This window comes from Carassius gibelio, chromosome A19 (assembly GCF_023724105.1).
Source record: "Carassius gibelio isolate Cgi1373 ecotype wild population from Czech Republic chromosome A19, carGib1.2-hapl.c, whole genome shotgun sequence".
NCBI lineage: Eukaryota > Metazoa > Chordata > Actinopteri > Cypriniformes > Cyprinidae > Carassius > Carassius gibelio.
Window position 1 is genome coordinate 18,440,182 of NC_068389.1, and position 72,089 is coordinate 18,512,270.

The 72,089-nt window shown below is 35.5% G+C and overlaps 2 long non-coding RNA genes across 9 annotated transcripts; one reads left to right on the forward strand and one right to left on the reverse strand.

The window, feature by feature from the left end:
• The first annotated feature begins 16,886 nt into the window (after positions 1-16,886).
• On the forward strand, positions 16,887-24,836 carry LOC127935041 (uncharacterized). Of its 5 annotated transcripts, none has more exons than XR_008147954.1 (6): positions 16,887-17,025; positions 22,672-22,885; positions 23,011-23,094; positions 23,760-23,864; positions 23,951-24,047; positions 24,278-24,836. It is a non-coding gene; the product is annotated as an uncharacterized LOC127935041 (long non-coding RNA). The 5 variants fall into 5 exon arrangements; XR_008147955.1 differs by having other exon boundaries at positions 16,914-17,035; XR_008147956.1 differs by having other exon boundaries at positions 16,980-17,035; positions 22,789-22,885.
• A 2,613-nt stretch (positions 24,837-27,449) lies between these two features.
• LOC127935082 (uncharacterized) lies at positions 27,450-35,145 on the reverse strand. 4 transcript variants are annotated; one of them, XR_008147969.1, is made up of 4 exons: positions 34,990-35,145; positions 28,524-28,741; positions 28,315-28,398; positions 27,450-27,670 (listed from the first exon to the last, which is right to left on the reverse strand). It is a non-coding gene; the product is annotated as an uncharacterized LOC127935082 (long non-coding RNA). The 4 variants fall into 4 exon arrangements; XR_008147970.1 differs by having other exon boundaries at positions 34,980-35,107; XR_008147971.1 differs by having other exon boundaries at positions 27,452-27,670; positions 28,524-28,620; positions 34,990-35,028.
• Positions 35,146-72,089: the final 36,944 nt, after the last annotated feature.

Sequence of the window (72,089 nt, forward strand, 5' to 3'; positions counted from 1 at the left end):
GAATATATTTGTTTATTCAAAACTTTCTCAGTGCTCAGCTATGTAGAACTGAAACTAAATAAGTGAAATGAAACACTCTGTCATTCTGTGAACATTTACTGACAGGTGGTAATTTCTGTGTGGAATAATTAGCAGAACAGCAGTAGATGTTTTTGTCAACTATTATGAGGGTAGCTGACTTTTGGGAAGTTGACATGTGATATGACATACTATACTTCATCTAAAACTATTCAAACAGCATTTTGATGATACTTGTATAATTATCATGTAGGCAGCATTCATGACCTTATATTGAGAGACTGCATGGGATATTTGTACACCACTGGGTCATTTAACACGATATTACAAAGGCAAAAAAAAAAAAAAATAATAATCATTAAGAAAAAAAAAAAACACTGAACAACTTCCATTATACATTCATATCATTTTTAACCTACAAATCTTGATTTTTCAAACACACACACACACACACACACACACAAAAGAAAACACTAAATAAACTTCATAGTAGTGTCTCCTAATGACTGCGTAAAGGATTACTGTTTATAGTGGATTGTATTTCCTATTTATAAAAATGAAACAAATTAAATTCTGCTACACCAATCTATTACTAATATTGTGCTAACTGTTTAAAATGTTTATCAAACATATAAATCTACTGCAGAAGATTACTAAATATAGATTGAAGGTAAATGTGTACAATAATGAACTTTCAGTTGCTAACAAATACATGAACAGATGGGAAAGCGTTCTCAGTCATAGAGAGTGATTATTTATTTGGGATTATTTTGGATAATTCAACAATTAACAAAAAAAATATTTTTTAGATACAAAAATGTTACCTCATAACATATACTTTTCATGTTTAAAAGAATGGAAATTTTGTACAAAATGTATTATGTATGTTTTCTTTTCCTTTGAAATGTAAATAACATAAATAAGTTGTCAACAGAAATAAACTGGATTTGATTGATTTACAATATTGGTTTCCCGGGGATTCACATGATTTGAAAATAGCATTGTGTGGAAAGAGCATAAGTGTTTTCCAAGAATATATATTTTATGTTTTTTTCAACACAGGTATTAACGGTGGGCCAATTACAAGTTGAGATAAAAATCACTCAGACACATTTCACCCGAAAAATATATAAGTGTGCAGAACATGTGCATTTGACCAATCATAATTTATATTGCACGCTTCCATGAACTCATTTGGGGAGTAACAAAGTGGCCACTATTGACTGTAAGGATATATCTGCCATCTCGCCACTATCGTGAGGTATACTGATGAAACTTTTTTAGAGATGAAACCTGAGAAGTGAAGTCAATGTTGTTTATTTCACATTGAGCTATCATGCCATGAGATGGATGTCACTGAAATATTTTTAGTCGTGGTGGTTACATTCTGCTAAACATATTACATACTGTGGAAGTTGGCGCCAATACGGTCCTCTATCTGAGCTCGATACTGTTTCAGTATAGCCTTTCCTCTGTCCATGCTAACAGCCAGACTCATCATGTGTCATATTTAGAACACCTCATGCGTAGGAGACAGGCCTTCATTGAACCATTGAATGCCTCCTGCAGTATGAGTGTTACAATAAAACATACTGCTACAATATCCGTATTCATCTGTATTCACAGTGACGACATGTGTTTAACAGTAGGCACATCTGTAGGCAATGTACTGACTTGCATATTACATTTAAATCACTAATCTGAGAAATGATAAGGAATCATTTATTTTTAGTGTTTGGATTTGGTTAGTGGTCTGATTTTTTTTTTTTTTTTTTTTCAAAGCACTATATATTATTGACATAGAGGTTTGAATATCCACTTCTGTAACAACTTATGTGCATTTTAATAGTATAATGTAACATTATATAAAAATACACTCTTGTTAAAGAAAGAAAAAAAAGAGAGAGGGGGTTCTCACTCAAGAAGCCATTCTTTCCATTTTTTTTATTAACATGGCAACTTTTAGGTCAAACATTTTTTTTTTTTTTAATTGTTTCATTCCTCGCATGTAACCACAGCAGAGTGGACAGAGACTAATGAATTTGATTTAAAAAGTTTGATTATGACAGAACAATTTTTTTGCAATTCTTGTACCATCACAATCTCTAAGCAAATCTTCTATTGGCAACATGATTAAATATGTGGCACAAATGTGCTATATAAACAGGCAGTTTTTAATTTTACCATTCGGTTCAACCAAGCAGCATAAATGCCATTTGCAGAGGAGTAATTTCTGAATAAAAGGAAAATTTTATTCAAGGTTATTTTTCTACATTACTTTTGCACTCTAAGGAGAAAAATAAGTGATACAAGGAGGGCCAGAATAAAAAAAATATATATATTCTTGATTTAAAAAAAATTCCGATACATTTCCGCATGAATAATTATATATTTTTTTCCTCTCCACCAAAAAAAAAAAAAAAAAAAAAAGAAGATAGAAGCAAAACACTATCATAGCATCAAATGAATAGGGGATGGCATTTGCGTTGAAAATTGAATCGCTAGAAACATTTTTCTTAAAATATTGGAAAAGCAGTTGTAAGGTATGGAGATAAAACATAAAACTAGACACAGGATGGCTAGTGTAATAAAAAAAAAGGCAAAACAAGAGGTTGTTTTCTATATATAAAAATTCACAGTGTGTCATCACAATTAGCTAAAAATGTAGACAGTTCAGAGGTGAGAACAAAATAAAATAAATAAGAAATTACATGAAGCCTGAGACAGAAGCTCTAATAGAAGTGAATGCAAGTCAGTATAAGGGACAATGTGTGAAATTTGTGATTATGACATTTTTACTGAAAGAGAATATTTCTGCACATACATATAAAGCTCATTATATTTAAATTGGGTAACAAACTGTGAACTGTCTGTCAAATGTGAACCACGTGTGTGTGTGTGTGTGTGTGTGTGTGTGTGTGTGTGTGCGTGTGTGTGATTTTAAAATTATTAATATCATTTTGTTTTGTTACTTGTTATTTTAATATGAAGCCATAATGAGTATTTCTTGCATGGCTATTTCTGTTTAACTAACAGTCAGCATGCACAAATTTGATCAAACATTTTAAATATTCTAATAAAATAATGAAATATATAATGAATTCAAGGTTAGAGGCTCTGCTTATTGCTTGACCTGAAAAAAAAAAAAAATAGATAGTTTCATACTGGCTTTGGCATTAGCATTATCACGAAAGGAATTGTTAATCTAAAAATAAAAATTATGTCCTCATTTATTAAATCTCACGTTGTTCCAATTCAGTATGACTGTATTCCATGGAACACATAAAAATAAATTTTGAGTGTGCTGACTGATCTTTACAATTACAATGAAAGGGCAACAAAAACAAAGTATCATAAAAATAGTCAATACAAGTTATGTGGCATTTTCCAAGCATGTACTGAAAGAATGAGTCAGTACAGAATGTTATAACTGAATCAGTCTGATTCATGAACGAATCACCAAGGAGAGAATCTGTTATCCAAACAAAGTTATGGTTAATTAAAGTGACATTTTGCATGGAAAATAGTCTTCTAAGTTTCTCCTTTTGTGTTCCACTGAAGAAAGAATATGTTTAAAACAACAGGTGGTTGAATTAGGAGGCCTTTCTCTCAGGTGGCCTATGTAAACCTATGTGACTCCAACCAACTTATTGTGCCTTGAAGTGCTCTCTCTCTTTCTATCTCTCTCTTTCTATCTCTCTATTTCTATCTCTCTCTCTCTCTTCTTTCTTTCTTTCGTTCTTTCTTTCTCTTTCACTCACCCACTCACAGAAGTTCATACACACGCAGTAGATGTTACCTTCATTACACACACACATAAGCAATAACAGAGGATACTAATGGATTTTGCAGCACTTTAAGTGATGAAAAGTGTCTGTGCAGTAAATGTTCATTCCATCTTTGGGGAAGATGAGCAAGACTTCAAAAGATAGTAGTATAAATAATCCCAGAGGTTCAGTTCTGTAACTGATTGAGCACTATGGAATACCTCTTAGGTTATCACCAGTCCACGCACATGAAGGATTTAATAACCATATTCTTTTTGATTAGCTAGCAGGTACAGCGTTTTTCTAATGTTATTGAGCATTCTATAAAGTTACTTGGTGATAGATGCTGACAGAGCTTCTTATCTACTGGAATCTGTGACAATCTTCCTATCTGCATGTATCTCCTACTCTTTTCTCAGATCTCACTCACATGAAAGTACAAAGCTTGTCACACAATTTCACGCAATTGTGATTATTCAAAATCTGACTCAATCGTATATATAGCCTACATATATCTTGAAAATGCATCAGGAAATAACAGGAGTGGCACGAAAGAGATTTGAGATACTGATTACAGTGGTCAGAAAAGAGAAAGATGTCAAATTTGCATCACTCTTTCATGTGTTTATAGTTAGAAACAAAACCAACATAGCAGCATTTACTAGTTTTCTGAAACTTCATACCAAGGTAATAAAACACAAAGTATAGTTTATTTTTTTTATTTTTTTTTATGAAAATATTTTTAAAAGTCTGATGTTTAATAACTGTGCAAGCACGTCAACACAGTCCATAATATCTAAATCTCGAACCATGAGTTCTTCAAAATATCTTGTTTCTTAAAGGGGTGGTTGACTGTTTTTTTTTTTTTTTTTTTTTTTATAGGCCTGATTGTGTGTGTTCATGCTAATTTTTTTTTTTTTTTTTTTTTTACACATTCTTTTTCAAATAATTTACCTTTATTCCACACCAATCTTTCCCTTCTCTGACAAACGCCTCGATTATTTCCTTTTATTATGAAGCCCCTCCCTCAGAAATACGCAATGGACTGAGATTGGTCAGCCGGCTCAGTGTGTTGTGATTCACTAAACCGCCTCTAGAGTGTGTCTGAACATCCCACCCTAAAGCTCAGAATGTGCTCCGGTTATATTTTAAACAAAGACATACTCTACATTGCATATCAATTTGAGCCCAGTTGAGACACATAGAATATGAATGAAGAGGATCACACACAAAACCTGTGCAAGCATTGCTCTTAATGGTATGTTTGTTTGTTGTTGTCTCATACTTTTAGATATGATGTTGTTTGTAAATGCTACTGTTTCTGTTAGCTTTTAATATATGCTTTAATCGGATTAAAACTGTAATACAGCAAAGCAACCGTACACACTTCCATGTATAACACTTCTCATTGCTATGCAAAAATGAGACAATAAGACAACAACCCCCCCAACCACGTTCAACAATAACTTCCTCAATTGTTGCCTCCAGGAAGTAGACCTGCTGCTTTAGTTGCATATCTGTAGGAGAAAGAAAAGAAGGAAAACAAGAAGAAAATGTGTGTATGTTGTTTCTTTCTTCTGAATGCCAGTGGAAAGCAGGAACTGGTTAAGTTACGAGTGACTCATCATTTCCCACCATGCTAATGATACAGGACTGCTGATATGAATATCCAGCCAGACACATTTATCATCCAAGCCGCACCTTACCTTTAATCATTCCTATATAAAAAGGCAATGATAAATTACACGTTCATGCAACAGCAACAGATCAAATAAAACACATTAGCCAGGAATTTGTTCAAGTGAATTAATCTTGTTCTCTGTTTAGCTATCACTTATTTGCTTTCATTTATATACATGATCCACAGCGCACTGTATGGAATAAAATTAAAACCAATGAACAAAGAGAGTGAGTCACCAAAAAGAAAGTGATTCAGTCAAGAACAGCATTGGTCGATTTGTTTCTGGCATTGCACCAATAACAATAAAAGAAGTGGTTTGCTGAATTTATGCAATGCAATATCAACATGTGCATCAGGGCATTTTAAATACCTGCACTATGATTGTCAGAAACACACAACGAGGCCAGTGACTACAATGACTTGGCTTTACCGATTTGCAGTAAAGGATGAGAGATTACATTGTTACTGAGAGTCTGAGTCATACTTACTGTTATTGTGGGGGTGGTCTTATATTAAAGTGATAGTTCACCCAAAATTATCCTTAAATCATTTTTAATCTTGTTCCAAACCTGTCTGACTGTATTTTTTCATATACAGTACATGAACAGAGAACCTATGTGCGTGTCTAAAAAATGATCCAGTGAAACAATTAAAACTGGGTATCTAAACAATGATCAAATCTCAAAACACTTCATATCTTAAACGTACTTGATACTGGTTTAAAAAAGTTAATATTGAGTAACTTACATTTAAAACATAATGTTGCTGTCAGAGAAGCATCACCGTCACTCATGTCAACACAGTCACCTCCTTCAACACTCACCAGATCCAAATCACCGGAATTCTAATCACCCAGACCTGCAGTCACTCATTAAGCCAGCTATATCTCCACACTCCATGGGGTATCACACTGTCTGGTCTACTGTTCACTATCTGAACAATACCTAGCACTCCTATAACAAGATACAATAACAAGACTCCTTTCCTGAATAATTACCTGTTGTTTCCTTACCTCCAATGTTCTCATATGTCTCTCTGATTCTCTATTCTATCCCTATTCATCTCCAGGATTCCTTCAAATATTAGACCCGAGATAATCAAGATTCAAGATACCCAGAACTTCCATATATCTCTCATACTCCCCTACTTTTGATCCTCACCATTTCACCATTGTCAATAAACCCTTCTGAGTCGAGACCATTCAGGGAAAGATGCTAAGGAATGGGCAATTTCAGCATCCAAACAGATGTTGAGCAGGTGGATAGTTGCAGCTATCTCCCTCGCCTATGAGTCTTCTGACCTCAGCCCTCCAAATCCTCCCCATCGCCCTGGCTCATCGACTCTCCGTCTCTACCTTGGGCTTCTCCACCTCCTGCTCCGCCACCTTCGGTCAGCCCCCTGGATCAGCCCTTCCTCTTTTATGGCTCCTTCCTCCATTTACCCACCTTGGGTAACCGTTATGGCCGTGGCCTGGGTCCCACCTTGGCCACCCTGGGTATCCCTGGCTCCTCCCTCCGTCTGGTCCACCCTGGTTCCTCCTGTTTCATCCTTGTCTCCTCACCCTATCGTCACCTCCATGGACTCTGTCCCTCCCGGGTGTCCATCTTCATCCTGTCCCTCCCTCTGTTGGTTTGGTTGGGGGGATTGTACTGTCTTTGTTGTATTCCTTCCTCCATGTGCCCTTATTTGGATGTTCCTGCTTCTGTCCTCGTTGTCTCTTAATAAGTCATTCTGTTCACCTGTGTTTCTCCCAATTCCCTCGTTATCCTGTGTATTTTAGCCCCAGTCTGTGTTTGTCAAATCTACCCATTGTGTACAGTTGCTTCTCAATAAATTAGAATGTAGTGAAAAAGGTCATTTATTTCAGTAATTCATCTCAAATTGTGAAACTCGGGTATTAAATAAATTCAACACACACATACACTCAAAAAAATGACTCTTTGGCTGAACATGATTCTATCATGGACAGTGGTTCCACATGTTTGTACCATGTTATTTGGACATGAATAAATCAAGTTATAAGGACTTGTCCACCTTTAGTTGAGTTTACTCAGTTTGCTTTAGTTCATCCTACATGAAATATCTGAGTAGAGATTATATGTTTACATCATGTAGAACCACTGTCCATGCAAGTTTAGCCAAAGTGTTATAAAAACATTAGCAAGTAAGATATAACTTTTCTTTACACATGATGTTAATTGTTTGCACTTTAAGGATGTTACTATGTGTACATCATACACTAGCACTCTCATTAAAATTGCTTTTTTTTTTAATTTAAGTATTTTAGACGTTCTTTCAACCAGGTCCTCAACCCAACCACAAGCTACACACTTCACCACAATGGTAACTCGCACAAAATACACCAATATAAAGTCTTTTAAAATGCCCACATAATAGAGCATTATACATGAAAAAGTCTCCTTATTATCACATTTTATTAAAAACTGCATAAAATAACACTTTATTTCAACATTTTCTCTCCCCATATCCAGTCCTGTGCAAAGCATGATGGGAAGTGTAAAACTTATTTTGAGGGACTTGATTGAAACATGTTCTTTCAAAATGAAAACTTTATGTTAAACCAACGAGAGACAGGTTTAAGTCAGTTTAACATGACACAATCATGTTGAAATGAAAAATAGCCAAAATGGCATTAATTCAACATGAATTGTTCAGGTAAAGTGAACAAAACTAAAAATTCATTTTTTTGAGTGTACTGACGTAGTTTAAGTCTTTGGTTCTTTTAATTGTGACGATTTGGCTCACATTTGACAAAAACCCACCAATTCACTCATTCATCTCAACAAATTAGAATATGGTGACATGCCAATCAACTAATCAATTCAAAACACCTGCAAAGGTTTCCTGAGCCTTCAAAATGGTCTCTCAGTTTGGTTCAGTAGGCTACACAATCATGGGGAAGACTGCTGATCTGACAGTTGTCCAGAAGACAATCATTCATCCTTCACAAGGAGCCACAGACATTCATTGCCAAATAAGCTGGCTGTTCACAGAGTACTGTATCCATGCATGTTAACAGAAAGTTGAGTGGAAGGAAAAAGTGTGGAGAAAAAAAAAGATGCACAACCATCCTTATGAGGTTGCTTCATGCTTCCTTTTAAAATTAATTCAGCAAAAGGAGCCCCTATCAAGTATTGCATACTTTCCTGAAGGCCAACAATTAACATACTTTCCTGAAGGCCAACAATTCACTAAAGATGTTTTTTTTCTTATTGGTCTTGTGAAGTATTCTAATTTGTTGAGATTGTAATGTGGTGGGTTCTTGTTAAATGTAAGCCAAAATCATCACAATGAAAAGAACCAAAGACTTTAAGTACTTCAGTCTGTGTGCACTGAATTTATTTAATACACGAGTTTCACAATTTGAGTTGAATTACTGAAATAAATGAACTTTTTCATGACATTCTAATTCATTGAGAAGTGCCTGTACATGTGTCTTCCTTCCCTTCCAAGTGTGGATTTACCATGTATGTTGGATTTAATAAAGTTTTGTTTATCCACAGCTTCTTTGTTCCTTCCAGCAGTGTATTGTGACACCTTAATTATCCTTGTTAAATAATGTTAACTGCATTTTTATTTATAATATCGCCATATAAATAAAATATTGCCAAGTTTTTTGTTCTTCACAATGTACACAGTTAACTCTAACATAGTGTTTTTACAATACAATAAACCTGTTGCTTTGTTTACACAGCATGCCAAATGTGTGTGTGTGTTTTTTTTAATCCAAATGCAATCTGATTATTTTTGTCATCTAAACATCAAAAATACCCATGGACATTGATTTTTACAATTCAAACCCAACCACATTCATGGGCAGTTTGAAATCCAATTCAAATCAAATTCCTGGAGATTCATTTCATACAGTCCAAGTGTTTTACCCTCACTCTCTGTGTGAAATGTATTTGGTGTCATACACTTCACACAATAATTATGAAGGCGCACACACACCAAAGCACAAATACCACCCACCCTTTTCCACATTCAATCATGATGTAAACAGAGGACAGATTTCCTGCTCGCTGCACCCAGCTGCTGTGGAAGTCACTTGGGAGTGTGTTGATGCCAACCAATATGTATATCTGTTATAAAAATTACTTCTCTGCCCTCAAACACATAATTTCATAAATAATATTGCAAACTTAAGGTTTGAAAAACAGAGAAATAATCAGCCCTGTTCTACAGCCCATGGGACAAAATCAACTTTGAGGGATGTGTCAGAAACTTCTCTGCAACAATAACATTTACCACATCTACTGCTTCCTGTCACCTGCAGACATTTCTGCAGAGGAAGGAAGGATTTTTACCTCTTGGCCTGAGCAGACAAAGGCTATTGCACTTACAGTACATTTGACAGAGATATGTCTGCAGAAACATCCTCCATTTTTTTTGTGTGTCGTCGCCCAGATTATTTCTTTTTCTCATTTAATTTGATAGAATGTATCAGCTGCTGATGCTCTGAAGTGATTTACTTCTTACTCCTAACCCCAATCTACTTTTCATGTCACCTGTTATTGGCTGAAGCCCACCGCCCAGGTGATTGATTTGTGCACTAGCCTACCCATTCAGTGCTCTCAGTGTTCACTCTCCATTCAATGGCCAGAGATTTCCCCAGAGGCAGTTTCCAACTCTTCGGCTGGCCACTTGAATATTCTTCTTTGCTGTAATTGAAACAGGTTTTCTTGGCCTGCCTCCATTAAATCATGTCTGAGTGAATTCCTTTGTTCGTTGATCCCTGCAATTAGCTCCAGTACTTCATGTCCTGTCAGGAGGTGGAGAATTATTTGATGTCTCACTCCTTTGCCTTCGCCACTCCTGTATTGGTCTTGCGGATGGTTTTGCCATCACTTTAGCCCTCTTTTTCGCTTTCACTGTCCGCTCTGCATCTTGGAAGGTGATGGAAAATACACTAAACATGGGCTAATTTTTCTGGCGGGGCGATAGAAAAAAATATAAGTTAAATTTAGAAAGAAAAATGATATTATAAAGAAATATAATTTATGTTTAGGAAATAACATCTGAATAACATATTTCCTTATAGCTTGTGTGTGTGTGTGTGTGTATACAGTGGGGATCGAAAGTTTGGGCACCCCTTGCAGAATCTGTGAAACTATGAGTAATTTTCAAAAAATAAGAGAGATCATACTAAATGCATGTTATTTTTTATTTAGTACTGTCCTGAGTAAGATATTGTACATAAAAGATATTAACATTTAGTCCACAAGACAAAAAAAATGCTGAAATTATTAAAATAACCCCACTAAAAAGTTTGGGAACCCTTGGTTCTTAATACTGTGTTCTGTTACCAGATGATCCTCGACTGTCTTTCTGTTTTGTGATTGCATGTGCATGAGTCCCTTGTTTGTTCTGAACAGTTAAACTGAGCAGCGTTCTTCAGAAAAATCTTTAAGGTTCTGTAGATTATTCAGTTTTCCAGCATCTTTGCATATTTGAACCCTTTCAAGCAGTGACTTTATGATTTTGAGATGCATCTTATCACACTGAGGACATTTGAGGGACTCAAACACAACTATTTAAAAAGATTCAAACATTCACTGATGCTCCAGAAGGAAACAAGATGCATTAAGAGCTGGGGGGAAAACGTTTGAACATGATGAAGATGGCCAAATTTGTCTTATTTTGTTGAAATATAATTTTTTTCCATTTAGTTCTGCCCTTCGTAAGCAACAGAAGATACTTGTATGTTTCCCGGTACACAAATTAAGTACAATTTACCTTGATCTTCAAATTCCAAAAGTTTTCACCCCCCAGCTCTTAATGCATCTTGTTTCCTTCTGGAGCATCAGTGAATGTTTGAATCTTTTTTAATAGTTGTGTTTGAGTCCCTCAAATGTCCTCAGTCTGAAAAGATGCATCACAAAATCATACAGTCACTGCTGGAAAGGGTTCAAATATGTAAAGATACTGGAAAACTGAAGAATCTGCAGGACCTTAAAGATTTTTCTGAAGAACGCTGCTCAGTTTAAAACAAGGGACTCATGCACAACCATTACAAAACAGAAAGATAGTCGAGGATCATCAGGTAACAGAACACAGAACTAAGAACCAAGGGTTCACAAACTTTTGAGTGGGGTTATTTTAATAATTTCAGCAATTTTTTTTGTCTTGTGGACTAAATGTTAATATCTTTTATGTACAATATCTTACTCAGGACAGTACTAAATAAAAAATAACATGCATTTAGTATGATCTCTCTTATTTTTTGAAAATTACTCATATTTTCACAGATTCTGCAACGGGTGCCCAAACTTTCGATCCCCACTGTGTATATATATATATATATATATATATATATATATATATATATATATATATATATATATATATATATATATATATATATATATATATATATATATATATATATATATACATACATACATACATATATATATTACTTAACATTACCTTGAAAACCCATGTATACAAGCTCTTTTTATCTAAGAAATAATAATAAAAGATTATGCCAAACTATATAAGTACATTTACAAGCAAAAAATTTTTACTTTTAATTAGACTTTTTGCCTCCAAAACTAATATAAAATGTTTCTTTTAAATGAATTCAAATAAGGAAAACCATGCTCATCAGGGAACAAGTACTGTATATTCAAGTCCTTGCATTTATGCATTGAATTATTAATATATTTTTAAATAAATGATCAGATGAGCATCATGTCATTGACCCACGCGTCATAGATCTGTTGGCTGGCAGACATCAAAAAGACAATGTAATCTCCCAGAGAAGAAGGGAGGAAAAAGCTTGCGGAAATGTCTCCTGCACAGCTGTAGCAGGCAGGCGTGCGGCCAAGGCAAATATGCAGACCTGCCAAAGTGAATTACGCCCATGAAGTGGAGGATTGTCTTTGCTAGTCCCCCTAGTAACTTGGTCAAAGCATAATTGATTTGAGGCGGCAAAACCTGATTGTTTTGCAAAACACTCAACAACACATGCAGAATAAATCATAAATTCAGCATTTCACGTGGTAATATGTCGAGATTCTCCCACGTTCAGCAGAACTGGTGTAACAATGGAGATAAGATAGTGACAGAAATGGATTAATGCATTAAAAAAAGAAACATTTCTTAATGGAAGTTATCTTGATGAATATCTCCCTGAGCTCAGAGACTTTTAGCACATTCTGAGACGCATCTCTTCTGATCTATGGGCGTTTTCTGAGACGATGCATACGGGTGGCTGCCAGAATCATCCGCTGGCAGACAGGCCGATCGCTCTGAGGAAGCGCTGACAAACCCTGCTGACTTATCTCTGCTATGGCTCTTCCCCTCCCTTCAAAACACTGAAGATGGATTTTCTGTTTTTAAGAGCTGTGGTCACAGTAAGGCAATACTCTCAGGCACGCAGAGCCTAGCCACTACTCATGTCTGCCCTGCTTGCAAATGCCGTTCCATCTTTTGAGACCCTACTGGAAAACTAAACGTGACCAATTAAAGAGAACACAGGGAGGAGATCGTAAAACCTCATCAAACAATGGCCGTTCAAAGTCGGGTATTAAAATGTAAAAGAACAGAGCGAGGTGGGGATGTCCGCACATGAAAAGGGAGCGGGAAACAACAACAGCATTGAGAAGGGACGATATTTGTTCCCATAAACGCTGAGCCGTCTTCACACGCCCCGCTTGGACCGGTTGGTCACGCTCATAGCTATTCCCAGCTAATGTCTTTTACAGCATGCTTCTTGCTGGCCCGTTTAAACCTGCATTGTTATGGGCTGGCAGGCCACAGGCTTCATGAGAAGGCAGGGGAATCCTGGGCCGACTGATGTCTCTGTGGTCAGCCTGTCTGACCGTGAAGTCTTCTTTTTTTAGATTTAGCAGCAGGCTGACTCAAACTTGGCACGCATCAGAAACCCACAACTTTCCAGCCTAAGGCGACAGAGCTGACCACTACAACGTTTGCTCGGTCACAGCAGAGCCAGTGGTAGCCATTTGGGGACCGAATGATGTACTCGACACAGTGTCGCTGTTGTAATAATTACAGTCCGGCAATTTGATTGGGGACGAAGGATAATAAAGTTATAAAAGGTCCAGAAATGTAATTTTTCTATCATTTTCGGTTGTCTTGTCTCATACACTTAGGGTGGCCATTCGTGCCATTTTCGCAGGACACGTCCTGGCCAGGATTTCTATATTGCCTAAAACATCCAGGTTTGGGCTTTGGTTTCCTGTTTATATACTTAATGACGGTAATGATCACTTGACCAATAACCTGCAGACATTGTACATAAATCCACCAATCGTGGTGCGTGAGAAGGTGGGATCTACAGAGGATGGTCAAAGCGATGCAAATACGTGTACATTTTAGTGTCGGTCTGGAAAGCAGCACTGAGCAGACTGATTGGTGTATGACATCAAAGTAACGTGAGAGCGATTCAAAAGCACAAGAAGCCATTGGTCTGTGCAGCGCAAACAAAACGTGGATATTTTTGGCAATTTAAAATTCCTGGCCAGGACATGTCCTGCGAAAATGCCATGATTGGCCACCCTACATGCACTCGTCCATCTTGTAAAGAAAGAGTCGTTTACGTTCATGTTCTTTGTGCACAGAAACTCATTAAATTGTTTAGAACATTGGAACACTTATGTGACTCAAAAAAGGCATACAAGAATCAAGGTAAACTGTTAAGTGAAAAAAGTGAAAGTGATGTGACATTCAGCCAAGTATGGTGACCCATACTCAGAATTTGTGCTCTACATTTAACCCATCTGAAGTGTAACCCATCAGAGCAGTAAACACGCGCGCGCGCGCACACACACACACACACCCAGAGCAGTGGGCAGCCAATTTTGCTGTGGCGCCCGGGGAGCAGTTGGGGGTTCGATGCCTTGCTCAAGGGCACCTAAATCATGGTATTGAAGGTGGAGATAGAACTGTACATGCACTCCCCCCACCCACAATTCCTGACGGCCCGGGACTCGAATTCACAACCTTTCGATTGGGAGTCCAACTCTCTAACCATTAGGCCATGACTTCCCTAAGACTTAGAAGCCTGTATGACCAAAACTGTCACAACAGTCTGCTTTATAGCAACACTGTCTAAAAAGTTCATGAAATAGAATTTGGAAAAAAATCCAGGTCCAGGCACTCAGTATGGTTGCATGGATTTCAGGTGTGCCACTCTGGCACTTGCAACACAATTTCTTTGCCACTAGAGGCAATAGTTCAGATCATGTCTGATACCAGAGGTTAAACCAAACAGGACCAATTGAGACATCTCCAAGTGGAAGAACAGGAATGACACTACTGAAAATATCCAGTGTACTCCACACAAAATACTCCAAAGGTAAAATAAACCAGATACACATCATAATTCTTAGTTAAAACTGTCTAAAACGTTTTGAAAGTGTGATACATATTAGCCAACAATTAAACTTTTAACTGTGTTTCTTCAGCCTTGAGAAAATAAGCACTGAATTTATGATGCATTTTGGTGAAGTTTGACAGTCTTAGTCTAGAACAAAAGTATCAAAAATAAAATGAGCTGATCCGTATATTAGCAGAAGAAAGCTGTCAGTTAGATGGTTGACAAAGAAACTCTTGCTGGTTAAGCAGGTTAAGAAGTCTGGAAGTATAGTGGAGTGCAAAATGTCTCTGTGGGTTTTATTCCTATCTTCCCATGGCCTTGATTAGTATGAATTCTCTGAGCTTGTTTGGCAAATCAGCCTCCAATGAGATGGATTATGAATAGCTGTGATCTACATTCAGTATGTGAAGAATGAGCGCTCAGGTCTGGTCACCAGCAAAGAGTAATGAACTGTACATAGCAGTGGAGCAGTAGGCTGCCCCAGGGATATTTTCATGGAGGGATGGGTTGCAGAAAAAGCCGATGACAGCGTTTCACTGAGGAAAATATGCATGTTGATTGCAAAATAATCCAAGGCAGATGAAGCGGCAAATTTTCAACTCCTTTAACATTTATCAAACACACAGCGATGTGTCTTAAGCCTTCTTCCTGTCTCGCACACACCCAATGCTTCAGAAGAGGGATTCACCTGCATTTAGACTGCAGTTAGAGAACCAGGTTGAAGTATTCAGCTGCATTAGTTCAGTACAATAACTTTCAGGAGGAAAATATTCAATACATAACTTTTCACCAAAAGTAATGCAAAAAACATAAATGCATACTTTTATTGAGCAAGTATGCATTAAATTGATTAATAAATACAATAAGGAAATTTATAAAATATTCAAATGTAAAAAAAAAAAAACTATAATAATAATAATTAAAAATTCCTGAAAAAATGTTTCCCAAAATTTTGTTTTAATGCAACACAAATGTCAAAACAATTCAAAATTAAATTACTTTAAATTGTAATAATTGTGAGCATGAGAGAATTATTTCAAAAACATTTTTAAAATCTTACTGACTTTTTGAATGATACTGTATTTTCATAAAACCCATTTACAGTATATTGCATCAGGAAAAGTAACAATAAATAAATAACAACAAACTGAAATAATTGTTTCCACAAATAACTTGCTTTAACGTTGGCACTTACTAACTTAATTTGTAAATAGCTTATTATTATTGGACACTAAACTATATGCATATTTTCTAACTATTAAAAGCAAGTGCTGTAAATAGAATAAAATAATCAAAATTTCTCATGATCTGGATTTTTATTCTTATTAGTTTTATTCTTATTAAATTATTTTCATCAAGCTCTCCCACCATACCTTGTCCAAACCATTGTCCTAAAATACCACCAATCCGAGAGCTGATGTAATCACGTTGTCATAGCATAATGTCCATCAGTTGAAACATGGTGTCATTACTACCCACATCAGGTTCATGTCATCTTTTATCAGTTCAACTACCAGAGGATCAATAGACTGAGCTAAACAATCTGTGAATTAATCAATAGCAAACAAGATATCGATCATCTTAAGATTCATTCCTCATCCAAGGTTCCTGTTTGAATGGGCAATGAATCAATATAGTGAACATTACTCAGTCATGATTAAGCAGTCAAAACATGGATTAAGACAGCCTTGTGTCTATGAACATACCCAAAAGATGATCGGAAATGAAAGAGGATTTTCCCTCCAGCCATGCTTTGCAGTGTATATCCTTCATTAATATATATACATCAACATACCCTACTGAAAAAAATAAAAGTGAATAAAGTATCTGAGACGAGACAGACTTGAGGGACTTTGATGCTTTCATTTATAAATTTTGATGTGCTACATAATCAATTTTATGTGCCAGACCTCAATCTGAGATGGCAGTAAAACTGTTGCCTCAGCCGTTGAGGGAGGTGGAGTAATTTCAACCCGTTCTCATCAGTCTGCGTATAAATAACACGACTTTACACTTTCTATTTGCGTGTAATGCATACGCCAAATGCCATTTCTGCGTGCATATGATACGCCAATCCTTCCCATTAATTTCGGTGGAGAGCAGATGCGTCCAAATAACACGCATCATCTTCAGCGGCAGTGACGTCACTAGCGAGGCTCGTTCAGTTCACCTGATGCGCGTACACCTTCAAACAGGTAAGCAAGGGTAAATATATTTTTTTATTCTTCTTTTTGTAATGATATCACGTGGTTAAGCGTATTGTTTTAATTATTTCAGTATTTCTGCATCACGTTAGACAGGGCCGTGTTTTTAAAGGGCATTTTTTGCTCCAATTATGGGTCAGTGGGCTGCTCAGCTAGCCTACCATTGTCATTAGCCTAAGCTAACCTGTACTGTTTATAGACCTGTTGCAGTTTTAAATACATTTATGATTTGACATATGGGTCTTCAGCTTTTAGACATGACTAATACAAGCACAACAAAGCACCCAACCCAATATCGCGTGATAATCGTGATCGTGTAAAAAGTCCACACATTTAGCATATTTTTACAATACTAGCCTAACTTTTGCTTGACCACGTCATGTGTAGCCAATACACACACAGTAACTACAGCATATTTACCATGCTTCTCCTACTGTAACCGTAGTTTTACTCTGGACTTTGTAACGCACATAACCACGACATTTACTATGGGTTTACCATAGTAAACATAGTTTTACTCTGGTATTTGTAGTTACTAACACACAATAACCACGACATTTACTATGGGTTTACCATAGTAACCATAGTTTTACTCTGGTATTTGTAGTTACTAACACACAATAACCACTACATTTACTATGGGTTTACCATAGTAACCATAGTTTTACTCTGGTATTTGTAGTTACTAACACACAATAACCACGACATTTACTATGGGTTTACCATAGTAACCATAGTTTTACTCTGGTATTTGTATTTACTAACACACAATAACCACGACATTTACTATGGGTTTACCATAGTAACCATAGTTTTACTCTGGTATTTGTATTTACCAAAACACAATAACCACGACATTTACTATGGGTTTATCATAGTAACCATAGTTTTACTCTGGTATTTGTATTTACTAACACACAATAACCGCGACATTTACTATGGGTTTACCATAGTAACCATAGTTTTACTCTGGTATTTGTATTTACTAACACACAATAACCACGACATTTACTATGGGTTTACCATAGTAACCATAGTTTTACTCTGGTATTTGTATTTACCAAAACACAATAACCACGACATTTACTATGGGTTTACCATAGTAACCATAGTTTTACTCTGGTATTTGTATTTACTAACACACAATAACCACGACATTTACTATGGGTTTACCATAGTAACCATAGTTTTACTCTGGTATTTGTATTTACTAACACACAATAACCACGACATTTACTATGGGTTTACCATAGTAACCATAGTTTTACTCTGGTATTTGTATTTACCAAAACACAATAACCACGACATTTACTATGGGTTTATCATAGTAACCATAGTTTTACTCTGGTATTTGTATTTACTAACACACAATAACCACGACATTTACTATGGGTTTACCATAGTAACCATAGTTTTACTCTGGTATTTGTATTTACCAACACACAATAACCACGACATTTACCATGGGTTTACCATAGTAACCATAGTTTTACTCTGGTATTTGTATTTACCAACACACAATAACCACGACATTTACTATGGGTTTATCATAGTAACCATAGTTTTACTCTGGTATTTGTAGTTACTAACACACAATAACCGCGACATTTACTATGGGTTTATCATAGTAACCATAGTTTTACTCTGGTATTTGTAGTTACTAACACACAATAACCACAACATTTACCATGGGTTTACCATAGTAACCATAGTTTTACTCTGGTATTTGTATTTACTAACACACAATAACCACGACATTTACTATGGGTTTACCATAGTAACCATAGTTTTACTCTGGTATTTGTATTTACCAACACACAATAACCACGACATTTACTATGGGTTTACCATAGTAACCATAGTTTTACTCTGGTATTTGTATTTACCAACACACAATAACCACGACATTTACTATGGGTTTACCATAGTAACCATAGTTTTACTCTGGTATTTGTAGTTACTAACACACAATAACCACGACATTTACTATGGGTTTACCATAGTAACCATAGTTTTACTCTGGTATTTGTATTTACTAACACACAATAACCACAACATTTACTATGGGTTTATCATAGTAACCATAGTTTTACTCTGGTATTTGTATTTACTAACACACAATAACCACGACATTTACTATGGGTTTACCATAGTAACCATAGTTTTACTCTGGTATTTGTATTTACCAACACACAATAACCACGACATTTACTATGGGTTTACCATAGTAACCATAGTTTTACTCTGGTATTTGTATTTACTAACACACAATAACCACGACATTTACTATGGGTTTACCATAGTAACCATAGTTTTACTCTGGTATTTGTAGTTACTAACACACAATAACCACGACATTTACCATGGGTTTACCATAGTAACCATAGTTTTACTCTGGTATTTGTAGTTACTAACACACAATAACCACGACATTTACCATGGGTTTACCATAGTAACCATAGTTTTACTCTGGTATTTGTATTTACCAACACACAATAACCACGACATTTACCATGGGTTTACCATAGTAACCATAGTTTTACTCTGGTATTTGTATTTACTAACACACAATAACCACGACATTTACTATGGGTTTATCATAGTAACCATAGTTTTACTCTGGTATTTGTAGTTACTAACACACAATAACCGCGACATTTACTATGGGTTTACCATAGTAACCATAGTTTTACTCTGGTATTTGTATTTACCAACACACAATAACCACGACATTTACTATGGGTTTACCATAGTAACCATAGTTTTACTCTGGTATTTGTATTTACTAACACACAATAACCACGACATTTACTATGGGTTTACCATAGTAACCATAGTTTTACTCTGGTATTTGTAGTTACTAACACACAATAACCACGACATTTACTATGGGTTTACCATAGTAACCATAGTTTTACTCTGGTATTTGTATTTACTAACACACAATAACCACAACATTTACCATGGGTTTACCATAGTAACCATAGTTTTACTCTGGTATTTGTAGTTACTAACACACAATAACCACGACATTTACCATGGGTTTACCATAGTAACCATAGTTTTACTCTGGTATTTGTAGTTACTAACACACAATAACCACGACATTTACCATGGGTTTACCATAGTAACCATAGTTTTACTCTGGTATTTGTAGTTACTAACACACAATAACCGCGACATTTACCATGGGTTTACCATAGTAACCATAGTTTTACTCTGGTATTTGTATTTACTAACACACAATAACCGCGACATTTACTATGGGTTTACCATAGTAACCATAGTTTTACTCTGGTATTTGTATTTACTAACACACAATAACCACGACATTTACCATGGGTTTACCATAGTAACCATAGTTTTACTCTGGTATTTGTATTTACTAACACACAATAACCACAACATTTACTATGGGTTTATCATAGTAACCATAGTTTTACTCTGGTATTTGTATTTACTAACACACAATAACCACAACATTTACTATGGGTTTACCATAGTAACCATAGTTTTACTCTGGTATTTGTATTTACTAACACACAATAACCACAACATTTACTATGGGTTTACCATAGTAACCATAGTTTTACTCTGGTATTTGTAGTTACTAACACACAATAACCACGACATTTACTATGGGTTTACCATAGTAACCATAGTTTTACTCTGGTATTTGTATTTACTAACACACAATAACCACAACATTTACCATGGGTTTACCATAGTAACCATAGTTTTACTCTGGTATTTGTAGTTACTAACACACAATAACCACGACATTTACTATGGGTTTACCATAGTAACCATAGTTTTACTCTGGTATTTGTATTTACTAACACACAATAACCACAACATTTACTATGGGTTTATCATAGTAACCATAGTTTTACTCTGGTATTTGTATTTACTAACACACAATAACCACGACATTTACTATGGGTTTACCATAGTAACCATAGTTTTACTCTGGTATTTGTAGTTACTAACACACAATAACCACAACATTTACTATGGGTTTACCATAGTAACCATAGTTTTACTCTGGTATTTGTATTTACTAACACACAATAACCACGACATTTACCATGGGTTTACCATAGTAACCATAGTTTTACTCTGGTATTTGTAGTTACTAACACACAATAACCACGACATTTACTATGGGTTTACCATAGTAACCATAGTTTTACTCTGGTATTTGTATTTACTAACACACAATAACCACAACATTTACTATGGGTTTATCATAGTAACCATAGTTTTACTCTGGTATTTGTAGTTACTAACACACAATAACCACAACATTTACCATGGGTTTACCATAGTAACCATAGTTTTACTCTGGTATTTGTATTTACCAACACACATAACCACGACATTTACTATGGGTTTACCATAGTAACCATAGTTTTACTCTGGTATTTGTATTTACCAACACACAATAACCACAACATTTACTATGGGTTTACCATAGTAACCATAGTTTTACTCTGGTATTTGTATTTACCAACACACATAACCACGACATTTACTATGGGTTTACCATAGTAACCATAGTTTTACTCTGGTATTTGTATTTACCAACACACAATAACCACGACATTTACTATGGGTTTACCATAGTAACCATAGTTTTACTCTGGTATTTGTAGTTACTAACACACAATAACCACGACATTTACTATGGGTTTACCATAGTAACCATAGTTTTACTCTGGTATTTGTAGTTACTAACACACAATAACCACGACATTTACCATGGGTTTACCATAGTAACCATAGTTTTACTCTGGTATTTGTAGTTACTAACACACAATAACCACGACATTTACTATGGGTTTACCATAGTAACCATAGTTTTACTCTGGTATTTGTATTTACCAACACACAATAACCACAACATTTACTATGGGTTTACCATAGTAACCATAGTTTTACTCTGGTATTTGTATTTACCAACACACAATAACCACAACATTTACTATGGGTTTACCATAGTAACCATAGTTTTACTCTGGTATTTGTAGTTACTAACACACAATAACCACGACATTTACCATGGGTTTACCATAGTAACCATAGTTTTACTCTGGTATTTGTAGTTACTAACACACAATAACCACAACATTTACCATGGGTTTACCATAGTAACCATAGTTTTACTCTGGTATTTGTAGTTACTAACACACAATAACCACGACATTTACTATGGGTTTACCATAGTAACCATAGTTTTACTCTGGTATTTGTAGTTACTAACACACAATAACCACAACATTTACCATGGGTTTATCATAGTAACCATAGTTTTACTCTGGTATTTGTAGTTACTAACACACAATAACCACGACATTTACTATGGGTTTACCATAGTAACCATAGTTTTACTCTGGTATTTGTAGTTACTAACACACAATAACCACAACATTTACCATGGGTTTACCATAGTAACCATAGTTTTACTCTGGTATTTGTATTTACTAACACACAATAACCACAACACTTACCAGGATTTTACCACAGTAACTGTTTTTACTCTACACTATTTGTAAAGCACAGTAACCACCAAGTTTGCCATGCCTTTAATATCTTTTTGTGATGTAATTGTAATTCAGTGTTTTTTCTGTCTTGCAGTTACGTCGGATTACATACTCCACAACAACCTGTAATCCAGCAGATCTTTAAAGAAGCCATCTCTTGTAAAATCTCTCTCTCTCTCTCTCTCTCTCTCTCTCTCTCTCGCTCTGCTAGAATTAACAGGGAACTTCAACTCCACGCTCCCAATGCTGATACTGAAGAAGCTGTCAAGGGGGCTGAACAAGTCCTTCAAAGGATCAACCCTTCACAGGTAATGTTGAAGACTCTTAGTTATAACTGATTTGCTTTAATGAACGCATCCTTATATTATGTGTTAATCAAATATTTTGGTCACAGATCATTTTAACACACTGTCTCAACATGTTTATATTTCAGGAAGGCCTGTCATGAGATTTGAATTTGACCATCTTGTGCATTTATGAAGAAGACCAAAAGCTGCAAAGGCAAACACTTCCAATGGTACGTCAGATACATTTTTCTCAGCATTTGATGTTTCTTAAATTTTGGTTCACTTAGCCCATCAGGAAGAACACTCAACAAAGAGCATGTTGTAGTAGTAATAATTCATCCAATAATCATATTATATTGCACAAGCGTACTTGTACAAAATTCTACAACTTTTACTCCTACTGCTGTTATTGGCCATTACCACAGCTCCCATCAGATTGTGCCCATTGTAAGAGTGTTTATATCATGAAGTTTAAATGAAGTCCATTGTATTCTTTATTAATCTTTACAAATTGGTGCCGCCTCTTCCTGTTTCAACAGTACATGATATCTGTCCACACCTCATAGTCTGCCTTTCTTTCTATGGTGATGTTACTGAACACATCTGTCTTAGAAGCAAGAGAATGGAAATCCTAGTTTAACTTTTCAAGTGCTACAAATCAGATCAATGAATTTGGGCAATCAGATCACTTAAAGTTGTTCACACAAAGACCAATAACTATAATGAGAAGTATTTTAGCATCCACACCAACAGACAATACTGTTCTCTTAAATCTCTTAAATGTTCCCCTCATTCTGTTAAATTTATACACAAAATTCTGCCTTTCTCTGCCTTTTTCACTTCATCTTCATGCTGTACTCCCTCACTCACACATTCTTTTATGCTCTGTTGTAAGGCAGAAACTGAGAGTTTGCATGATGGCATTTTCTCAGACGCTGAATCTGATGTGTACAGATGAACTCAGGAGCCTACTAGAGTTGCCAAGGAACTTGTGCTTGAAGTATATAATCATATCTGCTTTATTTATATTTTTAAACAACAATAATGATTAAACATGGGGTCAATAAATATTTTCTTGTTTTACAGCTGAAGACCAGAAACGCAAAGAAAATCAGTCAAACCAGTCCTAAAGAAATGAGGAATGAACATGGACTTCTTGTGCCCCAAAAGAAAAGACAGAAAGGTGAAAAGTTTCACATTTCAATTTGTATGTCTGAATTCAATGCAGTTATGTGTGGTACAACATTGATGTTGATCTCTCAAAAGACTTTTCAAGTCCGCAGTTATAGTTTTTCACATATACATCTTTTTTATAGCTCCTAAAATGAGCAACAATTGACTTAATATAGTATAAAAATACTATATATTGTTTATTGATTTACCATACCCTAAATACATGTTTTGGCCCTCCAGGACATCTAGACCAGGTGGAGTGTGAGGAGGACCGTCAGAGACTCCAGCCAGCCGAGCCATGGATTGCTCTCACTGTTACCATCAGGCAGACGTTATCACAGAACCTACACCAGCAGACAGTGAGACAAGTTCCTTTCACAGGCAATCAGACTGAACTGAACTCATACCAGTAAAACCATACACACCCCACCAACCTCATATGCCCTGCACTCTTATCAGTTATGCTGACTGGACTCAATATTATTATGCACCCTGACATTCTGTTTGCACTAATTCATTCCGTGCTTTACTGCAGAGATGTATGTGTACTGTGATTATTATTGTTTTCAATTCATGCTCTCTGTATAGCATAATTTTTAACATATATTGTTCTCTACCTGAATTGAGTCCCTTATATATGTGTGTTGCATATATATATATTCAGAATTTGTATTTCATATATATTCATGAATTAATTCATTTGTCATCCATACTGTCACGCTGCAGTCTGCACCCAAGACTTTCATCACCTGTATACTTGTGTTCATTGTATTGTGACAATAAAGATATTTGATTTAAATTAGTTACATGTCTTTTGTTCATCAGTTGTGCTGTAGGGTGCTGCATAACAACTGCAAAAAAAAATGTATGACATGGAAGATTATGATATGTCCAGGACATGGACAAGCAAGAAGAGGAAGAAAAGCAGGAGAGCTCTAAAAACTTGATGTGATTCTTTGGGGCTCAAGACATTTCACCATGCATGCATTTGCATAGTTTCATCTGATTAGAAAAACATGGTTTTAACATAACCCATTTTTAATATTGTTAAAAATTGTATATCATTTGTCTTAATACACTACTTTAGTTGTCTTTATGTTGTATCCTCCAGTAAAGTACTGCACATGGTGTTGGATAATAAAGTAGGGTGAATATTCTATATTAAGAATGGTGTTTGGTAAATACACCATTTAATTTTGTAAACAATAGATAAATGTGTTTTAATTAAGAAATGAACATTTGGTTACGTTAATGACATTCAGTTAGATGAAGGGCAGGCTGAAAGCTGCATTAGAAGATACTGCATGGACTATAATGCTGCAGGAATTTCATGTACAACTGAAGGTGATGGACAAGGGAAAGATCAACATGAATCCAGTACTGTATAATAAGCGAGATGAGCATGCACATTACTGATGTTTAGTACCCAAGGAGGACAAATATGAGGAGTATTTTACACAGAGACACAAATTAGCTCTTAATATTATGATTCTTTGCATTGCATGAATTGTATGGCTTTGCACTATAAACTACACACTCTCTGTACCTTGTCTTACTGAATGACACATTGACACATTTCAATACTGTATCGTTGCACCTGATGTAATTCAATATTTGGAGCCTATTCCAAATAGGCACTGATGTATATTTTTATGGTTCTAATCTTATTCTAAGATAAACATGACTTACAACTTACATATTGGCAATTTGTTGAAAAGAAAAACTTAAAAATTATGACCCAGCACAGTCTGTTGTCCATGATGAGAAAAGGTATGTGTATGTTTTACTGCCCTTCCATCTTCAAGGGCCCAGTAGAGTCCCCTAGAAGAGCAAAAAAATGTAAATTTCAAATGGCTGTAAATCAAAGTCTGATTATGGTGTCAAAGAAAAAATTGGCAGGACAACTACTTATGCTATGCTAATTAAATAATGTTGGACAGAGTTTTCAAACATATATGGAAAGGTGGTATAAAGGTGTTTAAAAAAGTGCACTTAGTAAAATATCGAATTTCAGCCTGCCTCTTAAATATGTCATTAATGTTTACACAATGAACATGTTTAGATTACCCTTTGTTAAAAAAGATTGCATTTTCCCATTTTTTTAATTATTAAACATTTGAAACTACATTACCCATAAGCCTCTGCCATTCTATCGTTTGAACGCGAGTAATATTAGCGCTGGTATTTGGAGTTTATTGGAGTTGTGCTTAGGGTTAGGGTTACGATTTCGGTAAAGAGGTAATTTCTCACGACATAGCAACACTGCATTGTTAACTGAAGGTGTTACTGACGTAATAATTACAGTCACACGGACTTTGCAACATTAAGCGGTTTATAATTTGGGTTAAAATATAGTCCAATCACAGCGAGTTCTGCGAGAGCCAAGGGAACGTCAAAGCCAATGGCAACCCAGTTGAGCAGAGGCGTCACACTAACTTGTACATATATGGTCATTTATGCCGGGAGCTTCCGGGTTCCTGTAGTGAATGGACAGAAGCTGCAGTTACCCTGATGCAGCAAGAAATACGTTGATTAAAGGTGTTTTTTTGTTTTGTGTTTTAACGAAGGTATAATGATTCCCATTGTATTGAATAGGCTACATTGTTTACACTAATATTAGTGTACAGTACTTAAACTCAAAAGTTTGCATATACTGTGTGAAAAATAAATGTCAAAATATTTCATTTGCTTAAAAAAAACACCTCTGAAGATTATTTAAACACAATATTTTTCTACTACTCAATTTTCCTTCTGTAATATTTACAATGTATTTATAGTGTATTAAAGGTAAACGATTTATCACATCTACGTTTCATGGAAATGGACCCTAAAAACTTGCCATTCTTAGATCCACCAGTTGAACTATAGGAATAGAAAACAAACAAACAAACATCATGACATCAATCACTCATTGTCTAGTCATTTTACAGTGTTTATTGATATGTCAAACTTTTCGCAGATAAACATAGTGCCCAGAACAGTCTCTCTCCAGTTTATTCCACTATGAAAAAAAAGAAAAGTTGATAAAAAAAAAAAAAAAAAATGCATAGAGGTAACTAAGTGAAAACAAACAAACAAAATTGCAACAGAAACTCCCTTCAAAAAACATAAGTTTAATATTCAAAAATAAAAAGGGAATTTGTTTACAGAAATCCTGACAAAAGATGCCAAAGAATAATCAAGGCTACAGTTGAAAATATATTGTTTTCTTCCCTTTATCAACCAAATAGGCAAAAATGATTAAGAACAATGCTCCAATATTTTACAATTATCACCCTTTAAAAACATATATCCTGTAATCATTGTTTGCTTCTATTGTGAATAAATGCAAAACAAATAAATGGTTAATAATAATAATAATTATTATTATGTGTATATATATATATATATATATATATATATATATATATATATATATATATATATATATATATATACAGGAGTGCTTATAGTAGAGATTGGAGTGATGAATGTAGAGGAAAAATGAATACAAGCAGAAATGCTAAGACTGGAGGTTGGCAGTAAAGGACTGAGAGCAGATGTGTCACACAAGAGAGGAAGATCTGGAAGCTTTTGAATGGGCTGATATTGTGAAGAGCTGATGAAGAATGATTAAGTAATCTGTGAGAAATCCTGCAAGAAGAAACAAAGATAATTTATCACATTATGAACAACAAAAACACTGACAACAACAAATGGCAGAATACAACATACTGTAACTGCAGTGTGCATAGCAGTAATTGTACAGTATTGTCTGTTGGTGTGGATGCTAAAATACTTCTCATTATAGTTATTGGTCTTTGTGTGAACAACTTTAAGTGATCTGATTGCCCAAATTCATTGATCTGATTTGTAGCACTTGAAAAGTTAAACTAGGATTTCCATTCTCTTGCTTCTAAGACAGATGTGTTCAGTAACATCACCATAGAAAGAAAGGCAGACTATGAGGTGTGGACAGATATCATGTACTGTTGAAACAGGAAGAGGCGGCACCAATTTGTAAAGATTAATAAAGAATACAATGGACTTCATTTAAACTTCATGATATAAACACTCTTACAATGGGCACAATCTGATGGGAGCTGTGGTAATGGCCAATAACAGCAGTAGGAGTAAAAGTTGTAGAATTTTGTACAAGTACGCTTGTGCAATATAATATGATTATTGGATGAATTATTACTACTACAACATGCTCTTTGTTGAGTGTTCTTCCTGATGGGCTAAGTGAACCAAAATTTAAGAAACATCAAATGCTGAGAAAAATGTATCTGACGTACCATTGGAAGTGTTTGCCTTTGCAGCTTTTGGTCTTCTTCATAAATGCACAAGATGGTCAAATTCAAATCTCATGACAGGCCTTCCTGAAATATAAACATGTTGAGACAGTGTGTTAAAATGATCTGTGACCAAAATATTTGATTAACACATAATATAAGGATGCGTTCATTAAAGCAAATCAGTTATAACTAAGAGTCTTCAACATTACCTGTGAAGGGTTGATCCTTTGAAGGACTTGTTCAGCCCCCTTGACAGCTTCTTCAGTATCAGCATTGGGAGCGTGGAGTTGAAGTTCCCTGTTAATTCTAGCAGAGCGAGAGAGAGAGAGAGAGAGAGAGAGAGAGAGAGAGAGAGATTTTACAAGAGATGGCTTCTTTAAAGATCTGCTGGATTACAGGTTGTTGTGGAGTATGTAATCCGACGTAACTGCAAGACAGAAAAAACACTGAATTACAATTACATCACAAAAAGATATTAAAGGCATGGCAAACTTGGTGGTTACTGTGCTTTACAAATAGTGTAGAGTAAAAACAGTTACTGTGGTAAAATCCTGGTAAGTGTTGTGGTTATTGTGTGTTAGTAAATACAAATACCAGAGTAAAACTATGGTTACTATGGTAAACCCATAGTAAATGTCGTGGTTATTGTGTGTTAGTAACTACAAATACCAGAGTAAAACTATGGTTACTATGGTAAACCCATAGTAAATGTCGTGGTTATTGTGTGTTAGTAAATACAAATACCAGAGTAAAACTATGGTTACTATGGTAAACCCATAGTAAATGTCGTGGTTATTGTGTGTTAGTAACTACAAATACCAGAGTAAAACTATGGTTACTATGATAAACCCATAGTAAATGTTGTGGTTATTGTGTGTTAGTAACTACAAATACCAGAGTAAAACTATGGTTACTATGGTAAACCCATAGTAAATGTCGTGGTTATTGTGTGTTAGTAACTACAAATACCAGAGTAAAACTATGGTTACTATGGTAAACCCATAGTAAATGTCGTGGTTATTGTGTGTTAGTAACTACAAATACCAGAGTAAAACTATGGTTACTATGGTAAACCCATAGTAAATGTCGTGGTTATTGTGTGTTAGTAACTACAAATACCAGAGTAAAACTATGGTTACTATGGTAAACCCATGGTAAATGTCGCGGTTATTGTGTGTTAGTAAATACAAATACCAGAGTAAAACTATGGTTACTATGATAAACCCATAGTAAATGTCGCGGTTATTGTGTGTTAGTAAATACAAATACCAGAGTAAAACTATGGTTACTATGATAAACCCATAGTAAATGTCGTGGTTATTGTGTGTTAGTAACTACAAATACCAGAGTAAAACTATGGTTACTATGATAAACCCATAGTAAATGTCGTGGTTATTGTGTGTTAGTAACTACAAATACCAGAGTAAAACTATGGTTACTATGGTAAACCCATAGTAAATGTCGTGGTTATTGTGTGTTAGTAACTACAAATACCAGAGTAAAACTATGGTTACTATGGTAAACCCATGGTAAATGTCGCGGTTATTGTGTGTTAGTAAATACAAATACCAGAGTAAAACTATGGTTACTATGATAAACCCATAGTAAATGTCGCGGTTATTGTGTGTTAGTAAATACAAATACCAGAGTAAAACTATGGTTACTATGGTAAACCCATGGTAAATGTCGTGGTTATTGTGTGTTAGTAAATACGAATACCAGAGTAAAACTATGGTTACTATGATAAACCCATAGTAAATGTCGCGGTTATTGTGTGTTAGTAAATACAAATACCAGAGTAAAACTATGGTTACTATGGTAAACCCATGGTAAATGTCGTGGTTATTGTGTGTTAGTAAATACGAATACCAGAGTAAAACTATGGTTACTATGGTAAACCCATAGTAAATGTCGCGGTTATTGTGTGTTAGTAAATACAAATACCAGAGTAAAACTATGGTTACTATGATAAACCCATAGTAAATGTCGTGGTTATTGTGTGTTAGTAAATACAAATACCAGAGTAAAACTATGGTTACTATGGTAAACCCATGGTAAATGTCGTGGTTATTGTGTGTTAGTAAATACGAATACCAGAGTAAAACTATGGTTACTATGATAAACCCATAGTAAATGTCGTGGTTATTGTGTGTTGGTAAATACAAATACCAGAGTAAAACTATGGTTACTATGGTAAACCCATAGTAAATGTCGCGGTTATTGTGTGTTAGTAACTACAAATACCAGAGTAAAACTATGGTTACTATGGTAAACCCATAGTAAATGTCGTGGTTATTGTGTGTTAGTAAATACAAATACCAGAGTAAAACTATGGTTACTATGGTAAACCCATAGTAAATGTCGCGGTTATTGTGTGTTAGTAACTACAAATACCAGAGTAAAACTATGGTTACTATGGTAAACCCATGGTAAATGTTGCGGTTATTGTGTGTTAGTAACTACAAATACCAGAGTAAAACTATGGTTACTATGGTAAACCCATAGTAAATGTTGCGGTTATTGTGTGTTAGTAAATACAAATACCAGAGTAAAACTATGGTTACTATGATAAACCCATGGTAAATGTCGTGGTTATTGTGTGTTAGTAACTACAAATACCAGAGTAAAACTATGGTTACTATGGTAAACCCATAGTAAATGTCGTGGTTATTGTGTGTTAGTAACTACAAATACCAGAGTAAAACTATGGTTACTATGGTAAACCCATAGTAAATGTCGTGGTTATTGTGTGTTAGTAAATACAAATACCAGAGTAAAACTATGGTTACTATGGTAAACCCATGGTAAATGTCGTGGTTATTGTGTGTTAGTAAATACAAATACCAGAGTAAAACTATGGTTACTATGATAAACCCATAGTAAATGTCGTGGTTATTGTGTGTTGGTAAATACAAATACCAGAGTAAAACTATGGTTACTATGGTAAACCCATAGTAAATGTCGTGGTTATTGTGTGTTAGTAAATACAAATACCAGAGTAAAACTATGGTTACTATGGTAAACCCATAGTAAATGTTGTGGTTATTGTGTGTTAGTAAATACAAATACCAGAGTAAAACTATGGTTACTATGATAAACCCATAGTAAATGTCGTGGTTATTGTGTGTTGGTAAATACAAATACCAGAGTAAAACTATGGTTACTATGGTAAACCCATGGTAAATGTTGTGGTTATTGTGTGTTGGTAACTACAAATACCAGAGTAAAACTATGGTTACTATGGTAAACCCATAGTAAATGTTGTGGTTATTGTGTGTTGGTAACTACAAATACCAGAGTAAAACTATGGTTACTATGGTAAACCCATAGTAAATGTCGTGGTTATTGTGTGTTAGTAACTACAAATACCAGAGTAAAACTATGGTTACTATGGTAAACCCATGGTAAATGTCGTGGTTATTGTGTGTTAGTAACTACAAATACCAGAGTAAAACTATGGTTACTATGGTAAACCCATGGTAAATGTCGTGGTTATTGTGTGTTAGTAACTACAAATACCAGAGTAAAACTATGGTTACTATGGTAAACCCATAGTAAATGTCGTGGTTATTGTGTGTTAGTAACTACAAATACCAGAGTAAAACTATGGTTACTATGGTAAACCCATAGTAAATGTTGTGGTTATTGTGTGTTGGTAACTACAAATACCAGAGTAAAACTATGGTTACTATGGTAAACCCATAGTAAATGTTGTGGTTATTGTGTGTTGGTAACTACAAATACCAGAGTAAAACTATGGTTACTATGGTAAACCCATAGTAAATGTCGTGGTTATTGTGTGTTAGTAACTACAAATACCAGAGTAAAACTATGGTTACTATGGTAAACCCATAGTAAATGTCGTGGTTATTGTGTGTTGGTAACTACAAATACCAGAGTAAAACTATGGTTACTATGGTAAACCCATAGTAAATGTTGTGGTTATTGTGTGTTGGTAACTACAAATACCAGAGTAAAACTATGGTTACTATGATAAACCCATGGTAAATGTCGTGGTTATTGTGTGTTGGTAAATACAAATACCAGAGTAAAACTATGGTTACTATGGTAAACCCATGGTAAATGTTGTGGTTATTGTGTGTTGGTAACTACAAATACCAGAGTAAAACTATGGTTACTATGGTAAACCCATAGTAAATGTCGTGGTTATTGTGTGTTAGTAACTACAAATACCAGAGTAAAACTATGGTTACTATGGTAAACCCATGGTAAATGTCGTGGTTATTGTGTGTTAGTAACTACAAATACCAGAGTAAAACTATGGTTACTATGGTAAACCCATGGTAAATGTCGTGGTTATTGTGTGTTAGTAACTACAAATACCAGAGTAAAACTATGGTTACTATGGTAAACCCATGGTAAATGTCGTGGTTATTGTGTGTTAGTAACTACAAATACCAGAGTAAAACTATGGTTACTATGGTAAACCCATAGTAAATGTCGTGGTTATTGTGTGTTAGTAACTACAAATACCAGAGTAAAACTATGGTTACTATGGTAAACCCATAGTAAATGTTGTGGTTATTGTGTGTTAGTAACTACAAATACCAGAGTAAAACTATGGTTACTATGGTAAACCCATAGTAAATGTCGTGGTTATTGTGTGTTAGTAACTACAAATACCAGAGTAAAACTATGGTTACTATGGTAAACCCATGGTAAATGTCGTGGTTATTGTGTGTTGGTAAATACAAATACCAGAGTAAAACTATGGTTACTATGATAAACCCATGGTAAATGTCGTGGTTATTGTGTGTTGGTAACTACAAATACCAGAGTAAAACTATGGTTACTATGGTAAACCCATGGTAAATGTCGTGGTTATTGTGTGTTGGTAAATACAAATACCAGAGTAAAACTATGGTTACTATGGTAAACCCATGGTAAATGTCGTGGTTATTGTGTGTTAGTAACTACAAATACCAGAGTAAAACTATGGTTACTATGGTAAACCCATGGTAAATGTCGCGGTTATTGTGTGTTAGTAACTACAAATACCAGAGTAAAACTATGGTTACTATGGTAAACCCATAGTAAATGTCGCGGTTATTGTGTGTTAGTAACTACAAATACCAGAGTAAAACTATGGTTACTATGGTAAACCCATAGTAAATGTCGCGGTTATTGTGTGTTAGTAACTACAAATACCAGAGTAAAACTATGGTTACTATGATAAACCCATAGTAAATGTCGCGGTTATTGTGTGTTAGTAACTACAAATACCAGAGTAAAACTATGGTTACTATGATAAACCCATAGTAAATGTTGCGGTTATTGTGTGTTAGTAAATACAAATACCAGAGTAAAACTATGGTTACTATGGTAAACCCATAGTAAATGTCGTGGTTATTGTGTGTTGGTAAATACAAATACCAGAGTAAAACTATGGTTACTATGGTAAACCCATAGTAAATGTCGTGGTTATTGTGTGTTGGTAAATACAAATACCAGAGTAAAACTATGGTTACTATGATAAACCCATAGTAAATGTCGTGGTTATTGTGTGTTGGTAACTACAAATACCAGAGTAAAACTATGTTTACTATGGTAAACCCATGGTAAATGTCGTGGTTATTGTGTGTTGGTAAATACAAATACCAGAGTAAAACTATGGTTACTATGGTAAACCCATGGTAAATGTCGTGGTTATTGTGTGTTGGTAAATACAAATACCAGAGTAAAACTATGGTTACTATGGTAAACCCATAGTAAATGTCGTGGTTATTGTGTGTTGGTAAATACAAATACCAGAGTAAAACTATGGTTACTATGGTAAACCCATGGTAAATGTCGTGGTTATTGTGTGTTGGTAAATACAAATACCAGAGTAAAACTATGGTTACTATGGTAAACCCATGGTAAATGTCGCGGTTATTGTGTGTTAGTAACTACAAATACCAGAGTAAAACTATGGTTACTATGATAAACCCATAGTAAATGTCGTGGTTATTGTGTGTTAGTAACTACAAATACCAGAGTAAAACTATGGTTACTATGGTAAACCCATAGTAAATGTCGCGGTTATTGTGTGTTAGTAAATACAAATACCAGAGTAAAACTATGGTTACTATGGTAAACCCATAGTAAATGTTGTGGTTATTGTGTGTTGGTAAATACAAATACCAGAGTAAAACTATGGTTACTATGGTAAACCCATAGTAAATGTCGTGGTTATGTGCGTTACAAAGTCCAGAGTAAAACTACGGTTACAGTAGGAGAAGCATGGTAAATATGCTGTAGTTACTGTGTGTGTATTGGCTACACATGACGTGGTCAAGCAAAAGTTAGGCTAGTATTGTAAAAATATGCTAAATGGGTGGACTTTTTACACGATCACGATTATCACGCGATATTGGGTTGGGTGCTTTGTTGTGCTTGTATTAGTCATGTCTAAAAGCTGAAGACCCATATGTCACATCATAAATTTATTTAAAACTGCAACAGGTCTATAAACAGTACAGGTTAGCTTAGGCTAATGACAATGGTAGGCTAGCTGAGCAGCCCACTGACCCATAATTGGAGCAAAAAATGCCCTTTAAAAACACGGCCCTGTCTAACGTGATGCAGAAATACTGAAATAATTAAAACAATACGCTTAACCACGTGATATCATTACAAAAAGAAGAATAAAAAAATATATTTACCCTTGCTTACCTGTTTGAAGGTGTACGCGCATCAGGTGAACTGAACGAGCCTCGCTAGTGACGTCACTGCCGCTGAAGATGATGCGTGTTATTTGGACGCATCTGCTCTCCACCGAAATTAATGGGAAGGATTGGCGTATCATATGCACGCAGAAATGGCATTTGGCGTATGCATTACACGCAAATAGAAAGTGTAAAGTCGTGTTATTTATACGCAGACTGATGAGAACGGGTTGAGTAATTTATATATCATTTGTAGATTTTGATGGCAAAAGCTTTGGGATTCATTTTCTTTCACGTAAGTAAACATGCACAGCTCTTTTTTTTTTTCACATCTTGCATCTATTTTGGTTCTCAAACACTCAAAGAGTTTGAAAAATGTTCTTGAGCAGCTAAAATGTTTTTACAAATGACACTTTATCCACAACACCATAAGTGGGTTTTATCCACATAAACATACTGTTAAGACCCTGCTTCGGCATTTAAGAACAAAACACTCTCAGAGCTCGCAAAAGGCCATTTCACTACCAAACAGACACAAATGGTTAGGTTTTCCCTTTTATTTTTTAAAGAAATGTGTAGCTATATATTTACTCTCTTCAGTCTTGAAAATAACATTGCACGAGGTTTGCAATGTAAACACACACACACACATACATATATATATATATATATGCGTGTAAAATGTTTTATAAGAAAATTCTATTTCTGCTTCAGAATTTCATGTTTAATGAAATGTGTTTCTTGACAGCTTAGTAATTATTTGTTAAATTTACCAGCAATTTACTTCCAAGCATAAAAAAAGACATTTATAATGAAAAGGAACAAATGAACCAGTCCAGGTTATTTTGGTTGTTTAGAAAACAGAATACTATATTGCTATAACGGTTGGACATTGAAATATGTTAGTGTCTCCAATAGGCATTTTAACTAACTTAACTACTATATCAAGACACACTTGGTCAGCAGGATCAAAGTATGTTTGTTGATCAGCTAAACCAGCACCGAACAAGAACTAACCATCTTAGAATTGCTTGGAAATTCCTTTTTTTTTTTCTCTCTCTCTCTCCTTGACAAAGTTAGACACACGTTTAAAAGGAACTTGGGGGGGAAAGTGCAACGAAAGTAGTCAATGGCTTTAACAGCGCTGCACTACAAAGTTTCAAAGTAGGCCAGAAGAGTAAAAGCTGCTTTTCAGGTCATAGATAAATAAAATATGATATGAATGATTTAATATTAAAAAATATATTTACTGTACTTCACAAAGCTGATTAAAATATACAACAAACACTCTGACTTGTAAAATACAATATGCACTTTTCTTACTACTTTACTGAAAGTAGTAAGATACGCAGATAGTTTTATACCTCATTTTAAAATATCAAAGGTTATTCATCCATCCATCCATCAAACATTGTTCAAGCTGCTTTGAATTGTAAAGTGCACGGTTTTGTTATATTTACAGATAAAAAATAATTTCATCCTTTGAGCTAAATGGCTGCTTTTCATCTTCTAATGTATATGTATGTTTGAGAGATGACACTGATGAATGGTTTAGCAGAGCATTTGTAACTCACAGGAGCACATGGCTTTCGGACGGAGTGAGACTGGGGCCTCTTCAGAGGAAACTCCAAGAAAGGTTCACAAACTGTCATTAACTTCATCCATCTCTGCCCATTCGCTGCGACCCACCACTGCAAGCAGTCAAGACAACAATGTCAATGTGGCTTTCCCATAAAATGACATAAAACAGAGGAAAAGCAAAAGAAAGCGAGGGAGAGAGCGGGAGGGAGAAAGAAGAGAGAAAAAAGATATAGCAGGCCTCAAATTACAGGCCCAGAGCAAAACTGATTGTGTTCAGATCTAAAGGGAGCTTGAGGCCAAACTGCATCTTTAACTTATTATGTATCCAAGAGGAAAACCACATCTCAGAATGCCAGTGTTGGGCTCTGACATTTGCTTCTGTCTTTATTTACATTCTAGGTTTGACGAAGAAGAAGAATAAGAAAAAAATAAGAAATCTTTTGCTGGCAATCCAGTTTCCCGCACTACAGTTTAACTGTAGGACAAGGAATCAAGAAATCAATAACAACAATACACAAAACAACATTTTTATACTCTGTTGCATTTTCTTTGAGCACAGCAACTGATTAAGTTTTTCATATCTTGATCAATACAGTGCTCTCTGGAAAATGTATCTCAAATTCAAGCACTACTTCAGAGGCGTTTCGTGAGCTTTAAAGTAAAACTGTTGCAATTGAAACAACGTAATGCAAATTTATTTGTACATTTAAATAAACTTTTTTGTAAGGAAATTAATTTATTTAGTCTAATTTGATTTGATTTTACATACTTATTTTATTAATTACATAACTGGTTCATTTTGTATGTCTTAATACAGTGGGCTGTAGATATTTCATTTATTTTATTTGCATAACTGATGTTTTTTTTTTTTTTTTTTACTCTTAATTCTTGATCAACATAGCAGGCTCGAATCCAAGCACAACTTCAGATGCTTTTAAGAGCTTGAAAAGAAATGAAATAAATGTTATTCAGTCAACGTAACCTAAATACTTAAATTGATAGATTAAAAAAAAAAAAAAAAAACTTGTAAAGTTGTAAATAAATACATGTATTTAATTGTATTTTATTTACACAACTGATAAAAAAAAATTCATGTTTTGAACAATACAACAAGCTGTAGATAACGTGTCTCAATTCCAAGCGCAACTTCAGAGATTTCTGAGAGCTCAAAACCAAAATGGTTAGTATTCAGCCAGTGTAACTTAAAACTATGACATTTCCCTCTCCAAAATAATCCAATTTTCGAGCATTCTCTTCTCATAAGGGTTAATAGGTCCCGCTTGGATGTAATTGCAAGGCAACGGCGATCCACTTAGATGCAGAGAGAGTACATTGGGCAAGAGAGTGCTGGCCGTTATTTGATTACAGCTTTCAAATATGAATTAAGCCCATTTACCTATTCACCACCTAATGGGGGAGAGCTCACGGCTTCATTCAAAGCTAAACAAAGAGTGCTGCCGAGTTCATCCTCTTGTGTAATGACTTCCTCAGAGCAGACACACTCGACGAACCTCTGAGAGAGTCATTTAACCTCACGAGTCAACTGAATCCATCCTGCCTAGTCAAACCTGCAATCATTGTATGCATATAACCAAAATGATTGTGAATGTATATTGCATCACCTGCAGTGATATTATTTCGGTAACCAGACAAAACGGTCTCCTTTTTGTAATCTCGCTAATGTGGGCTCTAACCATAAATGAGGCGGGAGAGCACTCGCTGAAGCTCATGAGGTAATTTTGACTCCTGAATAGCACAGAAAGAGATTTGTTCCTTCTTTTGTGGCTATACACTTTCCAACACAGCTACCCTGAGTAGAGATGGATTAACCCACGCGTTGGAAAGTGTGAAGTCATTAGGAAATGCCCAATTTTCTCTGCTAATGAGTGGAGGAGTAAAACCCAGTGGTTCTGAGCTCACACAAGGGCTCGCTGTCTCTCCGACTCGGCTGCTTGTGCCAAACAAAATAGCCTTGCTTTCTGAGGTGAGACACGCTGAGCGCCCTCAGGTCCGTCCCACAGACTCATTTGGAGGGGAGAGTGTAATTGTGTCAGAATTTGTAGGCCTCCTATTATGCAAATTGCAGGCACTGAAACCGTGGGATGTCAATAAGAGCCACAGTTTTCCTTTTCCATGAAAAGGTTTTATTTGCTAGTTATGTATGGACATATAATAAAAGAGCACGGTACAGGCAGTGTTTGATTTTTCTGAATGTTCCTGAGCAGTGAATAAACAGGAATCCCAGTGACAACTAATTGCACTTCATTGACCTCTTGGTAGGAGGCAGCACTGTGTTAAATAAGCTCAAAGAGCTTAAGCTGTTTGCACAGGAAGACAAATACTGTTAACTGTTTCTGTCATCCGTGTGAATGTTTCAGAATGTGTATATGTAATGCCATAAAAGATGTCATTTTCTCTTAAGAACTGTATATCAACTGCATTTGCATAGAACTGCTACTATATATAAAAAAGTAAAATAAATAAATACAAATTCTATGTGTATTTATACACACACACACACACACACACGGTACAGGTAAAAAATATTACTTTTTGAGGGAAATAAGTAAATTCTGACATTTATTTTTATTTTATTGGCTAATTAATCAGTTGGTGACAGACAGACAGACAGACAGACAGATAGATAGATAGATAGATATTTGAGGTACATCTGTTGAACTTGACTGATTGAAGTGGACAGTCACTGATGGGATATCAGTCATGTTTTCGCTATACACCCCTACTCCACACCATAATCCTGTCAGTCCTTCAGTCAGCCTGTGAAAAATGGCCTGAGATACTTCACACGCCTGAGATTGCTGACTGAACGGATTTCTTCTCTCATCTTGAATTCACATGGTCCTCTCTTCTGTCATTTTCCCCCGTTCTGCAGTCTGCATACAAGGCTTCTCTGCGGGTCTGCAGTCGTTCGCTGTTGATGGAGGCTCAGTATGTTCACAGGTTGACACACGGCTCATTACTCAAAGCCCCGCGTCGCCTCTCCAATGTGACTGATTGCTGCTGCTCGTGTCACTCACGGTAAGTGTGAGGAGAATGGGTAGAGAATTGCTGGAAATTTGCAACAAAAGGAGACTCTCTATCATCACATATACTGTCCATGACACTGCCCTTACTTATGTGCACGTACACACATAGATCCACAAAAGAGCTTTTAAGTAGAAGGGTTTTCATTATTTTCATTGTTTTATTATTATAACAGTTTAATATTATTTGTTGTAATACACATTGACCGATATATATATATATATACATACACACACTACGGTTTAAAAAGTTTCATTTCAGAACCATTTTTAATGTTTTAATTTTTTTCTTATGCTCATCAAGGCTGCATTTATTTGATGAAAAATACAGGGAAAAAAGCAATACTGTGAAATATTATTACAATGTAAAAAAAAAAAAAAAAAATTGTATATTTTAATATACATTAAAATCTAAATTATTCCTGTGATGCAAAGCTGAATTTTCAGCATCATTACTGAAGTTTTCAGTGTCACATGATCCCTCATAAATCATAATATGCTGATATATTGTGCTGGAAACTGTTGTGCTGCTAAGTATTTTTTGGGACCTGTGATTATATAAATGCAGACTTATTTTATTTCAGATAATTGCAAACATAACTTGATGTACTAAAATAGCTCAAACAGAAATAAAATTGCTAAAAACTACATAGATGTTTAAATAAAAACAAAAAATGACTAACAAAAACACGACAAAATTACTAAAACTTTAACTAAAATTAAAATGAAAACTGAAAAATAAAACCTAATTCAAATATTAATAAAAATCTATAATAGTTAATCAATTATTTAAAATAATAATAAAAACTTCTAAGTAATTTTATTAAATTTTACAAATAAGTGCTTTAAAAAATACAATCTTTACATTTTGCAAATTAAGATTTATCATTATTATTATTATTTTATTATTGGAGAGAAGTAGTAACATTTTGACATTTATTCCTGGCTTCCATGTTCCTGACTGCTCTGGAAATCAGATGAGAGCTCTCAGTGACCGTGATGTTTTCTTTGAGCCATGTCTCGGTTTTAAACCATAAATGCCAAGACCTCAATCAAGCACGAGAACAAAGAAGAAAAACAGAAAAAGACAAAAAAAAAATAGTAACACTGATGCCAAATGGATCTCTGATATTCATTTAGCAGTGTTGAGGTATTTAGTGCTCTACACAGCCAAAGCTGAGCACTTAAATGTGGATATTTTCCTGAATTTTTCCATATTGCTGCAGCTATTCAAAACAGTATATTGAGGATGTTAAGTAGTCATTTAGCAGACACATTCATCCAAAGTGATATACAGTAGACTTATTACAGAGACAGTCTCCATGGAGCAATCTGGGGTTAAGTGCCTTGCTCAATGGAGAGGTTTGTACCCTACAAATTCAAATCAGCATTGATCTAGTTAGCAGCCAGGAGCCCCTTCACCGTGCCAACATTCTTTCAAGATATTTTAACAAATGTAAAGGCTCTAAAAGTCTTTATATTGTCTTTTACATTGGGGCATAGTGAACTCTCTTCATTTGACACTCGTGAGGGTGACGGGGCCATGGTTCAGTCAAACTTAAGTGTCACTGGGCTACAGTGTTATTATCATTTAAATTCTATTGTAGTTTACTTTTTTTTTTAGTTATGTTGTTCTCATTTTTTATTAGTTTTTTTTTTTTTTTTTTTTAATCAATTCACATTTATTTGTATAGCGCTTCTCACAATATATATCATTTTAAAGCAGCTTCACAGAAAATGAATATTTCAACACTACAATTAAGAGTGATTGTGTAAAAGTAATGTCCATATAGCATAAATATACAATTCTAAGATTATACAAGCACAATGACACATAAAGAGGACAATTATTAAAACGGTAGAAGGCAGCTGATGTAAAGTAATGTTACATCCTGAATAGTGCATAATGGCTTTAAAAAATCTATACTGTAGTGGACAACATGCATCAGAGGACTAAAGACCTGAGACAGACACATATTTAATATTTAAGTGATACTTATTAATCTTGGCACATAGGATGCCTGGGTAATGTTCTCAATCACAATATACTGTATTTGACTGTGTATTGAAGTGGGATCTCGTTTGACGTTTTTGAAGTTTCCTTTTAATCTGCAGTGTTTTTCAAATGAAAATATCTGTGTGGTCATGAGAGCTTCAAACATCATCAAGAGATTAATTATCTCAACAAAATTAGGACGAGATTAATTGTCGAAATCAGAAATGTTTTATCCCTTGAAATGATCTTCCTCTGAAAAGGAAGTACACATGTTTTATAGACACGAAGTGAAGAGTCCATAAAGAGAAATCGATTAAATCACCTTAGCAGACACCTGAGGACAAATGTCAAGTCAAAATGTCAAGTAATTTTTCAATGCATCATGCTGTACTTCTTTCCTGTGGCTGTGATTAATTAAATCAAATAATTGGATATCAGCAACTAATGTTACATATCTAATTAGACTTTCCATTTGTGTGTGACGAGTGCATCTGAATGTTCTAGACACAAAAGCACAGTAATTGCTCTGAATCACCTGCCTCATTTTTTCTCTGTCAAGGCAATTATCACCTCTAGTTAGTGTCAGGGGATGTCAATTAGAGTGTCAACACATCTAATTGACACATCTGCATTAACACAATTATGTTTCTCTAAGGCTTTTTATTTTACTTTATTATTGTATTTATTTATTGTGCTTTTGCTTTTTCAACAGTATTTTTCCTTTGCCCTCACACAAAGGCAATGTGAAGATTATTTGGTTTCAATGGACAGTAAAACTATTAACCATATATTCTGTTATTCTGTGCATTTTTGTTTTACTTAGAATGTTATATATATATATATATACATATAAATGTTTTTCCCATCCTGCAGTTTGGTGTGTTCCTCATACAAAGATATCACATGGCTATAGAATGATAACATACATGTCACTTTTATGATACTTTTATGGTGCATGAAAGCTTAAAGGAATAGTGGAAAGGTCCATCCCCTGTTGTACTCTCACATCAGAATCCACAGATATATTTGATTAGGACTGTTTTGGACTGTTTTCACTTGTGCTTGATCTATTTACCTACTTCAGAAGATGACTCATGGAAAAAGCAATATCATGGATAGAGGACTCATATTTTAGCTGGAAGTAGTGGTAGATTTTGCTTTTGTGTTGATTATTATGAAGTTTTTATCAGCTGTTTGGAGTCTCATTCTGATGACTAAATGGTAGCAATTATCATAATGCTAAACTTTTCCAAATCTGTTCTAATGAAGATACAAATTCATCTACATTTAGGATACCCTGAGTACATTTTCAGCAAATGTTCATTTTAGGGTGAATTGTTCAGAAAAAAGCAAAATGCATCTTCAGAATTTCCTTTGAAGTTTTGTTTTAGTCAAAATAGGTTTGGAAGAACATGATTTATCCCTTTAAATATGAAGATTTTATATATATATATATATATATATATATATATATATATATAAATGATTTTTATATTTTTTTTTTACATTTTTATTTAATTTTTTTTTACTTCATTACAACAATTTATAAGGATGAATACTGTATGTAGTTTCAATCATTTTCAGTGTTCACAAGATGCAAAACTGTTGCAAAGCTGTCAGTTGATTGGATGGATCACACATGTCCTCATGACAAATCACAGTCATAATAATTACCTTTCAGCCCATCTCAAACGCCTGCTGTGCAGCCTGGGTAATCCTATCACTGCTTAAACATGCTGTAGATCAAGTAGGATGTCTGATGCTGTCTCCTCACTAAGGAAACATTTTGATACAACTGAAAAGATTTTAATGAGTATGAGTCAATCTGATGACAATGAAAGAGATTTGTAATGAGCACAAAGTATTTAATAAAAGTTGTGAAGAATAATTACCATAACTTGCAAATTGTCAACTTTCATTAATTTGTATTCTGGTGGGAGTTTAAATCATAACGGTGGTCAGCAAACTGTAAATTGGGTGACTGTGGGCTATACAATTTCACTGTGAAGTCAGCTTTTAATCAGAGAGTATTAAATAGTAAAATATATTCAACTATAAACAGTTATTTTTAATGGTAATTTTTTTATCCACAGCATTACTGTTTTAATTGAAATAAATGCAGTAAGAAAAAAAATACTTCAAACTCTTAACAACCTCAAACCATTAAATGGTAGGATATTTTCATTATTGTTACATTATTTTCAAATTAGTAAACAGAATTTGTTTCCACTCATGTTAAACGATGCTATTAAAAATATTATTTGAAATAATTATATTAATATAAGAATATATATAGCCTTTTTTTAATACATTACTGCAACTCTCTTTTTCAGAGATTATGTCCTGTACAAGTTAATATGCTGAAGCTCTAAATGCAGTAGTACACAAGCCATTATGACTGATAACTTACAGTGTCTCTCTCTCCTATCAGCTGCTAATTGGAACACAACACACCCCTTCTCCCCTCCCCCGTCCTGCCTCATGCAAGCAAGCTGCAACAAATTATGTTCATCCCTTGATGCAGTCCTCAAAAACAAGGAACAAAGCTTCCCTGTCATGACTGTATTCCATTTACTCTTTAAATTATATTCTTGCCTTTCCTGCATCAACATTAAAAGCTTGATCTTTTTCAGATAATGAGCTTCCCAACCTTTTGCCAGCTTCTGAGGTCCCAGTCAATGAAATTAGATGGGTTTGGACACAGCCACAGGCTGAAACTGTCAAAGCAGTATCTCAAGACAGATTTATCCAATAGTGTGTGTTTGGGGCAAGACTGTAAGTGTTCAGGAAGCCGTCTGAACGTAAGAGTTATTTTTCAAATTCTGTTTAGTAATGATAATGGATCAAATGACATACTTGAGCTCTACACGATCTTAAAATAAAGTTCCTTGTTCAAGGTAATTACAGTGATAAGGGCTTCTTCAGGTTATTTATTGGTGGCATGCCATTAGTTACGACAGCAAATCATTTAAACTTGTCCCTCAATTTGTGAAAAAAGATGCAGTAATAGACTTATAATGGATACCTAACTGTCAGGTGCATAACGGGATTTAAAAGCAGAAATGTCAAGATTACGTTAAAGCACTTAAATGTATTTTTCAAAAAAAGAAAAAAAGAAGTGTTCTTTTGACACTTCACCACCACCATTCATCATTTTATTTGCTACTAGTGTGTTCAACTCCATGTTATTTAGCACTGTTTCAGTGCACACAGAATGATGATGATTGGGAAATAAATGTGTTCTGTGTAATCCTAATTTAGGATTTGCACATATTGAACGTGTTTTCGCAAAAATCAAGAAATTAGTCCATCTGAGGCAGAAAGCTGTCTCAATGAGCAGAAGCATGCATCAGAGAAGAGGAATCCTTGCTGAAGACCTGCTCGCTCTTTCATTCCCGACACATTTAATGAAATATGAAAGTGCTGAATGTCTCGAGATGGGAGAGGTGATGGTAGAAGCTAGAGTTCCCTTAAAAGTGTCTTTCTCAGTTTCTCACTTTCTATGCCTCGGCATATATTGGTCTCTGTCTGTCTGTCTGTCTGTCTATCTCTCTCACTCTCTCCTCAAATTGTGCATTTAACATGGTCCTGGTTGCACAGAAATGGCTTTGATCTGCTGTTGCAGACTTCTGCTTTTCACCATTATAAAGACTAATCTCACGGAGACCTGCGAAATATGAGGACTTGCCTGCTACAGCCCGGGGTCCAAATGGAAAAGCCTGTTGCTGCTGTGCTGAATTAGCCAGGGTTCTACTTTCCTTTCAGCTCCCCTTCACCAGATTAGAAATTGCCCTGTGCTCTCGTATCAAGATGAGACCCAGTTCTTCTGCTCCTGACCACTGCTGTGGGTCCAATCAGGACCATGAAGGCTGTCTGATTGGTTCTTTGCATGGGCTTCTCTGAAATACCTTGTGCCAGACCTGTCCATTAACACTTCAGAAACAGAAATTACAGTGGGCATTGAGATCATGAAGTGGGCATGCTGGGATATACAGGATTAAGCAACTCTGACTCAACTGGAGAAAAAAAAATTATAAAAATAATTCAACCAAGTTTGAGTAATGATTGTGTTATGTTTTATGAGAAACAGTCTTTTACCAATAACACATTCCATTCATTTGTTTCAATAATTTATTACTGGCATTATCAGACCCACAAATATGATGATATCTTTTTGAGGAACCTCCTACCTAACAGGTTATTATAAAACTAAAACCTTATAAAAATAAATATAAAAATATATTGTCACGTTAACTGTAATATATAAGAATATAGTGAATTTAACAATTGAATTTATTTAAATAGTTGCAAAGGCAGCATTACTTATTTTAATTTATAACCTGGTGTAAAAAAAAACAACTGTAAAACTGAAATAAAAATGTATTAAAAAATGTATACAATTAAAAGTATTAAAATAAATCAGTCGATTTGATTATAAATTATTTCTGTTTTATTATTTTATTTATTTGTTATGTAAAATATGAATAATATGCTGATTCTTATCGTGCATTTGCATATTTCTTACACACTTGTATATATATTCTCAAAAAATATATTTTTCATACACAGACACATGACTTTTAGAAATAAGCTTGAAATAATATTATCAAAATTGCAATCTGAATGTAATAAATCATTACAATAAGCACGTCTCATTAATTGTTTTAATGCACATTGTAACTTTCAGAGCTTTAAAATTAAATTTAGTAAAATAGTTTTTGTCTTAAATGTTCACCTCAGTGTGGCCCACCTGGAGCTATCATTTAATACATCTATTATTTTAGCAAAACAATAAAAAGCATGCAAACAAAAATGCATCAGACAGGAAAAATGGTGAATGTTAACTAAATAGAACTGCATACTTCAACACCCATTGCTTCAGAACAGAAACATAAAAATGAAGCTTGATTTATTTTTCTCTACTAAGAATGGCATTGCATCCATTTGCATTCCCACCAGTCTGACTGATCCAAATGCAGCACATTTTGAACTAATTTTCAGGAACTTGCATGTATTCATGTCCACTGTTGACCCCAGGCTTCTGGCAATGCCTCACTTGAGATAGTGTGGACATGCGTTCAAACACCCTCCATGTAAACGTGACCCCAAAGGCCTCAAGGGTGATTTTACATATGTGAAAACAAAGAAAGCTTTGTGTTTTATGGGAACAGTAGAGTTCACTGCCTCATGTTCTCTGAAATAAATATAGAAATAAAACATGCAGTCTACATACTAACTGCAGTAGGAACAAATCAGCAGCACTCGAGTTAAACAAAAGCATGTTACATGGGTTGCATCTTAATGTAGGACACATGCAATGTGTGTTTACTTAAGATTAAATAAGATGCAGCATATAGTAGCTTGTTGCTGTGTGGTGACAGTCCTGTGGGATCTGTGCAGGTATTGTTCACAAGCTCAAATTGCTTAAATTGTACTTGCTTTAAACTTCCTCACCTTGCAAATGTAGATCTGAGAAACATGGGAATAGCTACTTTGAAATGGTTCCATGGTACAAACTACTTATATATATACAGTAATACACACAAACTGTTGATTATCTTAATAGTTTTGGGTAATCTGTTTATGAAAAAGTTCAGTTATATACACTTCAGCATTGGTGAGAATAAAAACAACACACAAGCTTCACATTTTCCTAAGCGACCACAATCTTCTATTCCGTTTAAAATATGTATAACAGAAGATTTATTGTAAACTGACATCTGCAGTCTGCCAGTCACCAGGATGGAGAAATATATTGCCAGCTATTGTGGTGTAGCTATTTTTCATTTTTTGCCAACTTCATGAGTGCAGAGGATTTTTGCGATAATGGAAGAAAGGATGGAAAAAAAGTGTCTTTGTCCGTGTCAGCTGGAATTTTCATGCACAAACTTTCCTCATATTTCCATATATCAATCAAATTGGCAAAACATCATTTGCCTATTTGTTCACAGTACATTGTGCAACCAGCAGATTATGCACCGCATTAGTAGGGCCTTTGTAGAGAGAATTTCCACTAAATTGGATTCATATGCATTCAAAATCACAAGGAAAATGATTGATGATCTTGGCTGTCATACAAACAGAACATTTTCAGCCACTCTCTCAAATTTAAGCGATCCTCCGGGACTCTGAAGCAATGAAACTCTGAGGTATCTTTGCTCTTTTGTGTGAAAGAGGACAAGGAAAAGACATTTGAGGAACTCTCGGGACATCAGTAGTCAGAAACATAAGCAAAGGTGTCAAGCCAAAGCAATGGGGTGGGAGAACTCCCTGCTTTCAACAGCTGTTTAAAAAAAGGATTGTTGGTGTCATGTCAGTAATTCTGTCTGTATTCTTAGTACTATGAATGTTGGCCTAAGGATTACCATACCCATTACCGTAAACAGGGATTCTGTGAAGAGGACAGGCTTAACAGGCTTAACACGAAGCACAGCAAGAAAAATATGAAGTCAGCAGCTGAATGACAAGACATAAAGCAGAAAAATTAATAAGTGTGGGTGAGAGATCTTTAATCAGCGGCAGAGGAGAAGAAGGGCCTATCAGCACCACAGTATGAACTCTGCCACATCCACTAAGAACTGAAATGACTAGAGATCAGATGAGATAAAATGATATCCAAATAGAAAAATGATGATACAAAAGAAGAGATGAGACAAAGTGAGATGGGAAGAGATGATGGAGAGACAACGTGACAAGAAGACATGAGAGGAGATGAGATGAGACGAGGTAAGATGAGATGATAATATAAGAGATAAGAGTAAACAAGACAAGATGAAAGCAGATGAGATGAGACTAAAGGCTGGTTCACACGGCAGGATAATTAGGCCGATTTTAGCCCCGATTCACCCCTTCCGACAATCTTAGGATGCTCCGATTATCGTAAAATAATCTGATAAAATATTCCTGCCGTGTGTGGTGTGTTAAGACTGCTCTCCTCTGCTCGGAAGAACGTCGGGACCGCTCCGATCTCAAATTGGGGATATCCAACATGTTGGATTTATTTGCACCGATTTCTTCTCATGTGTGGTGTCCCCTGAGGACAAACAATCACGCAGCCTGTGGACTGTGGCGTGTAGCCAATCAGAAAGCGAGGTGACGAGGTGGCGAGGAAGTACTGGGAAACTAAATCAAAACAGCCGGCGTATATAATATAACAAATACAAATAAAGTCGATGGGCATAACTACATCCACAACTCTACTCCACCAGAGTACATGGAAACGAATATATGAACGTTTATTTCAATGGTTATTAATCGGTGTAGTACGTAACAACATTTCTATGAGATAAAACAACAAATATCATGATGTAGCAAGTATAGTCCATGCTCGCGTTGTCTTCACCTCTATGACCATCGCCTTTTCTTGTTTTTATTATGTTTTTTTTCCGTTAAAAACAAAGCACAAACTATGGCCACTGCATCCTCTTCTTCTGCAATGATTGTTTACTCTGAAGTCACGTTTGATCTCAAGGGATTTTGCGAGATTTTCCGTCTGATCTGGGAATGCTCGGGAGTCAAATCGGTTCGTGTGTGATGTGTTGATTTTGCCGTGTGGCTGCACACCACACACTGAACGACCAAAACTGTTAGACCCGTGATTTTTTATCGCCGTGTGTGGGGTCTCTCAGGTTTGGAAAATCGGCCGACAATTTTAAAATCGTCCCATGTGAACCAGGCCTAAAGAAGACAAGATGAGATTACATGAGATTACAAAATGCTAAACACGCAATAAATGACAAACATAGGCTACATAAATTAAATCTATGCATTTAGCAGACGCTTTTATTCAAAGCGACTTACAGTGCATTCAGGCTAAGATTTCTTACCTAACATATATTCCCTGGGAATCAAACCCACAACCTTTTACGTTGCTAACGCAATGCTCTACCACTGAGCCACAGGACACATTAAAGTTACGTAGACCATCATAGGAAGAATTTACATTTTAAAATATATTAAAATAAAAGACAAGTTATTTTAAATTGTATTTTTGAACAAATAAATGTTAGTTAGCATAAGACGGCACTGTGTGTGTGTGTGTGTGTGTGTGCGTGCGTGTGTGTGTGTGTGTGTGTGTGTCTATGTATATACACATACAAACACACACACACACACACACATAAATACATACAGTGAGGAAAATATTTATGTGATCCCCTGCTGATTTTGTAAGTTTGCCCACTTACAAAGAAATTAATGGTAGGTTATATGTACCATATAATTATATGGTAGGTTTATTTTAACAGATAGAGACAGAATATCAACCAAAAACTTTGCGTTTGCTTTTCATAGCGATAAATTTGTGTGAACATCTGCCATCTTTTGCTGAAGAAGAGGGCCAATGTATTGCATTTTAAATAAGTAATGCATTAAATTCAGCCAATTTTTGAGTCATCAAGAGAAGTAGACGACTCACTGAGCCAGTTCAGTCTTAAAGTATTTCAACATTTTATATGTGCATAGAAATGAGATGAAAATCATCCTTCCAAAATAAAAAAAGATGGTTCTTTAAAGGTTCTAGAACCATAGCATCCTGAAGAACCCTTTTATTTCTGAAATGGTTCTTTGTGTCAGAGTGTAAAGATCTTTATTATATAACTCAATTGTGTATTTCAGATGTTGTCACATCCTACAACCTCGTCATCTGCAGAGGGAAACGGCCACTCATTCACACCAAAATACATAATGATGGACTTACAGGCATCATATGGGATTATGAAACATGGTCTTCATTTCACTATTTTCATTTCATTATGTATTTCATTTTGTTTTACTTCTTTATGTACTTATTTATTTTCACTGCCAACTGTCATTTATTCATGTATTCTGCTAATAACTGTTGTTAGAGCACTGTCATTTTTGCTACAAATTCATGTCATTTTAAAACATAAAATGTCCTAACTGACACGTTGTTGTTGTTGTTGTTTTTATTTAAAACTCTAATAGTCACTACAGGATATTGTAATACCAGGCAGATAGAGGACTAAAAAACAATATTAATAAATAATATAATACAAATAATATTAACAATGATAATAACTATGTTAATACTAATATTAATGAAAATAAACTAAAAAGGTTATTTAAAACACCATTAAGGTCACTATATATAGTAGCATTTTCACAGCATGGTTCTATATGGAAACCATTTAGCACTAAAAAGGGTTTTGCTTTTGTTACAAGCCAAAGAACCCTTTTCTGGTACCGTTTAGAGACATTTTTCGGTACTGTTTAGAGCCATTTAATCTTAAGAGTCGGGGACAAAGCACACACTTCCAGGACGTGTTTTCCAAGAGTTTTATCTGCCATTCACTTTTCAGTATGAAAACTGCAGATGACCTGTTGCATCTTAATACCCATTCCCTGTGAAGCTCAGAGAAAGCACGAGAATTGATATTCTGTAAAAGGCTTGTGTCTTTCTCCTGTCACTGGTGTCTGTTCCATCCAAAGGATCTGATGAGAAAATGTTCCTGTCAATACTTCAGCCTCCAATCATCCCTGATCACTCAGGCATGGAGTTTTCCACACTGTCACCTCCCTTACCACCCACACTCTTATCTATTTTATCAGCTAAATTGCAGGATTATAGATTATAGGTTGCATTTTAGTTCACCTTGACAGAATCATTCATGTCTACAGCTGAGTGATGCACTAGAATGTTCCAAAAAGTTCTCGTGGTAATTAAGAGCTAAAAAGGTTTCATGAACCAAAAGAGCACTTAGAGTTAAAGACATTTTATTTAACATGAATGTATTTTGAATGAAGCTAACATTTAGTTGAAAAACATAACATTTAATGAAAAAAAAAAGTAATAATAGCAATAAATGAAATGAAATGAAAGTACATTGATAACATGCCTACAATTTGGGACACTGGCAAGGGATTATGGTCTTCATTAACATATGTGATCACATTTCATCAACGTCTGTCCTCGGTAACGTAAGAAAAAGGAGGTCTCATTATTACATTGTTTGGAGCCCTGAAGCATATCTTTTCCTCAAGGTACGTGACCCCAATCAGCATAGAATTGATGAGATACTGTAGACGCAGGCCCGCAGCTGGCTAACCAGCACACACGGTCTATGGAAAGTTCCAGAAAATCCATGCTGACTTTCTTTGAACTCCTGTAATGAGGTTATTTATCAGACTTCCATCTTCTATAATGTAACAGACTGTGAAAGGGTTTAGGTAAAGTGCTGGAGACAGAATATTTCCACCGAACCTCTGATGAAAGAAGCACTGTGTGGCATCTTTAAAGTGACCGTGTAAGTTGCTAACCACCGAAGCCCTATATTTTAATAATATCAGGCTACAAAACACAGGGCTTCAAATAAATAAAAGGTGTTGAAAATAAAATAAAGTCAAATATTTTTTAGATTATGGTTCAAACATGACACCCAAACAACATATTCCTTCAAGACCCCCTAAACTGCTAACTATTGAATAAGCACAAGTCTGGTTCTGTCAATCTTTCTGAATGAAAATAACCAACAATCGTTTTCTTGCATTGTTGTGGGAAGAAAACCCTGGAGCACTGACAAAATTGCATATGATTTGAAATTATTTGTGCACATTTTAATTTTTTAGTCTCATTCTGCAGTTCTGAAACAGGGAGGACTATGAATTCAAGCACATGAATCTTCTGAACTGATTATTGATTTGTGATCAATCTTAAAGACAAGACATTATGCCTTTCTCAAATAAGGTAAGATTTCACTCTACATCCTATCATCCAGAGGAATGAAAGGGCAATATTTTTTTAAATCAGTCAGCATAAAGCCTTATTCTGTTTTTCATGCCCAAAGACTTGATTTGTAAGTTAAAAGGCTGTTTTGCAGGTTAATAATTCAGAGCGTCCTAGCTGTGCGAGGAGATAGTCTGGCAGTCTGAGGGGGGAATAGAAGCACTAAGAAGTGGATTGATTAATCATACAGAAGGATACATGTCTTCTTTTTTCAAACTGTGCATGCTTTGGGTTGGAAGAATATGTGCAGAAAACTGTAATCAGTGACAGCTTATAAAGAAGGCTTAGGCTGCTCTTCTGTAAGGTCATACATTTTTGCAGAGCATAGCAGACTGTGGATTTGAAAAATTCACATAATTATCTAATCTTTGAGCTTTATAATTTGCTAAACTTGCAAAAATGTCCCTCCCATTTTGCCAAGCCCATTCAGAGCTGTCTTACTGGTGAAGTGTTAGACAGAAGCATATTTACAGGAAATTAACTTCAGTAAAATTTGTTTATAATATAGTGTTTTTGTGACATATCAGGACACAACTCTGTATAATGACATGGGTATGACACAGGTATTACAAGGAGAGGGGACTTATGAGGACATAACCCATCCCCCCATTTTTCAAAACACTTATAAACCATACAGAATTTTTTTATTTATTAATTTTTTTGTTTGTTGAGAAAGTAAAAAAGTTAGGTGTAGGGTGGGTGAAGGGGCGATAGAATATACAGTTTGTACAGTAACAACCATTACACCAATGGGATGTCCCCACTTTTCACAAAAACAAACATGTGTGTGTGTGTGTGTGTGTGTATATACACATGTATCACAATTTACAGTGAATAATACTTTATACACTTTTTTGTATGTACACACACACATAATATATATTTACACAAATGAAAATCAGCTATATATATGTGTGTGTGTGTGTGTGTGTGTGTGGCACATTATATACTTTTTGTATCCATGTCTGTTATGTAAATATATTAAAGTATATATATAATTCATGTCAATTATGTTTCCTCTTATGTCTAAAAATATATAAAATACATACACTTATTTTACAGTGCAAATTGCAAAATCAACACAGAACAAAATGTAAATGCTTTTCATCCATTCTTATGCTTTCTTTGCATGAAAATGTAAATATGCCGATAATATCAGGTTGAAAAGTCAACAAACTATCAACAAACTTTAGTCTTTACACGAGCTGCATCAATGTCTGTGGAGGTACTTCAAAAAGGTATGTTTTTGTAGTCTAGTTTTGATCAAGAAAACCTCAGTCGATTTGTGTTTATGCCAGTTTACATGTGTGCTAACTGCTGCCAAAACAGTTTAGTTATGTTTGTTGTCATGATAACTCAGGAGAGGCTGTGAAGACGACAGAAGTTGAACATCACTGAACAGTGCACAGCAGGCCAATGTTAATAAAAGTGTTCTGGCTCACTGTACCTCAGTTTGTTGCTTAACTAAGAAGTAAGTCTATAAAGAGAATGAACAAATAGACACAACAAAGAGAATCCATCTCTCTCAGAACACGTCCTTCTCCACTGAGACTGTGAAGGTCATGAAATCCTCTGCAGATGCCCTCACTGCAGTCAGTAGGATAGAGAGAGAGAGAGACCGAGAGAGAGAGAGAGAGAGAGAGAGAGAGAGAGAGAGAGAGAGAGAGAGCGTGTTTTAGATGTTCTTTGAGGTTTCTGGGAAACGCGATAGGGCTAGCAAACATGCTCCCTAGAAGCAACCCCCCTCAAACTGGGCCGAACAAAGTGGAGGAGTCTCACAGAAAAGCAGTGAAAAATGGAGAACATCTCCTCCATTCAGATTTCCTTCTTCATACTAACTCCATTTTACTGCAATTCTGTTGGAAGACACAACTTCTGAAGCTGTGTTATGGCCCTTTAAAAACATATTACTGCTGCCACTTTCATTTGTTACTGTTCTTGCGTGGCAGCCTTGTACTGATATTCCTCAAACATTCAGATTACACACACAACCCATTCAAAGTTTTCAGCTCTGGGGCACGTCCAGTCACTGCATCTATAAATTGTAAATTTTGTTTTATGAAACATGATTTCTATTAATGTACACAGCATATACACCAATGCATAGGGGCAGTAAAACTTTTTTTTTTATCAATACTTTTACATTAAGGATACATTAAATTGTAAGTGTAATTGAACACTTTTACAGTATGACAAAGAATTTATATTTTAAATAAATGCTGTTATTTTGAGCTTTCTATTCATTAAACAATCCTTAAAAAGCATTAAATCAGCATATTAGAATGATTTCTGATGAATCATGTGATAATAAAGACTAGAGTAATGACTGCTGAAAATTTAGTTTTGCCATGAGAAAAATAAATTCCATTTTAACAAACCTTTTAAAACCCTTTAAAAAATATTACCAACCTTATACTTTTGAAAAGCAGTGTATATGTAAAAAAAAAAAAATATATATATAAATATGTTATATACATTAATAAGTAAATGTAATTTCTAGTATAGCGTATTTATACAAGGAAATGTATAATTTCTGAATATATTATACAATTTTACAATATAATAATATATTATACAATATATTATTACAAATTCTGAATATATTATATAATGGCAATGACACTAGCAAAACCAAGGTCATAAATTTGATTCCCAGATATTGCATTAACTGATAAAATTCATGTCATTAATGCAATTTAAGACACTTTGCATTTATTAAATGCATAAATAAATAAAATGATTGCACTTGAAATAACTGATGGGAGGACGATATCGCTTGATTTCCCAAATAATAAAACAAATAAATAAATGTATTTAAATTGTTTGCTTGTTTAAACCATTGCACCTGAATTTCTAACCACAAATTGTTACCATCGTTCAGCAGTTCGGGCGAATCCCTCTCAGCCCAGGAGACAGCTGACAGTGTGACATGGAACCAGAAAGGGGGAAAAAGAAAGAACAACTTTTGCTGAGAGTATTTCACATTAAAATGACAATAGTGTGTTAAAGCTGAGTACACAAGCTGAACTGAAACTCTACTGGATATACCTGCAGAACTTCCAGACAGATCGGCAGAAGGAAGAGGCTTTCCAAGGTAACACCACTGTGTGTTTTGGGACATTAGCATTCACAAAAATTAGCTGGTCGATTTCTACTAATACAGTCTTACTGGGCAAGAATCCTCATCTTTATTCATAGCCATTCTTGTTCCCCTCGACACATTGAAAAACATCATTTCAGCCAGTTCTTTTGATAAATAAAAGCCTGTTATATTACTTCTGTCATGCCATTGTGTCCCAATTACACATCTTTTTTTCTTCTCTCATATTCTCCAGTGTTACAGAAAGCTGATGCAAAACATCTTAATCTCATGCTTTTCTAGCTCAAGAGATCTCACATCTCAAAAGATATTGCTCTCTTGGCAAAGCCTTTAATTACAGTCTAGCAATGCTCACAGAGCTAAATGACTTTGCAGGTTCTTTTTTGCCTTTGTTATTGGACTGGCTGGAGTAATTAGACAAAGATTTTATCAGTTGGTTATGGATGGACAGAATGGACCAATTCCAAATGGCACTTTTGTGCCCCAGAAAGGGCACTGCAGAACTCATAAAGATGTTCCAAATGGAAAAAGCATCTGGATCCCTTACAGAAGGGCCCATAAGATGGTTAGTGAAGTGTACAGGAAGTGGTTACACAAGCATATGAGGAAATCACTGCAGATTACCGCACAAAATAACAACAAAACTACTTGAAATATTAATTCATAGGTACTTTTATATTTTTAAAAGCATTTTTTCACTTAATATTTATTTTAAGTATATTTACTTTTTAATTTGAATAAAAAAAATATGATTTTATTGCAATAATATTAAATGTGAAACCATTCCAACGCTTTTATCACAAACATGGTCATTTTTCACATTCACAAACAAGCATTTATTAAGCATGGTCATTTAAAGGTTCAACTTAAGCATTTATGTGAAAATGACTATAGACATTCCTCCATTTTTCCATAATATTTATTTATTCCTGCAGGTTTGACTTATGATATGCTGCACCGCAAATAGCAAGAAAACTTTTAGAAATCAGGATCCGATTGTTCAGACTGAATCACGTTTTCAAACTCAGATTTCAAACCACAGAAAAATGGATTCCATGTGAGTTTTTGCTGTTTGGACTATAAACAACTAAACAGATTTGAGTCAGATAGTTGATCTGAACACATCTTAACCGTAACATTCACTTCCCAGATATCTTTCTTTCTTTCTTTCGTTTTATTTATTTATTTATTGACTTTTTTGGCCAATTTAAAGCTTTATAAGTGCTAAAGTGAAATGTTGAATAGTGGCCAAAAAACCCATCCAAAGGTATAATGTTCCTTAACATTAAAAACAGACATCAATAAACACTGGTCTGCATACAGTAAGTCAATGGTTCTTTCACTGCATCTTGTATAAGCCAGTGACCCCTCCTTGTCAATGTCTATTATCAGATGAGTGTCACTGAAAAATGTCTGGCTCCATGTGACCTATGAACAAGCAAATAAATGATCGCAGACCCCCAGGTTGCCCTTTTCACTAACACTTATCCCAGATACTGGTCATATTGATTATATATGCTGAAGGATACAGTACAGATTCGCTTCCGCTGAATAGTCACGATCGTATTCAACAGCCTGCAGGAATGTCCTCATTGTTTTCAGACAGTAACTGCCTATGAAAGATAAGGAATGATTTCAAAAGCACATCATTAGAGCATTTGGGTTCAATTTGCTGATCTGCACATGAAAGTCAGAGCTGCAGGCTGATAGTCTGACCTAAAACCCAGAGCCAGAGAGTGTGATGTACCTTCTCGGTATTAATCACACTGTTACAGGCACAAATACAGATGGCACGTTACTGTAAAACCCAAATAGGACACACATGCTTACTGATGCTCACTGAAATCTCTCGGTGTAGGCCCCACAACGGCCCACATTTGCGTGTAAAGACATAAAAGTGTTTCATTTCTGGAATAAATTGAGTGGGACTGAATGAAGACAGATTTCTGTTTTTTTTTTCATCCTCAAATATTGCAAAAAGCTAAGTATTTGAGGGAGACTCTGTGCGCACTCAACAGTTCTAAATCAATGTAATTTGTGAGAGGATTTCTGGGTTTCTGTTTACCACGGCTGAAAGTTGACCTACATTTAGATTAACATTTTTATTGGATTTATTGAGTGTCACATTTTTTTTTTAAGAATTATACAGTATCATACAACAGACAAGCAATACAAACTGCATTTAATGAGGAAAATGGAGAGACAAGTTACCAGATGATGTAGGGGAAAAGTAGGTTTTAGTTTCCATTCAAATTGCTTTTGTTTCCAAGACTGTCATGTCCATCATTTTGAAGTAATATTCATCCTGTAAACAAAATATAGCAATAAAAGAAACTGTGGCATCTGTTTGTGATAAACAAAGAATTGATTTAGAACATTCCTGACCAGACTAGAATAAATAAATTGGAATAAGCGAACATTTGGAATTAATAAAATGTAATTAACACACACAAAAAAAAGATTACTTTGAACTTTAAGTTTTTACAGAATTAAACATGTAAAATGCATGCAATTTGGTAAACATTGCATGATACCAAATATAAAATATTCAACACATGCTCTTTTTTATTGAAAAAAATTTTTTCCCCTTAAAATAATTTTTCTGATTTATTTAAATTAAAATGTAAACTATTTTAATTCATTTTATTTATTAGTATTTGTATTTATTTAAATTAAAATGTCATTCATTTTAACATATTCATGTTAAATGTGAAACCATCAGGTCAAAGCATTAATCTTTACTAAGCCCAGATGTTCATTTTATCCTCATTATCTAAAATAAAAGAACGGGTACAATTAATGAATTGAGACATCACACTGTTTTAATTCATAATTCCATCAAAACAGATGGCAGCTTATCAAAGTGTTTTCTGATATTTGAAGAAGTCTGTGTGGGACTGGTTATTCTTTTTCTAGTGCAATATACTGGGAGACTTTTACGGTTAAGTCACATGGTTCTTGCAGTCTCTGTTACTTACTGCTTTTACAAGCCCATCAAACACAAAGGCGTTACAGAACACCAGATGTGCTGGACATGACCCCTGAACCTGCTGCTGCATGCACACAAATATCTGTATGTATATGTCAGCTTGCAGGTGTTTAAGACCCATTTACACATATGCACTTACATGCATACACTAAAATACCCATCTATAAAGGGAGCTGTATTTTATCACTGTCATGCTGGGGAGGGGTTGATGTAATATTATGATTTCCTTTCCTCTCCGCTAAATTGCACAAACTCTAAAAACGCTAAAAATGTACAGTCATGCGTGAAATCTCCCACAGACTGTTCCGCTTAGATGGACATAAATTATTCACAGTTGCCCCTTGCCCCTGTTCAAAACGCTTGGGGAATTTTACCGACAATAATCTTAATACTAGATTTTTATTTGCAACAAAATCGACTGTCATCATTCAGAGCTGCATTTTTAGCAGTCGTTCTGCATTCATGGCAGTAACAGTACAGGAATTATCACACAGAGTTAACAATTTCAAAGCCGATTTATTCATTTCAAAGCCCTGCCTCCAATGCATTTCAGGCTGGGTTTAGTACAGAGGATCAATCTGTCGCAGGCCTTTGAAGCAGACACTGCTCATAATGAGTTGCAGCACAACATATGGTATAATGCATTTCAGTTTCCAAAGACCGTCAGACAATATGCCACATGAAAGCTCTGTGTCCAAACTAAAAGCAGAGGGAAACAGAGCTGAGCAGGCATGTAGTTTAAGACTGGGCACAATTACTAAACCGAGAGAGGCAGATTAGAAATGATTGTCTGTGAGGCAAATGTTTACATTAGGGGTACAAAGATTCAGATTTGAAATTGTTTGCATGGCTGCAGTATGACAAAACCCGAGATACATGTTGAACTTGCCGAAAGAAAAAAGAAAAAAAAAACATAACGGTACTTGTACACCTATTATAGAATGATGGTCAGATTTACAGCTTCACACAAGATCTTCAGGTGAGTAAATCATTCATGAGGTTTTGTATTGTGTATGTGCATTTGTACTGTACCTTCAAAATATTTACAGTGCCTGAATCGCCATGCATTATGCAGAAAATCATTTTTAAAAACCATTTAAAAAAACAAACAATAAAGTATTACTATACAACAGGTGTATTATTAATATTTATGCAGTTTTTTTTTAAATAGCACTGGAAATATTCAGTTATTTTGTTTTTATTTTATTTTGCTCGTGTTTGTTTTGTTTTATGTCCTTACATATAAACATTCAATGCATATAGTCTACACTGAATCTTTCACAAAAAATAAATAAAAATAAAAATAAAATAATTTATTTTACACACACACACACACACACACATACACAATAAAAGTTGTCATTTAACTAACTGCATGAGTGAAAAAAAAAAGGAGATTAATCTGGTATCCCACCCCACCCACATCGACTCTTAAAACTAGTCAAACAAATTTCTGAAGTGGATGCAGCGAGTTTGGTAATAGGAGCTCTCGTTGCCATGTTTATTGTAAAAATAAGTTTGTTTTTCATTCCAGTATATTATCTTAAATTATTTTACACATGTAAGAAATTTAGGGGAAAATAGTGCAGTTTGAGCCAGAGTCAAACCTCAGATGTTTTCTGAGAATAGACTCGCACTAGTGATTTGCCTTTCAATTCATTTTATCTCCCGACCCCTTATGGCTGAATATTTGTCAAGCTAGATTTCTGTAAAAAGCCCACGGTGGACTTAAAACGCTACTGCTGCTCGCCGAGTCTCCCCGGCCCTGTTTATTGGGCATCCGCCCGTTCCTTTATGAAACAGTAGTGCTCTTTGTGGTACAGAAACTCATACTGGATTTGTCTGGCAAGACATGTCCAGCACACGCCCCATCAAGGGGAGCGCTGTGGAAAATCCATCTGGCATTTTCTGTGCTCATAAGAACATTGAGCCAAGTGCAAATTATCCAAAAAAAAAAAGAAGAAAAAAAAAGAAAGAGGGAAGGGGGGCTCAGTGCAACTGTTTGACTTCAGTTTCCCGCTCTCCTTATTACGTGGAATGAGACGTATGAAGGGAAAAACATTAATCAGTGAACCCGAATCTTGCAATGACTGGAAAAAGCCCTGTGAATAGTCATCTTGAAAGTCTAACTTCACACATTGGCCAGATTGTAAAATGGATAAATCGGTTGCCAACCCAACAGACCCTCCTCCTTTTCCCTCCCCCTCAATATCGCTCAGACCGCCTGAAATAGGTTAGGCATGGAAGTCATTTCCCCTCTAGGTACTCCAGCCCTGCTGTCCAGACTCAACAAGGTCCTGAAATATCATTAACATCTGATTTTCGCCAGCACTGTACAAGTGGCCCTTTGTTCCCCTCACACTAGACGGGGGGAGCGCCTCTACATTACCATATCACCAATGTAATTACACCTATTAGAGTGGAGGAATATAGATTTATTCCTTCTTTCCCTCCATCTCCACTCATTTGCAGAAAAACAGCATGTGAATATAACTATTGTGAGCATTTTAATTTCAGAAAGTGGTGCGGTATAATGCTATATAAACATTACCTCAACCTTAACTCATAGCAGAGACCATTTGAGGCAAAATAGACTAGTTAACTTAATGACCCACACAATCAAGCCTTTGTGCCTCTGCCATCATGGGTCGAAAAATGTTCCCATCTTTCTGTGGTCAGAAGTCGCCGTGATGAAACAGGAGGCGGCAGAGAGCAGAGTGGGAATGACTGGTGAATAGTCGCGGCTCATGCCAAGAGTCCGGTTAAGTGTCACTCGTGATTATTTTCATGTATTGCCACTGTCACTGTGTGCCCGTTGTGCTATTATGCTCCAGGGTACATGCAAACGGCAGCCACATTTATGTTTCCTTTGATTTAATGCATCACAAAACTAATAAACCTGTTGTGTATTTCGCTGATGTCACTGCGTGTGTGCTTTGGGAATGATTCATAGCAGACGAGCTCCGATTTGTCAGCTTTATAAAAACCTACATCCTGTTTCAACATTCCTTCATAATGTTGTGCAACAATACCGCTTTCTCCTCCCCTGTAAACAAGAAGCAACGAGGACACAGGATTTGACATTACATAATTAAAATGACATTTGCATGAATGTGGTTTAGAAACATCACAGCAAATTCCTGTGGTCGCCTTATTTTAGTTCAACATACCCGAGCCTTGGAAAAGAAATGGGCAGGTACCAGCAGACCCAGTTACACTAACATGGATATAACACCGGCAGATATGTCTATGAATATGTTTAGATGCAATTTAATGTCCAAATTTGTTTAGTGTTTATCATCAAACAGATTGATTGTTATCTGGCAAAGAGAATGTGTGTGATCAATAATTAACAATTGCTGCAAAGAGAAGCGGTCTGCTTTAATGCCACCTTAAACTTCAGAAGGATCTGCATGTGGTAATGCAGGCCAGGCAGAGCTGTTGCTGTAGTTTGCTAGCAGCATGCAGATGAGACACACCCCAAATCATCTTTAAAAATAAGTAACTCAGCTGAAAAAATTATTGTCAGTCCTAAATTATTTTTATCTGTCCTGTAGGGGGAGCAGTTCAAGCCATGATCTAGGGCTTGCATAGACTAGCCGAGTAGTCGAATGATCGACTACTTCAACCACTAGTTGGCGCTGTCTGAGACAATCTACTACTCGGGAATGCATTTACCATAATGCAAACAAAGAGTTTGAAAGTACGCAGTGAATTTTAGGATTGCAAAATTTCTAAAGCTGTTACTTTCAATGACCTTATCTATGTTGCATGTAAAATTTAAATATGTAATGAAATAATTAGGGGTGTGCCTGAAGCCCAATACCTTATTCGGAATGGCACGGATAATGGCTTAAAAAACAAATAAGGGAGAAGGAATAATTCTGCCTGAATATTCGGCTGAGGCTGGCACAGTCCGGAGTTTGCTAGATAAAAGTTGAGCCAGGGGATCAGCGCAATATTATACAAAGACCTCTAAAGTCACGAGTGTGAAGTGAATGTAAACCTTATGAGTGAAGCAAATCAAACAACGCATTGCTGTTGCCTCTCCATGCATCTCTCAGAAATCAGAGCTTTGCAAGAGTAATATCACCTATAATAATACATCATACACGTCCTAATATTTGTATACATTTAAAAGGCAATGATTTAAACCTTGGGCTATGATATGAAACGAATGAATGGAATAAGCAGAGCATGCTCACCAATCAAACAGACGCGTTGCACGTCTCAGTCTCTCAAAAACCAAACCAGTTCTCTTTCAAGTGTAGGCTAATAATCAACTTAGATACAAATACATTTTCTACTTGGCCTACATGTTTGCATCTTTATCTTTTGCTGGTTTGCGTGGCACATGCACATTTGTTTAGTGAAGTTCAATAAAAATTCAGACTCCCATAAATAATGCTACGTAATGAAACTTTGCGCATTAAATTGATTCAGTCATGTTCAATTGATCACTAAACGTTTGTCATGACACCTCTCTGCTTGCATGATAAATATTATATTAGAAATTAATAATTATATTAATTTAACATGACATACTTGTTCAGTGATAGCTACGAAAAAAAAAATTAATCATAACGGCATCCGAATGCAAAATATATAAAATATAAATATATAGAATATAAAAAATGTTGTGATTGTTACAGAAACAAATACTGGCTGTTACATGAAAATGTAAATATCCAGATATAACACAAATATGTGTTACAAAAATGTGGATCCCCCATAAGAATAGCTAGTGTTGCAGGGATCCTTATTGCATCCATGTGGAAGCGAGACATCGCTAGGTTGAGTCACTGCACTAATGGCTTTTGACAGCCCAGGCGACGAGCACTAAACTGTGGCCTCATTCAATAACGGTAATACAAACTACAGTATATCATAAAAACGAGCTCAATCCCAGGTGGAATAAAACAGTCATAAATGCAGTCTGCCGTGTCATGGCACAATTTACGGGACCGAATGCAAACTTACCTCTCAAAGTCATTAGCCTGAAGCTGGCTGCCTTTACTCGCATAAAGTGGGTGTACAGAGAGTCTGCATGGGTCAGGATAGATTCAGACGGGTGAGGGAGGTCAGGCTAGAAGTGAGACTGGGCCGAAAAAACACCAGCTGAGCTAATAGAGACACAGGTTTATGCTAAATTCTATCAGTGCACCTTATAGACCTCAAGATCTCCATCCTATAGCTGGATTGTTGAAGAGTGTGAGAATGTATGTGTGTGTTACAATGCTGTTCAAAAGTTTAATAAATGTAACAAAATAATAATAATAATGTCTCTTGAGCACCAAATCAGCATATTAGAATGATTTTTGGAGGATCGTGTGACACTGAAGACTGGAGAACTGCTTGCTGAAAATTCAACTTTGCATCACAGGAATAAATTGCATTTTAATATATATTGTGAAGGACAGACAGTCAATCTATCTCAAAGTTCAGGAGAGTGAGTGATTAGCTGGATCTCACTCAGCTCTCATTGCAAGTCTCACATTAATTGGCCTGTGAGACTGTAGACTGCTGTCTCCCACCATTGAGTTAACCATTAAGGTTAGGATATCTGTAACTTGCGTAGTATTATTCAGTGTTGCAGATATCCAGCTAATTAATCTGTTAAAGGCCTAACGAGCTGCGCTGCTGCATTGCCGGTGGGGGAAACGGCTGATGATATAACCATTACCTACTGAGTTATGGAGCAAAGGTTTGGAGGAAAAATGTCCCATAGAATATAGAAAGTCATACAGGTTTGGAATGACTAAAAGAGAATGAGAATGTGTAAAAAAAAGAATTTGCATTTTTGGGTGAAACAATTGTTTTAGTTTATTTATACTATTATAACACAGCAATGACTTTTAAGGTTCTATCTACATTCCGAGTAGTTTTGAGATATTGAGCTTCAAAGATTTAATGTTCAATTCGACTGTGTAGATAGAACCTTATTGTTTTTTATATAAAAAGTCCCATAATGTATACAACATTAAATTTAAAATTTTGACAAAAATGTCAGATAGAACCTTATAATTCCAAGAGGACGATATATATATATATATATATATATATATATATATATATATATATATATATATGTGTGTGTGTGTGTGTGTGTGTGTGTGTGTGTGTGTGTGTGTGTGTGTGTGTTCTACAATTAAATATGATTTTAAACACTATTATATATGTAAAAATTAACATGAACTTTAATCTTAAAATAATTAACAGTACAAAACAAGCATTGCAAATATGTTAGCCATTGATAAAGAACACATACAATGGATACAAGCGACTGCTAAATGCATAAATGCCCATGCACAATAACGAATAACTGCAAAACCATCATCTGATAAAGTCCTAAAGATTATGTGAAAATAAAAAATTATATTGTGCATTATGAGTAACAAAACACATCTTTGGGCTTTAAAGGGAAATAATGTGAGATTTGTTCATTTGTGTTTCTATTCTATGGTTCATTGGTGAAATACTAATTGTTGTTTTTAGCAGCAACAATGAGAAGCAACAATTAGGCTTAAGTATTCTTGTGGATTAGTAATAAATAAAGCAAAATGAGAAAACTGCACATTTTGAAATTTCTGCTTCAATTCAGTTGCATTAAACCTTAAACACCCCACATGGATTAAATATCTTCATTTGATATAATTACCCCTGACTATCTTCCCACAAGACGGATTTGGCATCTAGTAACAATGGTGGGCATGTTAGGACGTGTACTGACAATTAATCATAACTTTGTTTGACGTTTTTCCCCTGCACACACTTAGAAGGCTGAAGTTCTATTTACAAAGATGACAATTTATCACCCGTCTCAGATTACCCAGCATCCCTTTCACCTGCAAAATTTTGCCCATTCTTTTTTCTCTTTCATTAAACTGTCCCGCCTCTGTCAATCATTTTACATCATATGATACTTTTTATTCCACAACTCCAGATTTCAGCCGATTGCTTCAGCCGTTTGCAAAGGGGAGCAAGCAAAAGAGTAACAGAGACAAGTAGAACAAAGTCGACAGAATGAGGGAAGGGGGCATATTGGTATATATATATATATATATATATATATATATATAACTATAAATACTGTACAGATCTAGACACAGTCTGCATACAAAACTACTCCTGTAGACTCGTGCCAAAGGACCTGGCTTCTTATAATGTGCAGGCACTGATCCGATATGTTTCTGGAGAGCCCTGCTCTTCACTTTCTCCCCGTGAGCCCCTCTCACACATTTTTATAGATCACTATTAAATCGTCAAATTGTTGGGACTTGGAAAAGTTTCATCCTGCAGACTTAATGGCTCTAGCAGGTGCGCATTTAGACGGTACACATTACATATTAAAAGACCTTGAAGCACCAATACAGGCAGTCCGGTGGCTGGTAACTGCTTAACTTTAACCCTCTGGATTCTAAGGGTATTTTTGGGGCCTGGAGAAGTTTTGTCATGCCCTGATTTTTTGAGCTTTTTTTTTTTCAGTTTCTTATAAATATCTAAATGGAAAAAGTCTAAACTCACTGTAATCAGCACAAACTGGGCTATTATAACATGTGAAATGCATATATGTACTGTACATGATTGTATTTTAATGTTATGCATGGTTAGTGAAAAACTAAAACTCGTAATACACTTGAATACGGCAATAAAACACATACAGAAAATTGGTTCCCGGGACTTTTGAGAACTGGAGCTTGTAGCCTGGAATTTGTCTTTCTAAATGATGTGAAAATCATCTTGTTTACTCACTCACAGAAAACAATAAATTGATTGAAATTTTCTAAGACACTTTTTGTTGGTAAAAGTCATATGCGAGTAGGCGTCAACTATCATGAATATCATTGTGATTTACACCTGAGAAGACAAAGGCCTGCGTAATGAGCTGCATAATGAGCCTTTAAGTCAGCTTTTGCTTGACATATTGTACTAGAAAAGGAATTTGCACAGTACTGAACCTTTTTACTTTACATTCAAAATAACTCTATAATACACAGATTAATAATGTGCCTATGCCAACTGTTCTATCAATTTTCCCTGCTAAAGTCCAGATGTCTGTTGATAATAATCAAATATTAATTATCCTCTAAACATTCCACTCTCATGGCATTCAGCCTTCTGGACAACATATGTTTGTTAAAGCAGAGCTTTTATTTACTTCAAAGAAAGAAAAGAAAGAAAATTTGAATCAATAGCATTGATAAATATTTTACAACACATCTTTACTTGAGGTCTATTTTTGCAGCGCGAGTAAAGTAGCGTAACCTATAGTCCAGAAGAGAAATCGTTAAATAAACAATGACCCGCTGCTTGAGTCCAATGTGATGCCTAATTACCCGACAATATATATAAGATACCATTTGGAAATGCTTTATTACGAAGAAAACAGGGAAAAGAAAAACTACAGCTGTTTGCGCAGAAGATATCCCAAATGTGAGCGTGATATTTGCAAGATTCAATTAGGCTAATGTGAGTTTGAGGTACAAAACTAAAAGGATAATTAATCCATGAGCAGCCAACCAACCAGAAAGTGATAAACTCTCTCTACAGTCATCAGCTTCATGTTTGCTGTGCACGGCTCATGACGTTGATGGTATCTCTTATCAGGCTCTTGGAGTAATTGTTGTGATATGCCAGCATCAAAGATACGCAGTAAAACAAGGCAAAAGAACATCTAGAATATCCAGAGAGCCAATTAACAGATATCTGGATGCACTTAGACACCACAGCAAGCATCTTCACACCCTCCTGCGAGAAAAGAAAATGTGCCTGCCATCGATATTCTTCAGCTGCTAATTAATCAGAACAAGTCCGTTTGGGACACAAGAAGAAAAATTGAGTTAACACAAAAGGACACTACAGGCGCTGCTGCAATAGAACGATTCCATAAATTAGTGCTTTTAAAAAAAGTTAAAGTAATGCACTTTTTTTAGGGTTAGTTTAATTAGCATTTAGAGTGCAATAACAGAATTTATTTTACATTCTAAAATCGTTTTTGCAACTTTACACTGACGTGATGAAGAGGGACTCTGGTAACACATTTTGGCCAAATAAAGGCAATGTTGAAAATCCATCACGTCTACAGACGGTAAATAAATCATGGACAACAATATGGCAGGGACAGGCGTTTCTGAAGCATTTCATACTAACCTTTTTCCCATAATAATGTTTTTATTTCTGGAGATACACTTCAGGCCTGTTATAAATAGTCTTCTGGAAAATTCATCTGTGTATCACAAGGAGTGCATTTGAGACTGCTAATTCAGAGACAAAACAACAACCGAGCCAAGAAACATCATCGGCGAGAGAGACTGATCTGGCAGAAAACTGTTATGAATAATAAAATTAGCACATTTATGAGCTGAACCAGTGTGCAGATGTTGAGCATTTCTTTTAGTTTGGGTGCAGAAATACATTTTATTACACTTTGTTTTATTAAAACAGTTTATTTAAATGTTTATTATGCTAATAATATCCCCTTTGATTTTAGGTTTATCCTTATTGGGACATTTAATTCTCTCAATAAAGGCAAAACCTGTTCCACACTTTTTGTGATGGAGATCAATATAAAATGTGTTTTACATCTAATCCTTCAAAACTTCCGTCTATTCTCTCAGAAATATCACCTTCTGTCCATACATATATTTCCCCTGCAATCCCATCATCCATCTCCAGTTAAAACCTTTAACTCTGAGTCAAACATATGGCCATCTTTGCGATTTATGCCAGTAATAACAGAAAATACATTTCAGTGATTTTTTTTTCTCCGTTTACTGAAACAAATGCTCTTCTCTACCGAAACCTGCTATTAAATCTATGAAACCAAACCAACGTCCACACGTCAAAAAGTTATTCGAAAGCTGTACAAACAAATGACTTTCACCAGGTTTTATCCTATAGTACAGGGTGCTTTTGTGATTGTAGCTTTCCACCTTTTTGACAAATCAATAAGAGCTGAGAGTCTCTGTGTTTGGATTTGTGGTTGTAATGTTCCATATAGTGAACACGACCATGACAGCAGCTAGTCAGCACATTCACACCGGCTCAAAACATCAGCAAAAGAAACATAGTCTCCTACTACAGTGCATTATAAAAGCCTCATGGAAGATCCTGGTTTCAGCCTACAAAATAATTAAAATATTAAATATCAGACGTTCATTAACATGATCACAAATCAAATTATAAAACAGACAAATGGCCTTTGTTTTCTTAATTCTAAACAACTCCTACCATAACTTTTGGAGGATGTTGCTCATATATGATAGTGAGCTCATTCCAAATTGGTCAAATTAATGGTGTTAAATCATCCAATTCTGCAACAGTCTCCAGTCTCTCCTTCTGCATCCATGCATTTAGTTTCCTAGCTGTAACTTTTTACAGATGCCTTACTCTGTTATGACACTAAACTACAAGCTATATTATGTGAGCAACAGACCCCTGCAGGCTGACTGACAAGCTCACCTCATGTCAATTGTCATTTCCACCCTCAGTCCAAGCTGCATCAGAAACAACTTCAACAAACTGAGTGCAGCACCCATATTTAATTTAGGAATACGGCCTCAACAGTCCCAGAGAATGGGTATACTTTGCATGTGAAGTGTTTCAGACAGGGTCAAAAACTGCACTGCCACTCCACCCCATGCAGGTCCATCACCCCGGTCCAAGACCATGTGATAGGCGCACGTCCTGATTTTGCCAAGTCCGATGTGTTCCTAGGTCAACATATTTTGTTGACCCTGGAACAACATTTTACTCCAAAAATATATTCTTAACCATATCCCTACACCTAAACCTAACCTTAACCATGAGTAATCCCTAAAATCAGAGGAAATTATAGATGAATGACACTGATGTACAAGCACCAAACACTGATTTTAAGCATAAACTTCACAAAGTCTATAAACTGGTTCTTCAAATCTGATTGGTTAATCACAATGTTGTTCCAGGGTCAACAACGATGTTGTCCCAGGAACATGTCTCACTTGGTAAAATCAGGTTAGGCGTGATAGGCCGTTCCATGTCACATCCGTGGCCTGGCATTTCTCAGACAAATGCTAACATGTCAGTGGGCGGCGGGCGGAAGGGCACGAGTGGCAGTTCAGTTCCACGAGCACCGTGGAGCCGTGGACAAATTAACAATATGCAAACAAGGACCTGCCAGTGTTGTGTTTACTCAGAGAGCACAGACATTGTCATGGGGAATTTATTCTCAGCCTCACCGCAGAAACACGACTGTAAAGCAGCACTCAGCAATTAAGTTTTTATCACCCAACATCCAGCAGCCCCGTGGCCCCCCTCCCAGCATGCACAGCATGTGTGGGCCGATGATTTCAATCTCATTCTGCTTCACTTCTGTCAGTTCACGGATCAGTAAATACCACAAAGACAAAGCAGAAGGGAGAAAGAATGATTCATCATTTTGTGTTACATAGGGATGGCAGTCCGTCACGCATAGGTGATGATCCGATTGGGCTGATGATGTCATTAAACATCAACGTGAATCAAAACTATTCTTACATCAAATTCGGTCTTGAGTTTTGTATATTTTATGAGAAAAGCATTATTGCGCTAATAGGAAATTTAAACAGATGTTAGTTGTAACTCGAAAATGTTTATTTAGTGCTACAGAATTTTTTTTTTTTTACATTTAGCCAAAATGTATATCATATTCTGAAATTTTCCATTTTAGTCAACAAATGTAAAACATTGTACAGTACATGATGACCTAAAAGTATTTAATTTAATAAATTATTTTTAATATCTAAATGTAAATGCTAAAAAAAAAAACACATAAAATCGAGATGTAAACTGAAATCATATATCTTTTTTCCCCCTCAATAACTTGTTTTTTCCTGAAGGACAAAAAGGTTGAGAATCACTGCTTTAGTTGACATGAAAATGCAAAATGAAACCAAATTCTCTAGTCTTAGAACAAAATCTGATCATATAAAAGTGATTATCTTCTTGTTTTCACAAGCATTATTCTGCTAATGCTGGACTGCATAGTTGCACAACATTGTCAAATAAGTGTTGACATCAACAGGTACAGTAACTACACCTCCCTGTTGATTCTATGGCAAAGTTAGATCAATAGCCCCCCGCCCACCCCACCACCACCACTTCCCTCAGCCCAATCCATCACCACCCCCGTAACACCCTAGGAACCCTGACAGAAAGATGACAAATGGACCCATCATGTCCTCTATGTCCACCATAACTGTCCATGAGTCCATGGTGCCATCACTTAGGCAGTGACACATATATATATATATATATATATTATGACATGGGTCCCTACCACTTTAGACAGATTGTTGGTTGAACAAGAGTGTGTATAAGCCAACGTGTGTGCAGTCATGCCAGGGGTCTGGATCAGCTCTCCAGGGACTCCTGTCAGCTTGGACCCGGTTAGTCCTGTCACCTGGGATGGGCCGCAGCATTCATCAGCTGCACATGTCCGCCCTCACTCCAGGTGTATGAGCACACAACGGCACATTGGGTTCCACTGATAACAGCAGAGCTCAGACCTGGTTTTAAAACAAACAACGCAAACTTTAATGATTGTCTTTAAATCAGATGTTAATAATAACGGATCCTAAGATACTAAGATAAGGTCTCTCTGAGCTCTGGGGTTCACAGAGGAACTTAATGCACCATTGCGTGTTCATCCTGCAGTATTCATTATTTATCGAACATAAGTTCAGATTGTTTCTGATGAGTGCAGCCATAGATATGATTTTTTTATTTTACCACAGTCAATAACTGTTGGTTGAAACTACAGAAATGAACCTTTAAATAAATCATACCTTTCATAGAAAAGTAAGGTTCTGTATTAAAATCAGTTATTTATTTATTTTTATAATATTGCACATTATTACTGGTTTTACTCTCTTTTTTTTGATTCACTAGTTCACGCTTACATATAATTAGCTGAGGTATGGTTTGCGTATTTGGCGTGCTGTCCGGGGAAGGGCTCCGGGCTCGGGAATTGCCCGAACCTAGAGTACACCCCCTTCCCCGTATATTGTAAAGTGAACTTGAAGTGAGGAGATGGGGTGGAGGAGGGATGCTGATAAACCGTCAATGAATAGAGGTAAGTCAGCGATATTTATACTGTGGGATTGATTACTTGATTGTGGTCCACCTGTGATGATTAGGCTAAGTATCTGACGCGCTCCTCCCGAATCTTCATTGACAATTACATTCAAATAAATGCAGACTTGGTGACCATAGGAGACTTTTGAACAGTAGTAAGTGTGTAAATGAGAAGAGGTGTTTTTATTTATTTATTTTTTCAGGACAAAGCATCTCTAAAACACGATTAATTGTTTAAATATAAGATTGAAAAAATGTTAGTATATGCACAATTAAAATAGTTTTGCTAAGCCATATGACGAATTCTTTGAAAAGCACTGACTCCGAAGAGTATTTCATTCATGTATCAGATTATGCCAGTTTTGATGCTAAACAGTTAACAGAAAAGACTAGATTGCAGAAATTGTGTTTTATAGTGAGTGGAAATATGTATCTTGCTACGTAATCAATAAACCACATTCGAAATAGCAAATATATACTGAAAAATACAATAAAAAAAAATAAATAAAAATTAGCAACACTATTTGTAGCGACGTTACTTTCTTAACACAGTATGTG